The 72,089-nt window shown below is 40.9% G+C and overlaps 1 long non-coding RNA gene across 1 annotated transcript; it reads right to left on the bottom strand.

Moving 5' to 3' along the window:
• Window positions 1-25,054: 25,054 nt before the first annotated feature.
• On the bottom strand, window positions 25,055-64,268 carry LOC128930064 (uncharacterized). The gene is made up of 4 exons (XR_013529556.1): window positions 64,158-64,268; window positions 52,380-52,452; window positions 41,312-41,435; window positions 25,055-37,697 (listed from the first exon to the last, which is right to left on the bottom strand). It is a non-coding gene; the product is annotated as an uncharacterized LOC128930064 (long non-coding RNA).
• Between the last annotated feature and the right edge of the window lie 7,821 nt (window positions 64,269-72,089).

Here is a 72,089-nt window from a genome sequence, read left to right as displayed (position 1 = left end):
GAGTACCTACTATGCACATTTTTCTACCAAACTTTAGCTGTACTTCTCCCCTGTCACTTGTTTATTCATCCCACACATAATCAAGAGCACAATAAATGCACCAATCACTGTTTAAATTCTTTTCTTTTTTTATTACACTTTAATTTCTGGGGTACATATGAAGAAAGTGGTTTGTTACATAGGTATACACGTGTCATGGTGGTTTGCAGCACCCATCAACCTATCATCTACATTAGATATTTCTCCTAATGCTATCCCTCCCCTAGCCCCCAACCCCCAACAGGCCCCAGTGTGTGATGTTCCCTTCCGTGTCAATGTGTTCTCATTGTTTGATTCCCACTTCTAAGTGAGAACCAGCAGTGTTTGGTTTTCTGTTCCTGTGTTACTTTGCTGAGAATGATGATTCCCAGCTTTATCCATGTCCCTACAAAGGACATAAACTCATCCTTTTCATGGCTGCATAGCATTTCATGGTGTATATATGCCACATTTTCTTTATCCTGTCTATCATTGATGGGTATTTGGGTTGGTTCCAAGTCTTTGCTATTGCAAATAGTGCTGCAACAAACATACGTGTGCATGTGTCTTTATAGTAGAATGATTAATAATTCTTTGGGTAAATATCCAGTAATGGGATTGCTGGGTCAAATGGTATTTCTGGTTCTATATCCTTGAGGAATAGCCACACTGTCTTTCACAATGGTTGAACTAATTTACACTCCCACCAACAGTGTAAAAGTGTTCCTATTTCACCACATCCTCTCTAGCATCTGTCTCCTGATTTTTTAATGATCGCCATTCTAACTGGCGTGAGATGGTATCTCAATGTGGTTTTGACTTGCATTTCTCTAATGACCAGTGATGATGAGCTTTTTTCATGTTTGTTGGTTGCATAAATGTCTTCCTTTAAGAAGTGTCTGTTCATATCCTTCACCCACTTTTTAATGGGTTTTTTTCTTGTAAATTTGTGTAAGTTGCTTATAGATTCTGAATATTAGCTTTTGTCAGATGGATAGATTGCAAAAATTTTCTCCCATTCTCTAGGTTGCCTGTTCACTCTGATGACGGTTTCTTTTGCTGTGCAGAAGCTCTTTAGTTTAGTTAGATCCCATTTGATACTTTTGGTTTATGTTGCCATCACTTTTGGTGTTTTAGTCATGAAGTCTTTGTCCATACCTATTTCCTGAATGGTATTACCTAGGTTTTCTTCTAGGATTTTATGGTTTTAGATCTTACATTTAAGTCTTCAATCCATCTGGATTTAAATTTTGTATATGGTATAAGAAAGGGGTCCAATTTCAGTTTTCTGCATATGGCTAGCCAGTTTTTCCAACACTATTTATTAAATAGGGAATCTTTTCCCCATTGTTGGTTTTTGTAAAGTTTGACAAAGAACAGATGGTGGTAGATGTGTGGCATTATTTTGGAGGCCTCTGTTCTGTTCCGTTGGTGTATACATCTATTTTGGTACCAGAACTATGCTGTTTTGGTTACTGTAGCCTTGCAGTATAGTTCGAGTCAGGTAGCATGATTACCTCCAGCTTTGTTCTTTTTGCTTAAGATTCTCTTGGCTATACAAGCTCTTTTGTGTTTCCATATGAAATTTAAAGTAGTTTTTTCTAATTGTGTGAAGAAAATCAATGGTAGCTTGATGGGGATAGCATTGAATTTATAAATTACTTTGGGCAGTATAGCCATTTTCATGATATTCATTCTTTCTATCCATGAGCATGGAATGGTTTTCCATCTGTTTGTGTCCTCTCTTATTTCCCTGAGCAGTAGTTTGTAGTTCTCCTTGAAGAGGCCCTTCACATCCCTCATAAGTTGTATTCCTAGGTATTTGATTCTCTTTGTAGCAATTGTGAATGGGCGTTCACTCATGATTTGGCTCTGTGTTTGTCTGTTACTGGTGTATAGAAATGCTTGTGATTTTGGGACACTGGTTTTGTATCCTGATACTGTTGAAGTTGCTTATCAGCTTAAGGAGATTTTGGGCTGAGGTGATGAGGTTTTCTAAATATACAATCATGTCATCTGCAAACAGAGACAATTTGACTTCCTCTCTTCCTATTTGAATTTATTTCTTTCTCTTGCCTGATCGACCTGGCCAGAACTTCCAATACTATGTTGAATAAAGTGATGACAGAGAGCATCCTTGTCTTGTGCCAGTTTTCTAAGGGAATGCTTCCAGCTTTTGCCTATTCGATGTGATATTGGCTATGGGTGTTTCATAAATAGCTCTTATTATTTTGAGATACATTTCATCAATACCTAGTTTATTGAGAGTTTTTAGCATGAAGGGGTGTTGAATTTTATCAAAGGCCTTTTTCTGCATCTGTTGAGATAATCATGTGCTTTTTGTCATTGGTTCTGTTTATGTGATGGATTACGTTTATTGATTTGTGTATGTTGAACCAGCCTTACATTCCAGGGATGAAGCCTACTTGATCATGGTGGATAAGCTTTTTGATGTGCTACTGGATTCAGTTTGCCAGTATTTTATTCAGGATTTTTACATCAATGTTCATCACGGAAATTGGTCTGAAATTTTCTTTTTTTATTGTGTCTCTGCCAGGTTTGGGGTATCAGGATGATTTTGGCCTCATAAAATGAGTTAGGGAAGAGTCCCTCTTTCTCTTTCTCTATTATTTGGAATAATTTCAGAAGGAATGGTACCAGCTCCTTTTTGTACGTCTGATAGAATTTGGCTGTGAATCCTTCTGGTCCTGAGCTTTTTTAAATTGGTAGTCTATTAATTACTGCCTCAATTTCAGAACTTGTTATTGGTCTATTCAGAGATTTGACTTCTTTCTTGCTTAGTCTTGGGAGGGTGTATATGTCCAGGAATTTATCCATTTCTTCTAGATTTTCTAGTTCTTTCTTTGCATAGAGGTGTTTATAGTATTCTCTGATAATAGTTTACATTTCTGTGAGATCAGTGGTGATATCCCCTTTATCATTTTCTATTGTATCTATTTGATTCTTCCCTCTTTCTTCTATTAGTCTACCTAGCGGTCTATCTATTTCATTACTCTTTTTTATTTATTTTATTTTGTTTTTATTTGATTTTTTATTATACTTTAGGTTCTGGGGTACATGTGCAGATCATGCAGGATTGTTATATAGGTACACACATGGCAATGTGGTTTTCTGCCTCCATCCCCCTGTCACCTACATCTGGCATTTCTCCCCATGTTATCCCTCCCCGACCTCCCCACTCCCCCACTGTTCCTCCCTTGGCCCCCACCAGCAGACTCAAGCGTGTGATGCTCCCTTCCCTGTGTCCCTGTGTTCTCATTGTTCATCACCCACCTGTGAGTGAGAACATGTGGTGTTTGATTTTCTGTTTTGTGTCAGTTTGCTGAGAATTATGGTTTCCAGATTCATCTGTATGCCTACAAATAACACAAACTCATCATTTTTTATAAATGCATAGTATTCCGTGGTGTATATGTGCCACATTTTCCTTGTCCAGTTTATCATTGATGGGCATTTGGGTTGGTTCCAGGTCTTTGCTATTGTAAAGAGTGCCGCTAGATGCTGGAGAGGATGTAGAGAAATAGGAACACTTTTACACTGTTGGTGGGAATGTAAACTAGTTTAACTATTGTGGAAGACAGTGTGGCACTTCCTCAAGGACCTAGAAATAGAAATTCCATTTGACTCAGCAATCCCATTACCGGTATATACCCAAAGGATTACAAATCTTTCTATTATAAAGACACATGCACATGTATGTTCGTTACTGTTTTAAAAGACCAGTTCTTAGATTCATTGATTTTTTGAAGGGTTTCTCATGTCTCTATCTCCTTCAGTTCTGCTCTAACCTTAGTTATTTCTTGTCTTCTGCTAACTTTTGAATTTGTTTGCTTTTGCTTCTCTAATTCTTTTAATTGTGATGTTAGGTTGTGAATTTTAGATCTTACCTGATTTCTTCTGTGGACATTTAATGCTACAAATTTCCCTCTAAACACTGCTTTAGTTGTGTCCCAGAAATTCTGGTACATTGTTTCTTTGTTCTCATTGGTTTCAAAGAACTTCTTTGTTTCTGCCTTAATTTCATTATTTACCCAGTAGTCATTCAGGAGCAGGTTGTTCAGTTTCCATATAGTTGTGTGGTTTTGAGTGAGTTTCTTAATCCTGAGTTCTAATTTGATTACACTGTGGTCTGAGAGACTGTTTGTTATAATTTCCATTCTTTTGCATTTGCTGAGGAGTGTTTTACTTGCAATTATGTGGTCGATTTTAGAATAAGTGCAATGTGATATTGAGAAGAATATATATTCTGCTGATTTGGGGTGGAGAGTCCTGTAGATGTCTAGTAGGTTCACTTGGTCCAGAGCTGAGTTCAAGTCTTCAATATCCTTGTTAATTTTCTGTCTTGTTGATCTGCCTAATATTGACAGTGGGATGTTAACCTCTCCTACTATTACTGTATGGGAGTCTAAGTCTCTTTGTAGGTCTCTAAGAACTTGCTTCATGAATCTGGTTGCTCCTGTTTGGGGTGTATATATATTGAGGATAGTTAACTCTCTGGCTGCATTGATCCCTTTACCATTATGTACTGCCCTTCTTTGTCTTTTTTTTTTTTTTTAATCTCTGTTGGTTTAAAGTCTGACTTACCAGAGACTAGGATTACAACACCTACTTTTTTATTTATTTATTTATTTTATTTTTTTGCTTGGTAAATCTTCCTCCATCCCTTTATTTTGAGCCTATGTCTGTCTTTGCACATGAGATGGTTCTCCTGAATACAGCATGCTGACAGGTCTTGACTCTTTATCTAATTTGCCAGTCTGTGTCTTTTAATTGGGGCATTTAACTTATTTACATTTAAGGTTAATATTGTTATGTATGAATTTGATCCTGTCATTATGATGCTAACTGGTTATTTTACTGTTAATTGATGCAGTTGCTTCATAGTGTCAATAGTCTTTACAATTTGGTATGTCTTTGCAGTGGCTGGTACTGATTTTTCCTTTTTATATTTAGTGTTTCCTCCAGGAGTTCTTGTAAGGCAGGCCTGGTGGTGACAAAAATTTCTCTACATTTGCTTGTATGTCAAGGATATTATTTCTCCTTTGCTTATGAAGCTTAGTTTGGCTGGATATGAAATTCGGGGTTGAAAATTCTTTTCTTTAAGAATGTTGAATATTGGCCCCCACTCTCTTCTGGCTTATAGAGTTTCTGCAGAGAGATTGGCTGTTATGCTGATGGGCTTCCCTTTGTGAGTAACCTGACCTTTCTCTCTAGTGGCCCTTAACATTTTTTCCTTCATTCCAACCTTGGTGAATCTGACGATTATGTGTCTTGGTGTTACTCTTCTCAAGGAGTATCTCTGTGGTGTTTTTTGTATTCCCTGAATTTGAATGTTGACCTGCCTTACTAGGTTGAGGAAGTTCTGGATAATATCCTGAAGAGTGTTTTCCAAGTTGGTTCCATTCTTCCCATCACTTTCAGGGACACAAATCAAACATAGGTTCGGTCTTTTTATATAGTCTCATGTTTCTTTGAGGCTTTATTCATTCCTTTTCATTCCTTTTTTTTCTAATCTTGTCTTCATGCTTTATTTAATCCAGTTGATCTTCAATCTCTGAATCCTTTCTTCCACTTGATCAATTCAGCTATTGACATTTCTGTATGCTTCATGAAGTTCTCATGCTGTGTTTCTCAGCTCCATCAGGTCATTTATATTCTTCTCTAAACTAGTTATTCTAGTTAGCAATTCCTCTAGCCTTTTTTTCAAGGTTCTTAGCTTCCTTGCATTGAGTTAGAACATGCTCCTTTAGCTTGGTGGAGCTATTACCTATCTTCTGACGCCTATTTCTGTCAATTCATCAAACTTATTCTCCATTCAGTTTTGTTCCTTTGCTGGTGAGGAGTTGTGATCCTTTGGAAGAGAACAGGAATTCTGGCTTTTGGAATTTTTGGCCTTTTGTACTGGTTTTTTTCTCATCTTCATGGATTTATCTACCTTTGGTCTTTGATGCTGGTGACCTTCGGATGGGGTTTTTGTGTGGATATCCTTTTTGTTGGTGTTGATGCTATTACTTTTTGTTTGTTAGTTTTCCTTATCACAGTCAGGCCCCTCTGCTGCAGTTCTGTAGGAATTTGCTGGAGGCCTACTCCAGACCCTATTTGCCTGGGTATCACCACTGGAAGCTGTAGAACAGCAAAGACTGCTGCCTATTCCTTCTCTGGAAGCTTCATCCCAGAGGGGCACCTGACAGATGCCAGCCGGAGCTGTCCTGCATGAGGTGTCTGTTGACCCCTGCTGGGAAGTGTCTCCCAGTCAGGAGGCACAGGGGTCAGGGACCCACTTGAGATGGGAGTTTGTCCCTTAGCAGAGCTCAAGAGCTATGTTGGGAGATCTGCTGCTCTCATCAGAGCTGGTAGGCAGGAACCTTTAAATCTGCCAAAGCTGCACCCATAGCCATCCCTTCCCTCAGGTTCTCTGTCCCAGGGAGATGGGAGTTTTATCTATAAGCCCCTGACTGGGGCTGCTGCCTTTCTTTCAGAGATGCCCTTATCAGAGAGGAGGAATCTAGAGAGGCAGTCTGGCTACAGTGACTTTGCTGGGCTGCATGGGCCCCGCCCAGTTCAAACTTCCCAGGGCATTGTTTACACTGTGAAGGGAATATCACCTACTCAAGCCTCAGTAACAGCAGACGCTCCTCCCCGCACCAAGCTCGGGCATCCCAGGTCGACTTCATACTGCTGTGCTGGCAGCAAGAATTTCAAGCCAGTGGATCTTAGCTTGCTAGGCTTTGAGAGGGTGGGATCTACTGAGCAAGACCACTGGCTCCCTGGCTTCAGTCCCCTTTCCAGAGGAGTGAACAATTCTGTCTTGCTGAAAACAAAAAACTCCAGCTAGCTCAGTGTCTGCCCAAATGGCCATCTAGTTTTGGCTTAAAACCCAGGTTCCTAGTGGTATAGACACCTGAGAAAATACCCTGGTCTGTGGGTTGTGAAGACCATGGGAAAAGTGTAGTATCTGGGCCAGAATGCACCATTCCTCATGGCATGGTCCCTCACAGCTTGGCTAGGGGAGGGAGTTTCCCAACCCCCTGCACTTCCCAGGTAATGAGACGCCCCACCCTGCTTCAGCTCACCCTCTGTAGGCTGCATCTGGTATCTAACTAGTCCCAATGAGATAAACTGAGTACTTGAGTTGGAAACGCAGAAATTAGCCACCTTTTGCAATGATCTCACTGGGAGCTACAGACCAGAGCTGTTCCTATTTGGCCACCTTGCCAGCCACCCCTAAGTCTTCAAGAATTAATGATATAACCCTGAGCAAAACACACAGAACTCTCACTTTACATGGGGATTTTTCTTCTATGTTCCCTCCCCCACCGTCCCTGGCCCCCAGCCTTGAGTGCAATACTGTGCACACACAGAGAGTAAGAATCCTTATTTAAAACAGAATTCTCTAAGTGGATTTTTTTCCTGATTTGCCCACTCTGGATAAAATCTTGACTATAATTCTCAGTTGGAGCCCAACAGACCCAAAAAACTATTTATAATTATATCTGAAGAGTAGTTTCACTGAGGACATTATGGAAATAGCAACTGCAGGTGGTTGAACTTTTTAGTATCATATTGCAATTTATTGAAAATTAAAAACTTTAGACTCTGTTTCTATAATTGCTATAATTTCTAATTTTGAGTGTCTTCATCAATTGATTTCTAAAGATACGTCTCTTCCCGCAACTTAAGGCCAGCCTCCATTTAATTGCCAGGCAGAAATGGCTTTGGCTGGCTTTTGTTGGAATGTGACCAACCGCTTCCTGTCTCTCTCTCTCTGAACTCTTGACAGTTCTCTTAACCTGTGTCTCAATTTCTCATCTGTAAAAAAAGTATCATAATAGTGACCACATCATAGGATTATCATGATGGTTAAATAAACTTCCAAAGTACCTTAAAGATAAATAAATTTAATATCAGAATTGACTAATGTTCACCATTGCTATTGCCCTCTTATCTCTTTCCTATCCTATGGTTTTACTTTGTCAAATCAAAGTGCCTTAACCATAGTAGAGAACTATTAAATAATGTAAAGAATGAATAAACAAACTTGTACATGAAACAGGAGCACTGCCCTTAAGAAGTTCACAACCTGTAGGAGAGGTAACACATGCTCAGCCTATAAGGAGTCAATCTGTAGACCATGCCACAGTGGTAGAAAATGCTTGGGCTGGGATTCAGTCTTCTGGGAAAGATTACGGAAGCTACCACAGAGCAGTGACAGCCATTCTAAAATCTGTACTGTCTGACTCCCCATTGGAGTCTCCCTCCTGGTAGACCATATTTGTTTACTATCTATTCAGAAAAGATGATGACTCCTATGAGGAGAAAGGCAGAGATGGATTTATGGAGCCCAAGCCTCAAACCAGAAGATCCCATACAATAGTTTTCTTCTCTAAACTCTGCCACTAACCAAATTCGTCCCATCTCAAGAAGACCATCTGTTGTTACTGAAGCATGATTCTCAAGAGAAACCCCTTCTCCAAGCCACATTCCAAAGTAACCCTTCAAACTATGCTTTTCACTCTCTGATTAAATGCTGGTAAATACAACTCTCCTAGTCTTCTTCCACACCCAGCTGTGTTTAAGGCTTCCTATCAGCTGGTGCCTCCCAGAGACCACCCCCCTCCCTCACCCATGCATACCACTTAATCTCACTCTTGTAGAGAGGAATGCACATGTCTAGGGACCATGTTAGGGGGATAATTGATGACTGTGGGTACTTCCTAGGTAAATACACAGTATATGACTGAGAGATGGAGCTTACAAATAAGATGAAGTTTCAGGAAGTAAGAGAAAACACCTCTATCTCATGAAGAACAAAGTTATTTGTGATTTAGATTTAGTTCACAATCAACCAGCTCTCAGAAGTAGATGGGGTAACAGTTGAGAGTGAGGAAGAACAGTGGCTTCCAAACACTGGTCCATGCAATAGTCACTAACGGGCTGTAGAAGACTCACCTGGGGCCGGGGTGCGGTGGCTCAAGCCTGTAATCCCAGCACTTTGGGAGGCCGAGGCAGGTGGATCACGAGGTCAAGAGATCGAGACCATCCTGGTCAACATGGTGAAACCCCGTCTCTACTAAAAATACAAAAAATTAGCTGGGCGTGGTGGCGCGTGCCTGTAATCCCAGCTACTCAGGAGGCTGAGGCAGGAGAATTGCCTGAACCCAGGAGGTGGAGGTTGCGGTGAGCCGAGACCGTGCCATTGCACTCCAGCCTGGGTAACAAGAGCGAAACTCCGTCTCAAAAAAAAAGAAGACTCACCTGGAAGCTTGTTATAAATAAAGATTTCTGGACCCTCCACTCCCAAAAATTCAGATTCAGAACATGTAGAAATCAGCATGATTAAAAAAGAGATCTTTCTGTGTATGCAGATTTGGTAGCCACGAAGATGAGACATCTATGCATAGACATCAAGGCAGCCCTGAACAAGGCAAATTCATCAGTTTTCTCAGGGCCTGGCCCTGGGATGGACAGTCTATAATTTTCTCTGGGCCTTCACAGCAAGCGGTACAGCAGCGACCAGGAGCAGGACCCTGTCTGCATTCACCTGAGGACAAAGTACACCATTTGATTGTTTTCAGCAGCATTGCTCCCAAGAGCTAGGAGGCCATGCCCAACCTTTGTTGATTTGACACTTTAGATTTTTCACTGCTGCCTTTCACAGAGCTGAGCAAAAGACGCAGAGGCATAAAGTAAATATGTTTTATTACAGGAGCAAATTTAGAAATGGTTTCTAGATAGAGTGTGAGGGGTATCCAGAGTTCAAAGAGCATTTGAAGGTCACAGCTTGAAAAAGACTATGATTCAAATCCTTCCTCTAAACGTTCTTCTGTGTTAAAACTTTTCATCATCCTCCTTTCTTGTTCAGTCTCAGGTGCTAAGATAAGAAAGCTGGCTGGCTAAAGATGAAGGATAGTGTGGGGAAATGCTATATTTGTGGCTCCAGCTAGGGGGAAAATGTAGAGTCTCTCCACCTTTCTTTCTGAGTTTGCCCCCCCCGCCTTTCCCTTTGTATGGCATGTTCTCACTAGGGGCCCTAAGTAATGAATGCATGGAAGGGTGCGCGGGCGGGCAAGCAGAGCAGTGTAATGGGAGAAAAAGGATGTGAAGGCGAGAGGGACAGGTTGCAATTTTAAATAGAGTAGTCTTACTCATAATGTGACATTTTAGCAAAGACCCCAAACAAATCTTACAGATCTCCAGAGGAAAAGTGTTCCAGGAAGAAGAAAGCACAAGTACAGAGGCTGTGAGAAGGCAACCAAGAGGAACAAGGATTCCAGGGTGGCTAGACTTGAGTAAGCCGGGGCGAAGGTTATGAAGAGCCTTGGGCACACGCTAAGGCCTCCAACTTCATCTGGACAGTTTTTGAAACAAAGTTTAATATAATCATTCTATGCTTTAGTAGATTACTCTGGTTGCTGTAGTGAGAGAAGAGACTGAAGGGAGGCCTGAGCAGAAGCACAGAAAGAACAGTTGAGGGCCACTGAGACCATCCTAGTGCGACATGATGGTAATTAGACCATGTAATGACAGTGACCATGGTGAGAAATCGCAAATTCTGGATATATTTTGAAGGTACAGTCAACAAGCATTACTGACAAATTGGCAATGAGGTATCAGAAAAAAAAAGAGGGGTCAAGGATAAATTGTGATCTTGGAAATAACTGGAAGGATTTCCCATTATCTGAGATGGAAAAGACAGAAATAGGCAGATTTGAGGAGAAATATCGGAACTCAGCTTTATATGTGTTAATCTTGAAATACCTATTGGTCATCCCAGTGGAGATGTTTAATCTGCCAACTGAAAGGTAATGCCCTCATACTACTGCCTGAAACGCAATATTTGCTATTACTATGAAGATTTGAAAATTCAAATTTTTTCATTTTTCTACTCTGTTTGCATACTCTGTGGATACTACCCAAGAAACATCACTTGAAAATATTTCCAATCCCCACTTATTTCCCTTGGTGACTACATTAGTTCAAGTTCATGTCCTCTTAAATACCTGTCTCCTAATAGGTTTCCCTATCTGTCCCTCTTCCATCAACCTCTTACTTCTTTCAAGAATCCCAAAGCACTTCTCTCATTATTTATTCCTTTTGTTCATAAGCCTACAAAAGTACCCCATTTTTCTTAATAAATACAGGGGGAAATGCCTTCAAATAAGTATTCAAAATCCTCTATGACTGAGTGGTAACCTTCCATGACATCCTACATACATGTAGAATCCAGTCCAAACTAACCTTCTCTGAGTTCCTTTTTACATGCTTGTATTGTCTGCTGGGTGAGGAGGGTGCAATTAACTCTCTAGAGACTAGCCAAGCCTGTGGGCCTGTACAGATGGGAAGTTCATTCTCAAAACACAGCTGCCATTCTATAGATTTTGCATTGTACCATCTCCCAGCACCTACCCTGGACTTCAGGGCCTTCTTCAGTTCACTCCTACTGATGAGACTTCCCTCATTATCCTTCTTGCCCTCCTACAGCTCCTGCTTTCACTCCAGTTTCCCTCTCCACCATGCTATAGACCTGGAAAAATACCATGTCCCACATGCCAAGTTAACCACCAAAGAGTAGTTATGGCAGCTTTTGTCCTGTGCTGCCCATGCTGAGAACAGAGATGTGTATTTCAGTGGAGTTGGGAGTGAATGAGTGTGACATAAGGCAAGAAAAATGATGAGATATTAATCCTGTTGTCAAAAAACTTACAGTTTAGTTCAGAAAATCAGATTCACATTGTAATAAGTTTATGCAGTAAAAATTGTATAAATTGAGTCTGATTTTCTGGTACATGTTTTACATGTTTTTATTGACTTATTCTTCAATAAATATTTACTGAACATCTCCTATGTTTCAGAAACAAAAAGCCCTCCTTTCATGGGGATTTCATTCCACTCAATGGAGACAAAAATAGACACACAAAATACATAGCATGGCAGACTGTGCTAAGTGCTTAGAGAAAAATTAAGCAGGGAAACGGATAGGGAATATGGAGGTGGCTCAATTGTAAATAGAATGGTCAGGACATGAGATTAATAAGGTCTTTATTAGGAAGAGAAAACTGGAGAAAATGAGCTGTGAAAGATGGAAAAGAAGAAGTGACTGGGAAAGACATTGCAAACCAGGCTAAGCTAGACTGTCTGTTGCTTGGAAATGGCAGCACAGAAAACCGGGATATCATTACAGAAGAAGGAAAATTGGGAGAAGCAACTCATTTAAGGGGAAAATGACAAATGTAACTGGAATTGACTGAGATTTCAGGTGTTGATGAATTATCCAGAAGTCAAATTGCCAAGTTGGGAAAAGGAGACATGAGCTTGGGGCTCAGAGGAATTGCTCAGAGCTACAGACACAGATTTAAGAGCCATCACACAAAGGTGATCAATGAAGCACTGAGATTCCTGAAACAAAGAATAAAAATGACAATATTTTGTAACATCATCACAGACATTTGTTGGTAGTAGGAGAAAAAGCAACAAGCAAAGGAAAACAGAAAAGTTTCCCTTAGTGTTGCAGAAAAAGAAATAGGGCAGGGGATTGTGCTACCTACCTGAGGAACTATGCTTTTCCCACAGGTTTTTGCAACTGCAGATGAGAAAATTCCTTCATGAGCACACACCACAGGGCCTTGGGTCCCAAGCACAAAGCTGTGCAGAACCACAGCAGCCACTCCTGTCAGCAGCCACTTGGGCAGGCACTGAGCTGCAGGAGTTTTTGCATACTCTGGCAGCTCCCAGAACTCCAGTGAGGCAGGAGATCCATCCATTCCCATGGAAAGGAGGCTGAAGCCAGGGAGCCAAGCAGCCTCATTCAGCAGATCCCACTGCCACAGATCCCCACAAGCTAAGATGCACTGGCTTGAAATCCCCGTGGGCCAGCACAGCAGCCAGGAGTCTGCCTAAGATGACAGAGTTCCCAGGGAGAGGGGTGACTACCACTACTTCAGCTCTAGTTGGCAGTCTTCCCCTGCCAGTGCTAGGGAAACTAGGTGGTCTGGACTGGGCAGAATTCCCCACAGCATAGCACAGCAGCTGTGGTAGATCATGGCTAGACTGCTTCTTTAGGTAGGAGACAGCTCTATCCCACCTCACCAGGCATGGCCTCCCTGTAGGTATTTCAGCAACAACAACCAAGGGTTTACAGAGAGAACTCTCATTTCCCTAGGACAGAGCACCTGGGATGAGGGGCAGCTGTAGTCTCAGGTTCAGCAGACTTAATCTTTCCTGCCTGCTGACTCTGAAGAGTCTGGGCAATCTGAACAAGGGGGATTCCCCGCCACCCCAGCACAGTGCACTTGCTCTGCTAAAAGCCAGCCAGACTGCTTCCTTAAGCAGGTCCCGAATCCTGTGCCTCGTGACTGGGAGAGACTTCCCAACAAGGATCACCAGACACCTCATACAAGAGAGTGCTGGTTAGCATCAGGTCAGTGCCCCTCTGGGACAAAGCTTCCAGAGGAAGGAGAAAGCAGCAATTTCTGCTCTTCTGCAGCCTCCACTAGTGATACCCAGGCAAAGAGGGTCTGGAGTGGATCCCCAGCAAACTGCAGCAGCCCTGCAGAAGAGGAGCCTGACTGTCAGAAGAAAAACAAACCAACAGAAAGCAACAACAATTTCAACAAAAAGAGGAAGTCAAATTGTCTCTATTTGCAGATGACATGATTGTATGTTTAGAAGACCCCACTGTCTCAGTCCAAAATCTCCTTAAGCTGATAAGCAACTTCAGCAAAGTCTCAGGATACAAAATCAATGTGCAAAAATCACAAGCATTCCTATACACCAATAACAAACAGAGAGCCAAATCATGATTAAACTCCCATTTACAATTGCTACAAAGAGAATAAAACACCTAGGAATACAACTAACAAAGGATGTAAAGGACCTCTTCAAGGAGAACTACAAACCACTGCTCAAGGAAATAAGAGAGGACACAAACAGATGGAAAAACATTCCATGCTCATGGTTAGGAAGAATCAATATTGTCAAAATGGCCACACTGCCCAAAGCAATTTATACATTCAATGCTATCTCCATCAAGCTACCTATGACCCTCTTCACAGAACTGGAAAAAAACACCTTAAACTTCATAGGGAACCAAAAGAGAGCCCGCATAGCCAAGACAATTCTAAGTAAAAAGAACAAAGTGGGAGGCATCACCTTACCTGACTTCCAACTATACTACAAGGCTACAGTAATCAAAACAGCATGGCACTGGTACCAAAACAGAGATATAGACCAATGGAACAGAACATAGGCCTCAGAGGCAATGCCACACATCTACAACCATCCGATCTTTGACAAACCAGATAAAAACAATCAATGGGGAAAGGATTCCCTGTTTAATAAATGTTGGGAAAACTGGCTAGCCATGTGCAGAAAGCAGAAACTGGACCGCTTTCTAACACCTTACACTAAAATTAACTCTAGATGGATTAAAAACTTAAACATAAGGCCTAACACCATAAAAACCCTAGAAGAAAACCTAGGCAAAACCATTCAGGACATAGGCATAGGCAAGGACTTCATAACTAAAACATCAAAAGCGTTGGTGACAAAAGCCAAAATAGACAAATGGGATCTAATTAAACTCCTAAGCTTCTGTACAACAAAAGGAACAATCATTGGAATGAACTGGCAACCAACAGAATGGGAAAAAATTTTTGCAATCTACTCATCTGACAAAGGGCTAATATCCAGAATCTGCAAAGAACTAAAACAGATTTACAAAAAAAAAAAACCCAAACAAACCCATTCAAAAGTGGGCAAAGGATATGAACAGACACTTTTCAAAAGAAGACATTTATGAGGTCAACAAACATGCAAAAACACTCATCATCACTGGTCATTAGAGAAATGCAAATCAAAATCACATTGAGATACCATCTCATGACAGTTAGAATGGCAATCATTAAAAATTCTGAAGACAACAGATGCTGGAGAGGATGTGGAGAAATAGGATCACTTTTACACTGTTGGTGGGAGTGTAAATTAGTTCAACCATTTTGGAAGACAGTGTGGCAATTCCTCAAGGATCTAGAAATAGAAATTCCATTTGACTCAGCAATTCCATTACTGGGTATATACCCAAAGGACTATAAATCATTCTATTATAAAGACACATGCACATGCATGTTCATTGCAACATTGTTTACAATAGCAAAGACATGGAACCAACCCAAATGCCCATCGATGATAGAGTGGACCAGGAAAATGTGGCACATATACACTATGGAATACTATGCAGCCATAAAAAACAATGAGTTTGTGTCCTTTGTTGGGACATGGATGAATCTCAAAACCATCATTCTCAGCAAACTGGCACAGGAACAGAAAATTAAACACCACATGTTCTCACTCATAGGTAGATGTTGAACAATGAGAACACATGGACACAGGTAGGGAAGCATCACACACTGAGGTCTGTTGGGGGGTAATAGGAGAGGGACAGACAGGGGTAGGGAGGTTGGAGAGGAATAACAGGATAAGAAATGCCAGATATAGTTGACAGGAGGATGGAGGCAGCAAACCACACTGCCATGTGTGTTGCACATGTATCCCAGAACCTAAAGTGCAACAACAACAAATATATATAGTGAGCTCCAAGTTTCTTTTCAAAGAAAAAAAATCTGGAGACAACAGATGCTGGAGAGGATGTAGAGAAATAGAAACACTTCTACCCTGTTCATGGGAGTGTAAATTAGTTCAACCATTGTGGAAGACAGTGTGGCGATTCCTCAAGGACCTAGAAATAGAGATTCCATTTGACCCAGCAATCCCATTACTGAGTATATACCCAAAAGACTATAAGTCATTCTACTATAAAGACACATGCACACGTATGCTCATTATGGTACTGTTTACAATAGCAAAGACCTGGAACTCACCAAAATGCCCATCAACTGTAGACTGGACAAAGAAAATGTGGTATATATACATCCTGGAGTACTATACAGCCATAAAAAACGATGAGTTCACGTCCTTTGTAGGGACATGGATGAATCTGGAAACCATCATTTTCAGCAAACTGACACAAGAATAGAAAACCAAACACTGCCTGTTGTCACTCATAGGTGGGTGTTGAACAATGTGAACACATAGGCACAGGGAGGGGAATGTCACACACTGGGGTCTATTCGGGGGTGGAGGCCTAGGGGAGGGACAGCATGGGGTGAGGAGGTTGGGGAGGGATAACACTGGGAGAAATGCCTGATATAGGTGACTGGGGGATGGTGGCAGCAAACCACCATGGCGTGTGTGTAGCTATGCAACAATCCTGCAAGATCTGCACATGTACCCCAGAACTTAAAAAAAAAGAGGCCCCACAAAAATCCCATCCAAAGATCGACAGCCTCGAAGATCAAAGGTAGATAAATCCAGGAAGATGAGGAAAAACCAGTGCATAAATACTAAAAATTCCAAAAGCCAGAATACTTCTCCATATGATTGCAACACCTCTCCAGCAAGGACACAAAACTGGGCTGAAGTTGAGATGGATGAACTGACAGAAGTAGGCTTCAAAAAGTGGGTAATAACAAACTTTGCTGAGCTAAAGGATTATGTTCTAACCCAACACAAGGAAGTGAAGAACCATTATAAAAGATTATAGTAGGTGTTAACTAGAATAACCAGTTTAGATAAATATAAATGACTTGATGGAGCTGAAAAACAGAGCACAAGAACTTCATGATGCAAACGCCAGTATCAATAGCTGAATTGACCAAGCAGAAGAAAGAATAACAGAGCTTGAAGACTATCTTGCTAAGTCAGGCAAACAAGATTAGAGAAAAAAGAATTAAAAAGGAATGAACAAAACCTCCAAGAACTATGGGACCATGTCAAACGTTCAAACCTTTGACTGATTGGAGTGACTGAAAGAGATGGGGAGAATGGAAAGAAGCTGGAAAACACACTTCAGGATATCATCCTGGAGAACTTCCCCAACCTAGCAAGACAGGAGATCCAGAGAACCCTAATATGATACTCCACAAACAGATCAACTCAAGACATATAATCAGATTCTCCAAGGTTGAAAGGATGGGAAAAATGTTAAGGACAGCTAGAGAGAAAGGCCAGGTCACCTACAAAAGGAAGTCTTAACAGAAGACCTGTCAGCAGAAACCCTAAAGCCAGAAGAGTTGGGGCCAATATTCAACCTTCTTAAAGAAAATAATTTCCCACCGAGAATTTCCTATCTGGCCAAACTAAGCTTCATAAGTGAAGGAAAAATAAAAATTTTTTCAGACAAGCAAATGCTGAAGGATTTCATTACCACCATGCCTGCTTTGCAAGAGCTCCTAAAAGCAGCACTAAATATGGAAAGAAAAAAACATTACCAGCCACTGCAAAAACACACTGAAGTATACAGACCAACAATACTATGAAGCGACTACAATACAGTCTGCAAAATTAACCAGCCACCATCATGATAACAGGATCAAATTTACACATAACAATATTAACCCTAAATGTAAATAGGCCGAATGTCCCAATAAGCTCAAAATAAAGGAATGGAGGAAAATTTATCAAGCAAATGGAAAGCAGAGAAAAGCAGGGGTTGCAATCCTACTTTCCAACAAAATAGACTTTCAACCAACAAAGGTCAAAAAAAGACAAACAAGGGCATTACATAATGGTACAAGTGTTCAATTAAACAAGAAGAATTAACTATCCTAAATATATATGCACCGAATACAGGAACATCCAGATTCATAATACAAGTTCTTAAAGACCTACAAAGAGACTTAGACCCCCCTAGTGAGAAACTTTAATATCTCACTGTCAATATTAGATCATTGGTACAGAAAATTAACAGAGATATTCAGGACTTGAACTCAGCTCTGGATCAAGTGGACCTGATGGATATCTATAGAACTCTCCACCCCAAAACAACAGAGTATGCATTTTTCTCAGTGCCACATGGCATTGGCTCTAAAAGTAATCACATATTTGGAAGTAAAACACTCCCTAGCAAATGTAAAAGAACTGAAATAATAACAAACAGTCTCCCAGATCACAGTTCATATAAATTGGAACTCAAAATTAAGAAACTCACTCCAGGCAGACCACAGGAGATCAGGAGTTCAAGAACAGCCTGGCTAACGTGGTGAAACCCTGTCTCTACTAAAAATACAAAAATTAGCTGGGCATTGTTGTAGGTGCCTGTGGGTGCCAATAATCCCAGTTATTAGAGAGGCTGAGACAGAAGAATTGCTTGAACCTGGGAGGCGGTTGCAGTGAGCCAAGATCTTGATATTGCACTCCAGCCTGGGTGACAAGAGTGAAACTCCATCTGAAAACAAAATAAAATTTAAAAAAGGTGGGTGTGGTGGCTCATGCTTGTAATCCCAGAACTTCGGGAGGCTGAGGCAGGCAGATCACAAAGTCAAGAGTTTGAGACAAGCCCGACCAACACAGTGAAACCCCGCCTCTACTAAAAATACTAAAGTAAGCTGGGCGTGGTGGTGTGCACGGCATGGGGGTGCATGCCTGTAATCCCAGCTACTCAGGAAGCTGAGGCAGGAGAATTGCTTGAACCCAGGAGGCAGAGGTTGCAGTGAGGCAAGATTGTGCCACTGCACTCCAGCCTCGGCAACCAGAGCTAGACTCTGTCTCAATAAAAAAAAATAAAAGGAACAAACTCACTGAAAACCACACAACTACATGTAAATTCAACAATCTGTTCCTGAATGATTTCTGGGTAAATAATGAAATTAAGGCAGAAATCAAGAAGTTATTTGAAACTAATGAGAACAAACAGACAATGTACCAGAGCCTTTGGAATGCAGCAAAAACAGTGTTAAAAGAGAAATTTATGGCACTAAATGCCCACATCAAAAAGCTAGAAAGATCTCAAGTCAAAATCCTAACATCACAATTAAAAGAACTAGAGAACCGAGACCAAACAAACCCCAGAGCTAGCAGACAAGAAATAGTCAAGCTCAGAGAAGAACTGAAGGAGAAAGAGACATGAAAAACCCTTCAAAAACTCAATGAATCCATGAGCTAGTTTATTGAAAAAAAATCAGTAAAATAAATAGACTGCTAGCTAGACTAATGAAGAAAAGAGAGAAGGTTCAAATAAACACAATCAGAAATGATAAAGGTAATACCACCACTGACCCCACAGAAATAGAAACAACCATCAGAAAATACAATAAACACTTCTATGCAAATAAACTAGAAAATCTAGAAGAAATGGATAAATTCCTGGACACATACACCCTCCCAAGACTGAAAAAGGAAGAAGTTGAATCCAGGAATAGACCAATAACAAGTTCTGAAATTGAGGCAGTAATAAATAGCCCACCAACCAAAAAAAAAAAAAGAAAACCCAGGACCAGATGGAGTTAAAGCTGAATTCTATCAGAGGTACAAAGAGGGACTGGTGTCACTTCTGAAAATATTCCAAACAAATAAAAGGAGGGACTTCTTCCAAACTCATTTTATGAGGCCAGCATCATCCCGATACCAAAACCTGGCAGAAATTCAACAAAAAAAATAAAACTTTAGGCCAACATCCTTGATGAACATTGATGCAAAAATCCTCAATGAAGTACTGGCAAACCAAATCCGGTAGCACATCAAAAAGCTTATCAACCATGATCAAGTAGGCTTCAACCCCAGAATACAAGGCTGGTTCAACATACACAAATCAATAAATGTAATTTATCACATAAACAGAACTAAAGACAAAAACCACATGATTATCTCAATAGACACAGAAAAGGCCTTGATAAAATTCAATATCCCTTCATGTTAAAAACTCTCAACAAACTAGATATTGATGGGATGTATCTCAAAATAATATGAGCTATTTATGACAGATCCACAGCCAAAATTATACTGAATGGGCAAAAGCTAGAAGCAGTCCCCTTGAAAACCGGCACAAGACAAGGAGGCCCTCCCTCACCACTGTTATTCAATACAGTATTAGAAGTTCTGGCCAGGGCAATCAGGCAAGAGAAAGAAATAAAGGGTATTCAAATAGGAAGAGAGGAAGTCAAATTGTGTTTGTTTGCAGATAACATGATCCTGTATCTGGAAAACCCCATTGACTCAGCCCAAAAGCTTCTTAAGCTGATGAGCAACTTCAGCAAAGTCTCAGGATACAAAATCAATGTGCAGAAATCACAAGCATTCCTATAAACCAACAGACAAGCAGAGAGCCAAATCATGAATGAACTCCCATTCACAATTGCTGTAAAGAGAATATAATACCTAGGAATACAGCTAACAATGGAAGTGAATGGCCTTTTCAAGGAGAACTACAAACCACTGCTCAAAGAAGTCAGAGAGGACACAAATAGATGAAAAAACATTCCATGCTCATGGATAGGAAAGATCGGTATCTTAAAAATGACCATATCGCCCAAAGCAATTTATAGATTCAATGTTATTCTCATTAAACTACCATTGACATTCTTCACATAATTATAAAAAATATTATTTTAAAATGTATATAAAACCAAAAAAAGAGCTTGTATAGCAAGGACAATCCTAAGCAAAAATAACAAAGCTGGAGGCATCTCACTGCTTGACTTCAAACTATACTACAAGGCTACAATAACCAAAACATCATGGTACTGGTACAAAAAGAGACATATATACCAATGGAACAGAATACACATCTCAGAAATAAAACTGCACCTCTACAACCATCTGATCGTCAACAAACCTGACAAAAACAAGCAATGGGGAAAGGATTCCCTATCTAATAAATAGTGTTGGGAGAACTGGTTAGCCATATGCAGAAAATTGAAACTGGACATCTTCCTTACATCTTATAAAAAAATTAACTCAAGATGGATAAAAGACTTAAATGTAAAAGCCAAAACTATAAAAATCCTAAAAGAAAATCTAGGCAGTTCCATTCAGGACATAGGCACGGGCAAAGATTTTATGATGAAATTGCCAAAAGTAAAAATTGACAAGTGGGATATAATTAAACTAAGGAGCTTCTGCACAGCAAAAGAAACTATCATCAGAGTCTATACATCTGACAAAGGTCTAATAGCTGAATCTAAAAGGGACTTAAGCAAATTTACAAGAATAAAACAAATAACCCCATTAAAAAGTGGGCAAAGGACATGAACAGATACTTCTCAAAAGAAGAAACACATGTGGCCGACAAACATGAAAAAAAAAGCTCAACATCCTTGATCATTAGAGAAATGCAAATCAAAACCACATTGAGATACCATCTTACTCCAGTTGGAATGGCAATTATTAAACTCAAGAAATGGCAGAAGCTGGTGAGGCTGTGGAGAAATAGGAATATGTTTACACTGTTGGTGGGAATATAAATTAGTTCAACCATTGTGGAAGAATAGCATGGTGATTCCTCAAAGATTTAGAAGCAGAAATACCATTTGATCCAGCAATCCCATTACTAGGTATATATCCAAAGGAATATAAATTATTCTATTGCAAAGATATATGCACATGTATGTTCATTGCAGCACTGTTCACAATAGCAAAGACATGGAATCAACCCAAATGCCCATCACTGATAGATTGGATTTTTTTAAATGTGGTACATATACACCATGGAATACTATGCATTCATAAAAAGGAAAGAGAGCATATTCTTTACAGGGGCGTGGATGAAGCTAGAAGCCATTATCCTCAACAAATTAACGCAGGAAGAGAAAACCAAACACCACATGTTCTCACGTATAAGTGGGAGCTGAACAATAAAAACACATGAACACAGAGGGCCTGTCAGGGAGCATGAAAGGGGAGGGCATCAGGAAAACAACACACACTAGGGCCTGTCAGGGAGTGTGAAGGGGGAGAGCATCAGGAAAAATAGCTAATGCATGCTGGGCTTAATATCTAGGGGATGGGTTGATAGGTGCTGCAAACCACCACGGCACACGTTTACCTAAGTAACAAAGCAGCACATCCTACATATGTACCCTGGAACTTAAAATAAAAAATAATTATAAAAATAAATAGTGCAAAAATCAAAGTTAGGAAAGAAGGGATGAGGTTGAAAATGAGGAGGACTAAATAACTGAACAGTATATGAAAATATTTTATAGACTGTTAAAAGGCTGCAAATGGGAGTTGGTACCTGGTGATGATGATCATCATTAATTATAACACCAGGAATAAAGCATTGGCTTTGTTGTTAAAGAATTTTTAGTGATCTCTAAAAGAGTTATTTCTGTACGTGACAGAAAGAGAAGTCTTATATAAGAGTTAGAGGATAAGTGTGTGTGAATAGGTAGAGAAAATTGATGCAGACTATTTGTTCTAAACATGTGGCAATGATGAGGACATTAGAGGACAATAAAAATGGGCAAATACTTTATAATGAATAGTAATGACCCATTTGTGCATGACAGAGGACATAAAACAGAAGGAGGAAGAGGGTGAAGAAGGCCCCAAGCTAAGTAAGCCTTTAGATCAAAGTTCCAGGTTATAGAAAATGCAGGAGAGTGAGCCTCTATTAAATCACACCAAGAGGAAACAATCAGAAAAATTCAAATTACTGGACATTTTACAAAACAACTGACCTGCAAAAAGCAGAAATCAACAAGTCAATAGCATGATAGGAAAAAAAACAACTGTAGAATTGCTTGTGTTTAGATAAAAAAGAATGAATATAGTGACATAACAACCAAATGTCTTATGTAAAGCATATTTGAATCCTAATTGAATCATAAAAAGATATTTTTGAGACAATGATGAATTTTGCTTTAAAATACAGGTTGAGCATTCTAATCCAAAAATCCAAAAATCCCAAATCATAAATGTTCCAAAATTCAAAATGTTGCATGAGATATTAACACTTTGGCGTTTTGATGGTTCAATGTCACAAACTTTGTTTCATGCACAAAATTATTTAAAATGTTGTATAAAATTGACTTCAGGTTATATATGTAAGGTAAATATGAAACAAGTGAATTTTGTGTTTAGACAAGAGGCATCATTACAGGTATACAAATATTCCAAAATTGAGAAAAATGCAAAATCAGAAACTCTTTTATTTAACGTACACTTTTGCTTTTTGATGGTTCAATGTCACAAACTTTGTTTCATGCACAAAATCATTTAAAATGTTGTATAAAAATGCCTTCAGGCTGTGTGTGCAAGATAAATATGAAACAAATGAATTTCATGTTTAGACAAGATGCCTCATTCTGTATATGCAAATATTTCAAAATTGAGAAAAATCCAAAATCAAAAACACTTTTGGTCTCAAGCATTTTGGACAAGGGATACTCAACCTGTCCTAATGCAAATAAATCAGTAAGAAGAAGAAATTTAAAAATGTAATAAAGTAAGAGTAGAAAAATGATAATTTGGGAGGATTATTATGCTATTCTCTCTACTTTTGCATATGTTTGAAAGCTCTTATAATAAAAATTTAAACAAAATTATGGAGCAAGATTAAGTTACCAAGAAAGCACAATACCAGAGAAGAAGAACAGAGAGTAGCTTTGGGACACGCATGAAAGAACATATGAAAAGACTGTGTTCAGGGATGGAGGAAGAAATCTAGAAGAAATAAGACCTTGTTTGGTGACTATAAAAGTTGTAGCAAAGGAGGGGGTGAAGTTGTCTCCCCACAGTGGAAGAAATAGTAAGTTGGGGCTGGGGATTGAAGAGAAAAAGAAGATTTGGCACAATCATGGCAGGTAACACCAGAGAGAATACACAGTGGAGGGAAATCACCACTCAGAAGCAGCAAGATTGTACAGTTTTACAGAAGTCTTGGTCAGAAATTCTGAGCTCTCGCTAAATTCCTAAGCCTGTATTGTTTCTGGCCATAAAGGCCAAACCTCCTTTGGGCAATGGGTGGCTTTTTCTGTTCCAATCTATCAGGGTCCTTTAGATTTTTTTCTTCCCAGCCAGACTCTATCTGAAACCCCATTGCATTCCTCTGCCACAAGCACCCAGAAGTTGACAGTGCCTCAAACACCAGATGGAAATTTCTCAAGACCCTTGAGTGATTACAGTAATCCAAGAAGTGCTCACCCTACAGTGATCTTCATTTTTCAGAGAAATTAGCAAGTCAGTCCTCCTTATCCTTGAGAAGCGTTTTGAGGTGAAAGAAGTGGGGAGGGGCACACAGGTTGAAGGGTTTCCCCTGGAGGGGAAGAGCAGATGCAGGCAAGAAGTGAAGAAGTCCTGGCACCCTGTGCCTGAAAGCCTGGCTCACAGCCATCCAGGGAAACCGGCATTCCCGTTTCTGTTCATCGCTCCATGGCCTCTGGCATCATGGAAATTTCCTATACTTGTAGAAAACCTCTAGGAATGCAAAACTGCCAAAGTCCTATCTATGCTGGGCCAATGGAGACTTTCTGAAGAATTTACTAATTAAATGACTAATGTCAACTAGATTCATAATTTAATATATATAAAAGGGGAAAAGCCACTCTTAATACACCATAGCATCTATAAAAGACTTCGCATTGTGACTAACACATAGCAAGTGCTCAAAAATATTAGTCCTTTTGTACTCTAATTTAGTGACTGAAGGTGGGCATGGGTGGAGCTTCTGGGGGTCCAGGAATATCCCGACTCTTGACTTAGGTTCTAGTTATATAGCTGTGTTCAGTTTGTAAAAAATTATCAAGCCATATACATATACTCTCCACATTTTTCCTTATTTACATTATATTTAAGTCAAAAGTTGCCTAAAACTTTTTTTAATGTTGCTTGACACAAGTGAGTGATCTAGTCATTAAATTAGGGCCACCTGTACTTTAGTTAATTAAACCATTTACTTGAAAGACTTAAATTATAATGTCTTTTTCAAATATTGAGCAATTTGAAATCCCTCTCACTGCTGAAATGTTCACACAATTAGAATTAATGAAGATTATCCAAGCTTAAAACAATGTATATTTGTTGAAATGTTGAATGAATAACTTTTCTTTTTTACACATTTCTCTTTCCAGCCAATAGTTTTCAGGAACTCCTTTAGTAAGTAAGTGTAGAAAGAAAGGCAAGAAAGAAAAGGCACTACTATATATTATAATGAAATCTTAAATGTTTCCTCTGGTAACACATCATAAACTTAATCATGTAATTGTCAAATTTGTGTAAGTATTTGCTTGACATCATCTCTCTTGTTAGATTGTATGTGTCATGAAAGGCAGGGACAAGCTCTTATATTCATCATTATATTCCTAGCACCTAGCAAGGTGCCTAGCACTTAATAAATGCTCAACAAACATGTGTTGCATGAGCAGATAAATGAATGAATAGCTGATTAGATGAACAAATGAGACATCTAATATTACTTTTAGTTGGGTGAAAACTTACAGGATACATTGAATAAACCCTGGATAAGACATAAACCTGTACCCCTATTGTCATAAAGAATCAGTGAGAATACAGAGGGAAAAAAGTCTTTCAAGGAGGCTTTATTATATAAATTGTTCAAATAAATGTCAGGTCGCTTTGTCCTTATTTTTATTGTATAGGACTTTCTTTTTGAGACGGAGTTTCCCTCTTGTTACTCAGGCTGGAGCGCAATGGCGCAATCTCGGCTCACCGCAACCTCCGCCTGCTGGGTTCAGGCAATTCTCCTGCCTCAGCCTCCCGAGTAGCTGGGATTACAGGCACGCGCCACCATGCCCAGCTAATTTTTTGTATTTTTAGTAGAGATGGGGTTTCACCATGTTGACCAGGATATGTTGACCAGGATGGTCTCGATCTCTGGACCTCGTGATCCACCAGCCTCGGCCTCCCAAAGTGCTGGGATTACAGACTTGAGCCACCGCGCCCGGCCCTGTATAGGACTTTTTATATGAGTACTTGATACACTGGTTTTCTGCATTTGAAATGTATTAGAAAATAATTTTCACATTTATACACAAGAAACCTATGACAAAGTCATACGGGACCCAAGGGAAGAATTAATGAAATATGAAGTCAAAAGTTGACTTATTAATAATAATAAAAAACAAGAAATAGCCTATGCCAAGGGGAGAGAAAGTACACTGGTAAGCACAAAACAAAAAGAGGAGAAACACATTATGTCAAGTGATGCAGACACCAGGAAAGAAAACGTTTAAGAGATTAAAGAGCTGGGAGGAAAACTATGCCTTTTGCCACTTGGATGTAAGTGTGGGGGTAGAGGGACTAAGGGGTCTATCTAGAAAGACATGCTCATGTGCAGATCTGGGCAAAGGCAGATCTTGAAGCAGAGGGAGTTTGCCTTAGAATCTCCCCAGTGTTCTCAGACAAGGCTTCTTTGTCCATTTCAGGACATGCTTAAAGCATCCTCACCCACACCAAATGCCTACTGTCCTCTTGCTGCCAGCTCTCTGCCCTGACCTCCCCACAGGGCTGAACAGAGTTGTATTTTAATTAGCCCTCCTCCCTAGTTAATATGTCTTACTTCTGGGCTTTTTTTCCTTTCAGTCCTCTGTCAAAACAGTACAAACCTATGTCCAAGCTCTGTTCTTCCCTTAAAATTTATTTCATAGTCTTCATTTTATTAAATAACAACTTCATTGAGATACAATTCATATACAATGCCATTCCCCCATTTTAAGTATACAATTCAATAGATTTTAGCATATTCACAGAATTATGCAATCATCACAGAATAATACAATCAATTTAGAACATTTTCATCATCCCCCAAAGAAACTCTATACCCAGCAGTCATCCCCAACCCTCAGGCCTAGGCAACCACTACTCTGCCTTCTGCCTCTGTTGATTTTGCCTATCATGGACATTTCATAGGACTGGAATCATATGACATGTAGTCTTTTATGGTTGGCTTCTTTTACTTAGTGTAATGTTTTCAAGGTTGATTCATGCTGTAGCACGTATCAGTATTTCATTATTATTTCTGAATAATATTCCATTGTGTGAATACTACATTTTATTTGGCAGTTCATTTGATGATGGACATTTGACTTATTTCCACTTTTTGGGCATTAGGAATAATGCTGGTATGATCAGTCACATAGTTCTAGCATCTTACAGGATGCTAGAACTGGAATGAAGCTTAGTGGTCATCGGCTGCAATCCCCATGCAATTCACAACTGTCTTCTACTACATCCCTAAATGTTTATGTTTAGCCTCCCGGTTCAATGAACACTGAAATAAATTTTTAGGGGAGAACAGAGCTTGGACATAGGTTTGTACTATTGCAAAGTACAGTAGAAAATATACTATTGCCCAAAAAATTCTATTCCAGGATTAGGCTTTTATGGTAATCGAAATATTTTTTTCCTTAGGTTCTGTCCACCTCCACCATTCTAGCTTAGGTTCTAGCTTAGTCTTCTAGGGGCCAGAGCAGTTTACTTCCTTTCCCACACATCACGGAAATATTTTAATCTATTACTTTCCCCTTGCTTTTTACCAGGCTCTCCACTAAGAACACTAGACTACGTGATTTGAGATCGGTTTCAACTTTAAAATTCTGTGAATGTGACCATCACGTATGATTTGAAATTTATCCATATGACGTATTGGACATGTGTTGGTTTTTACCATAGCATGCCCATATTTTCCTTTGAGAAATACCTATAGAGTTTGGTTTACATGAAACCCACTCTCAGATCCAGGAATGAACCCCAAATGGCTTAAGTCAATCAGTCAATCTTATTTCCCATGGCTCTAACGATGGTTTGGAGAAAGAAGGAAAAGCATATGACCTAAACCAATCCAATATGTGTGAACATTGCTACTTGTGCAGTAAACAATGGTACACAGACTTTCTCTTCTGTGCTTGATGATGTGAGGATATGAAATTTGGGAAAACTGTCAGAGAACCATGTGTGAAACTTGAACCTGAGGATAAGACTCACACAAGTGGAAACAGGGTGGAGAAATGTATCCTGGTGATATTTGGGTTTCTCAATCAGGACATAACTGCAGCAAGAGTTACCCCAGGAATTCTTCAATTTCTTGAGCCAATAATACCTTTTTATAAACTCTGTGTAGCCTGCCTAGATCAGGTTTTTGTCACTTATGACTAAAAAATTCTTGATGCTTATATCTTGGCGAGGATTTATCCTACTAATTCTACTACATGTTGAAGTTTGATAACCAAAGCTGATTGCAGTCCTCTAGGAACTTAATACTGCCCCAAAGAACAAGTTCTCTTTTTCTTTACTTTCTGATATTGCACTTTGATCAGTGCCTTATACATAGTAGATGTTAAATAAATGGTAATGGCTATAGTTCTCTACCCTCTTCCCTGAACCGAAAAACAGAGTTCCAATATGCCTGTTCAGAGACAAGAGCTGAAATATTAGGCTCTGTCTGAGGTATTATACTGACAGTCAGGAGTACAGTCAAAAGAGATAGTTCAAGGTGATTAAAGGGTCACATGACACAGCAAGGGGATGATGTACAAAGAAGGTGTTAGCACAAGACTGGACCCTATTTTCTGCACCAATATTATAACCAGTAACTATCACTGATCACTGAGTAACCTCAATTTTGTGCCATCACTACTTTAATTATGGATGTCTGCTATTTAAGTCCCAGGTTGAATCTCACTGAACTGATGATGGTTTTCCTCCGGTGTTAATATATCTAGAAGCAGGACACCTCCACTTTCTTCCAACTCCAATGCACTCACTCAAATCCAGCATCTAATGAACATGGCTTTCTACCACTTATTATAAGTGCTACTCATAATGCTTTTTTAAAAAATCCATCTGCCACTCTCCTGCATCTTTGTTTCTTGGTATTTTTCTACAATTATTTATTCCATCACACTACTAAGGGGAGAACTTTTTTTCTCCATCTCCTTGAGAAATCCGAGCCTTTATTTTTGTCACTTGCACTTTGCATACTGTTAATCTGTACCAACTCAAGGTTTCCCAGTTTTGCTCTAAGCTATTGGCTGGGGTTAGCCTGGAATTTATTTCCTACCCTTCTAGGTAAAGACGGATTCTCAAACCTAAACTTTCTTTGAGGTCTCTTACTCCTATAGATGGTTTCAGGCTCCCTGATTCTCCAAGTCAGTGGTCTTCAAACTGGAGAATATATTTACATACCTAAGGAGTTTCCAGGAAGTACATACTAGTGTGTAGTTTACAAAATCAGTTTCTAGATGTTCAACATGTGTCCAAACTCTTCCCTGAATTGCTCTGGGTGAGAGCATGGCTGCTCATGCTAGCTTTTTTCTTTACTAATAATCATCCTTGTCCAATTTAATGAAGGAAAAACTTACCTCCTACTCATTCTAAAACTCACTTCAATGTATCAACCCAGGGTGTTAAAACAAAACAAAATAAAAAATCTCCAGGGCACTAGACAAAGGGGCAATTTAAAATATTGTTTCCATGACAAGAAAGTCAGTAGCTCTAATGACCTAGAGTAAAAAAATCACAAATCAGGTGATTTCAAATTCTTTGCTCCCCAAAAAACTGAAGGTGTTAGTTGAGAAATCTTTAAAAATCATTTTTGACGAGTAATAACTATTAACTACCACTGATATAACTCCCTTTTAGTTCCGTCTACTTATTTATATGAATGAAGTTTCTCAGTATTTATACCTATCAAAAATAAAAATATTAGCTTACATTATAATATTCATCCAAAGATACACAAATTTAAACAATAAAATAATCCCAACTGTCTTATTAAGACCTGCATCTGCAAGATAAAATTTTACTCTTGATATTCATCAAGATATTTAATACATTTATCTTTTTAGCCAGTTGCATAGTCATACTGTAGAGAATGATTGTTCAATTTAAAATAGATTTTTAACTGAAATTTAAAATAAATTTTTAGTTCAGTCAGAGATTTGGGTAGATAGTGTTTGGAAACCACCTCTCTGAATCTTTCCCTTTCGGAATTTTTTCACCATTTTTAGTTTTTATGGTTTCCTGATTTCACTTTTTTACTTCTCAGGCCTGAAAGACTGCAAGTTTGTCATATATGCTGCTGCTACATGGGCACTGCACTTAGTCCCAGTCAAAAGCCTGGACACAGGAACGTATTTGTGTCTGTCTTATAGAACATATTTGTTCTATAGTCTTCCTTTTCCAACACATCTGAATGCCAGAGTCTGTATGCCCCTTAGGGCCAGGTTTTGCAGTGGTTTTCTTCATGGATGGAAAAAGTGTGGGCTGGTCATTCAGTAGGGTTTTAGTTCATTATACCTGGAAGCAGAATCCAATTTTGTTTTAGAATGTCAACACTTATGATAGGCTAGGAATTCTATCTTTGCCATCATTTAGACTAATGAAGAAAACACTTAGACATCAATTTTATAATGTATATAAAGTTACTGTTGCCCAGAATTACCTTAGGTATATCATATCAGAAAACTCTTAAGGGCCATTTCAGATCCTCTCAGCCTCTCCCAACTCTTGGTCCAGTTACCATTACCAGCTCTGCCTGGATTCTGACCAATTTCATACAGGTGAAATCTGAGAGTACGTCATTCTGTGACTGTACCAAGTGCTTCTTACATCCCATCTTGTTGACACCGAGGCATGGAAATGTTGTAGAAGCCAAGATGGAGCCCACATATGAATGATCCAGATTTGGGGGAAGTTAATTCTCTGTACGATGAATCTTTCACAGATTTGAAATGGAAGCCAGTAAGTAAATTTACTGTCACCCCTGAGAACAACTGTCCTATAATGCTGTCATCTGACTTTGTAGAGCCATTCCAACAGAAGCAAGCAAGCAATCATCCTTAGTAGAAGCCAACTCAATAATGCATCGACTTGTTGGTTTCCCCTCTTCCCTGGCTCACACTCTTTTTCCAACACTCTTTTTTCCTCAGGATGACAATTGATATATTAGTAGCATGGAAGTCCTTTGCCTCAGGCTCTGTTTTCTGGGGCACCCAGGTTAAAAGAGAAGTACAAGAACCCCAACACTGTGCTATGGACACAGGTTCAATAACCCACTTATCACATCTGATTCCTGGGCACTTTGACCTATGGTAATTTAGCCAGCCTAGGCTTGCTCCTCTGTAGAAACTCACCCACGTTTCAGTGATCCTATTTGTTCATCAGGAGGGATTTGATATCCAACCTGTGACTTTGCAGGAAACAGAATATCTTCCAGGCCCAGAACTGCTAGAACTACTCCCTAAAGAAACATTAGACCCTGGAACTCTGACTCTTCAGTCGTTCATTGTTCTCCTTTTCAAAAATGTTCCACTTCTATCTCACTTGTGGGGCAAAGAGTAAAGCAGCTCTGGTAAAAATACCAAAAAAGGCAGCTGGCATTCAAACTACACCTTCCATCAGACAAGCTCTTCTTAATACCTCAGCAATTTTCTGTTCTTGATTGTGTGAGTCTAAACAGCTATGTTCAGCTATCATGTTGATGGGACAAAGGAAAGGACTAGAACCAATGAGTGAACACTAAGTGGAAGCAAACTGTACCCCAATATAAAGAAAAACTTCCTAACAATTGCTGGAGTTAAGCTAGTAGAGCAGAGAGAATGACTACCCTACAGGAGAGTAAAAGCCGTGTCTCTGGAGGTCTCAGTGCAGAGGCTATATAAACACTGTTTGAAATGTTGATATTCAAGCTCAAGACCCCAACAATTCTAATTCAATAGTTTGAAATTGCCTGAGAATTTGCATTTCAGCAGGTTTTCAGGTGATACTACCAATACTGGTCCAAGGACCATACTTTGAGAACTACTGTTGGATGTTCTGTAAGGTAACCCCCAAATTGAGAGGCAGGAGAGTGTAGCCATTAAGTGAAAAAGCTTTAGAGTCAAATTAGACATGGGTTTGAATCTGTTTGGCCATACACTAGCTGTGGAAATTTAGGCATGCTTTTAACCTTCCCTAAGCCTGCTTTCTCATCTGTATAATTTGAATACAGATACAACTTACTTCATAGGGGAATGAAGTGGACAACAAATATATCCAAATCAAGGTAGCCACTAACATTATCCTTTATCACCTGCAAGGAGCCATAATGTGTCCTTATACATGACAACCATTATCTAATTATCATCACTCTAGGAATAAAGGCCCTTTCCTTTTCCAGGTAAGAATACCCATATCCAAAGAAGAAGCAAGACCACCAATCCACAGCAAGAATCTATACCACATAAGCCAGGAAATAATATTTTGCAGCATTTATTTTCCCAGGAATAGTATATTCCACATAAACATCATCACAATTAAACTAACTTTCTGGAGAACCAGGGCTTCCCCTGTGCTAACAAATACCATAATCAAATAATCACCTCTCTACTCAAGAAAGTTAATATTAGCCACTAAAAAGGAATCATTGTAACCAAATGGGGTTTTCAAAAAAAATTATTTTAGGTGCTATATCAGGAATTTTCTAAACCCCAAACGGGGCTTTCTTAAAAAAATTTTTAGGTGCTATATCAGGATTTCATTGGATTACTTTTCTGCAAAATTTTCCCTTGCAGGAGAATAATCCAGTGAAATCTACATTTGACATCACTAGGCATTCCAGGCAGCGAGCCTAAACACATCTCTTTTCACTGCAGAGGAAAACTTCAGCAAATGGATTTTTCAATCTTATCCTTTAAGTGTCTTTGTCTACTGAATTTCGGTGCCAGTTTTTCAAAGCAGAAGTGAATTGGAGATTCATTCTCCACACAAGTGCCTCAACAGCATGCAGGCAATCCCCAGTAGACCCGAAGAGGTAATTTGGTTCTGGGCTTCAATAAACCAGAGCATTTGGATAGGTAAGGCCTCGAGGGACAAAGAAAACAAAAATGGAAAGCAAAAGCCAGCTCCATAAAAAATAAGACCGAGCAATACACATCAACTCTTACCTTACAGTTTCTTGCTGAAGCACACAAACTAGAATTCCTCTCTTCCATGAAGCCCTCCCCATTCCTGTGGGCCCTAACAGCTAAGGGAAGCCTTCTCCAAAACAATGTCTCCATGGAGTTAAAGAAGGCTCTAGGAACTATGAATGCCTGAGAGACTGACTCCTACTACTTTCAAAGGCAGGTCAGCCAAGAACAGGGAAACTCGGCATCCACTGATCAAACACTGCTTGTGCACTAACCATTTGTCAGACATGATGGCAGTAGCCTGTGAGCTGAAGAGGAAACGGTACCTGGCCCTGCCTTTAGGAGGCCCAATCATGCACAGAAGTTTCTAAAGCACATTTGATTCCCAGACACATCACTTAGGGAGCTGGAGGGTTCTGTGTGTCTTCTTAGGAGAAGATTCTTAGAAGCCTGAGAGATGGCCTCCCAGGCTCCACACAGCTTTCACCCACTTCTAGCACAACAGAGGTAAAAACAGCAGCAGTAGCCACTCCAGTTTTTCCCTTATGGCCGTGAAGAACAATTACTGGAGCCTTCTCTTCAGGTGGCACCTAAGGTGGAGCCTTCCAGCCCTGCACATCTTAGGGAACTAGTCACCTAGGAGACAGCATGAAAGTGGCCAGCAAATCGGGTCTTTTATACCATGTGGGTATTTCCACTTCACAAAACTGAGAGGCCAGGGGAGCAGGGGAACATAGTATCTCACATATATCTAACACTGTGTACTTTACCAAAGCCCTCCATGCCCAGCTGAATAAATATTTATGAAGCATTTCACAGAAATTAAGCAACATGTTAGGCACTTTCAGATCTATTACTTTGTTATAAATTTGATACCCACCCTGCTGGCTAGTTATTATTATCAGAAGTAAATCAGAGAAATTATGAGTTTGGTACAAGTTCAAATTTCTCAAAAGTGGCAGCAGAATTGAATATTCTGGCTCTATTAAATCTCCTTTGTTCATTATGTTGCCTCCAAGCCCTTAGCCCACAGGCAGCCTCAGAGGGGAACATTGTTTTTTTTTTTTTTTTTTTTTTTGAGATGGAGTTTCGCTCTTGTTACCCAGCCTGGAGTGCAATGGCGCAATCTGGGCTCACCGCAACCTCCGCCCCCTGGGTTCAGGCAATTCTCCTGCCTCAGCCTCCTGAGTAGCTGGGATTACAGGCACGTGCCACCGTGCCCAGCTAATTTTTTGTAATTTTTAGTAGAGACAGGGTTTCACCATGTTGACCAGAATGGTCTTTGATCTGTTGACCTCGTGATCCACCCGCCTCGGCCTCCCAAAGTGCTGGGATTACAGGCTTGAGCCACCACGCCCGGCTGGGAACATTGTTTTACAGTAGATGTCATTAACAGTTTGAATCTCAAACTACAGCCCGAAGAAATGGTAGGAGCTAACATTGACTAAGCACCTCCTGGGTGCTGAGTCCTTTCATATACTACCTGCCATGGGCTGAACTGTGATCCCTCCACCTGTGTATGTGGATGCCCAGATGCCCAGTAACTGGGGATGTGACCATATTCGGAGATGGGGCCTTTAAGGAAGTAATTAAGTAAAATGCATTCATATGGGTGAGCCCTAATCCAATATGACTGGTGTCCTGATAAGATTAGGACACATATAACACACAGTCCTCGGAGAGACCATGTGAGGACACAGTGAGAGGTGGATGTCTGCAAGCAAAGGAGACAGGCCTCAGAAGACATCACACCTGCCAACATCTTGTTTCTTGGACTTCCAGCCCCTAGAGCTATGAGAACACAAATTTTTGTTGCTGAAGCATCTAGTCTGTGGTATTTTGTTATGGTAGCCCTGGCAAGCTAATCTATTACCTCAATTTATTTCTATAGTATCTCTATAAAAGCAAATATAATGTCCATGTTCAAGACCATTAACCAGAAGCTTAGAAAAGTAAAGTAACTTTACAAAGGTCACACAGCCAGCAAACAGGAAAGCCGAAATCTAATTCTAAATTCTCTTCTCTTTTTACAACGTACTTGGCCTCTCAGACCACACTCCACTCTAGCCCAGAAACTTCCTTTGTTCCTTATTCCAAAACCCCAGGTATCGACCTTCCCCTGAGAATGTCATCATTCGCAGAGAGCATCACACAAGCCTGGGCCGGGAATTTCAAAGGCTCTGGACTGAGCGGGCTCTTAGGGTAAAATGAAGTACCATGCTAATTGCAATATTTTTAGAAAAGCAAGGAGGATTCTGACTTCCCAGCTCTTCTTTGAACCACAGGCTTTTAAGCTAAGGAATTTCTCATATGTCTTTCTTCCGAGGAGAGTTTACCACATTTTCTAGATTCATAAGACACAGCTGATAATTAAGATACTAGCTGGAAAATCTCCCGGATAACTCTTTGTGTATCTGCTTGCTACCTAACAATTAGTGTAGCTGCTGAAAATACTCGATTTGCAAACTACATGATCCAAATGTGCGAAATAATAACAATAATAATAATAACTTTCTTTACTCTTCTGTAACTCAACTTCTGTTTTATGTACCAATTCTGCCTATTGGCAGAAACTTGATCGAGTCCCTTAAGGTAAAAACACTGGTCACTTCAAATTTAAACATGGGCATTTCCATATTCTGCTCCCCCATCTTCCTCACCCTTAGGTGGCATCTACATTCTAAAGGTCTGCATGGCATGAAGGCCTGGGACACATGGTCCCTTAGCTTGTTGGCAGCCGTCCATGCTACCCTAATTCCTTCATGTACCCCTGTCTGCACCAGCACTTGCTGGAAAATCAGGCTCTTAATTTTAAGGCCTTGGTGCACCTGGGTTTCTCTGTTTCTGCCTCATCCAGATTTCAAGGTATACAGGCCATCACTTGACTAACGGTGATGCCCTCTTAACCACCCAGGAGATTATTTGGGCCCTTCCTCCTGATGGGCCATCCAGACAGGAGGAGGGAGACTCAGAAGGGCTGTACCAGCCCAGTTACCAAGACCCATGCAGCCCTTTCTTTCCGTCCACCTCCAGAGGCATGGTGGCCACCTTGTATAGTAAAAGGTGGCCTTGGCTCTCAGAATCCTGGCCCCTCACATCATTTCATCCCAGAGTGGGAGGCCAGACTCAGAGCCCCCTTCCACTGCCACCGAACATGGCTCTGGAGTCTCCTGTTCCCATCTAATTAACTGCCCTCTCTCCCCACCCAACTGCCCTGAGCTAGTCTCTGAGGGAGCAGGGCTTCTGGTGGCTCAGCTCTTCTCTAACAATCTGCTGGTTTCAAACAGATTATCAAAAGAGATTTGACTCTTGCAAATCAAAACCTCAGCTCGTAAGATAACTGTTTCTGCTTCAAGTTTAAGAATATCTAAGCCCTGATTCCTCACCTCAGAAATGGACATAATTATACCTACTCTACAGGAAAATTATAAGAATAAAGCAATCTAGTTTGGAACATAAAAGCCAAAAATGTGACTCATAACTGTCAGTAGTTGGACGCCTCACCTGATACGTTCTCACTCAAATGTTGAAATCTCACCTGATACTATCACGTTACTAAATGAATAGAGGGGAAATTCAGAAGTGGCAAGGAACTGCGAAAAGAGAAAAGTGCTCAATTATTTTCTCTAACTCTTAGCCCCACCCTATTAGATTTCCCTGTCACTCATGGAATGGGAGATTATTTTCAGCAATGTTCCGCCTGCTAAACCAGATACCTGCTTAGAGTGCGACACCTTCATTTAACAGTTGCACACTTTGCCCAGAGACCCACAGGGTCTCCCTTGATTCATTCATGTTTCTGTTCAAATGTCCCTTCTTCAGTGAGTCCATCCCTGATCCCTGATCCCAAAAAGCAGTGGACTTTGACTGCTTTGCTTAATCTCACCTATTCCATGATTGGAACAGTGCCCTGCATGCAACAGCAATTAATGCTTCTATAAGCATTAATTAGAAGAAGAAAGTAGGAAGAAAAGGAGGAAGAGGACAAGCCATGCTGGCTATCACCCTGACTCCCTGGCATCCCAAACCTCTGAAGGCACTAGCTAAGGGGACCCGCAGAGAATTGAAAAGGCGCTTCCCGAAGTTCCTATGTCCTTCTCCCTTTCTCCTACTCCTGCTGCTAACAGCACAGTTCTCAAAACAGCAGCCATAGCCCTTCTCTAAAAGGCTTTCTCAGAGCATTTCCCCCTACGGAGAGAGCCCGGTGCCCTCTGCACTTCTCAACCCAGAGGTCACTGGGCAGGATCACCCAAAACCCTGTCTCTCCTCTGTCTCTCCAGAATAATGCAAACAGAAAGGGACATGTGGAGCCAGGAACTTGGGTCATCCAGGGATGCAACATTTTACTTTCTTGTGTCAGGCTGCTCTCCACCTTGAGGTCTGCATGCTGGCCTGGAGCCAGAGGAAATAAAGCCCTAGCACTCAACCATGCAGGGACAGCCAAATGCCCTGCCAAGAGGCCAGTTCCTCCCAGGGCTCCCTTGCACACCAGGCTCCAGCTATTGCCACACACCCTTTCGTCTTCCATTCTCTCCCCTCTGGGCTTTTGTACACATGGCCTCAACTCCCTAGAATGTCCTTGCCAACCTCATTAGCCTGGCCAGCTTTTCCTCTCTTTTCAGGACTCAATCCAAATATCAAACTTCCCTGACATCTACCTCCTCATTAGTCTGAACTGGTCCTCCTTCCTGTTGTAACCCGTGTGTCCTGCTATGCCATTAGTTATCACTGTGCACTGTAACTGTAACCTGCCTCCCCCACTGGCAAGTGAGGCTATTGAAAGATAAGAGCTATGTCTTATTCCTTTTGTATCTCCTGTCCCTAACCCCGAGTCTGACATGCAGATACATAGTACAGTGAATGTCTCGTCATTCATTTATTCATGCCACAAATATTGGACCAGGGACTGTACTTGGTGCTAAAGGTACAAGAGCAAAAAGAGCTGACAGTATGAAGCTCTGGCCTCATGGAGTCGGTCTCCTAATAGGGGTGAGAGAGACAGTATCGAGATAAATAATTGCAGATAATTATAATTATAGGTTATTATCATTGTAGATTATTAAGTCATTATAGATCATAATCTATTAGTAGTAGAGAAATAATTATAGATTACTATTGCGGAGTGCTCACTCTGTGCCAGAATATCAGTGTCCACACCCACACACCTACACAAAGTACAAGTGCTTATACACCCATTTATTAGATTATTTTCGACAAACAAGACAAGCTTTGACCGATTCTCAACCTTGCCCAAGGCACAGTGTGTTAGACTCTCAGTTGAAGAAAATAAACAGTGTTATTTCATCAACATCAACAGAGGGATCTTACTTTAGGAAGGGTGATCGGGGAGGCCTGGAATAGTGAATGAGTGAATGAATGAGATTACAAACACAATGCAGCTGGGTCCAGAATGATGCTGGTCACTAGAAGCCCCTTTATCTCAGGAGAGTTTCTGACACCTCAGGATCCAATTGGCAGTAGAGATTTAAGTTTGGCTCTCTATGCAGATGACAAGGCAGAGGAATTTGCCCAAAGCTCCCCTTTCCAGTGTTTATCTTCAGGGTCAGTGAGAGAGGAGGACTAGGATTCTGGAAACAAAGTCAGAATAAAATGCAGCCATTCCTTTCCTGAGAGCTCACTGTGTTGAAACCCTGAGGTTGGCCTTGGGGACACCATTAAAAGACCTGTGGAGCTCTCTCATTCAATCCTCCCCTGTCCTACCTGGGGGAGGCACAGGTATAAACACCTAATGAGGCAATAGGAGAAGTGCAGTCACAGGGGTGTGTGCACAGGGCAGCAGAAACACAGAGGGTAGGCAGGTTCTTTCCACTGGGATGGAGAGGGCACCAAGCAGAGGGAGGCAAGGAAAGCTTCTGAAATTTATTCTGAGCTGGGCCTTGACTGGAAGATGAACAGAAAAGAAAGTGAACAAGAATATTTCAAGTAGACAAGAGAGCATGAAGAAAAGCAAGCAGGGACAGAAGCGCAAGGGGTGATGAGTGATGCTGAGTAGTGGTGGAGGATAGTAGAAGGAGAGGATGGGTCTCAGGATTTGCTAAGGCCACATACCCTCTGATTCTAAAAGGCAGCTTGCAAAGGATCAGGAAACTCAGACTCAAATTCAGAGACAGCAACTGCAAGAAATGCCTAGTAAAATTCCCTGCCCTGGAAGGTGGAGCAGAGACAACACAGCAGCCCCTACTCCCAGGGCAGTCCCAGCCTTAAAGAATACAGCCATCTGGGATGGGGGGAATACTGGGAATTCAAGGAAAGGAAATAAGGAAATGAAGTTGGTTTCTGCCTTATTTAGACCAAGAAGAAAGGAAAGTCACCCCAAGTTCAGGCCTCAGGCACTACCATGCCCATTCATTGATGTACCTCCTCACAGACAGCACTGTTCAAGGGTGGGAGTACCAGGCAAAGGAGAGCTCCCAAGTGAGGACCCTTTAGCAGCTCCTCCAGGTGTCATCCTGCCCCCTGAAGCTTATGAAATGTGTCACACCTCCTGCAACAGGTGCAGGGAACAGCCAAACAGAGCATTTAGGAGCAATGGCACTTCCTGGGCCTCCTAAGAACCCAGCCCGCACCCAACAGGATGGCATCTACGTTCTCCAGGGGAGGGAGAAATTGCCTGCAATAATCCTTCCAGGTGTTCTTCCACAAAGACCTCCTTATGAGACATCCCAAAAGGCCAAACGTATAGCCTACCCTTAAAGGGAAATCGTGATGAATACAGGCAATACAGTAAATACAAGACAATTTCTTAATAATAAGAAATAATACCCAACATGCACTAAGTGTTTACTCTGTGCCAGAGTATAAGTGCACACACACAACAAGTAAAAATGCTGATATACCAGCTTGTTAGGTTCTACTGGACAAAGCTTTGACCGTTTCTCAATCTTGCCCAAGACACAAGTACAGAATTCAGGATTCCCAAAGTACTTGGCTCAACTTTGGCCAAGACAAGAGGATCGCTTGAAGTCAGTAGTTCGAGACCAGCTTGGGCAACATAGTGAGACACTGTCTGTACAATCCCAGTTGGAATCCTGACTTCTGAACCTCTGCATGAGGAACATCTGGAAAGCCTCCATTCCTTCAAAACAGATTCCTTATCTATAAGATATATTGACTGTTTTCTTAAAAAGTCTGAAGTCTGCCAAATGGAGGCACACACCGTTTCTTAGAGTAAGTGCTCAGGAGAAGGTACGGGGAAGTGTCTATGCAGCAGTGCACACCTGCCTCCCAGTAGCTCATTAGCTCACCCACACCCAGGTAACAGGGAAGGCAGGGGACAGGTGCTTATGGGGCTCCCTGCCCTGATCTGCTGGTGACTTGGGCTCCTTGATCTACTTCCTCAGGGAATTTCCCATGCCATAAATCTGCACCCTCCCCTCTCCTCACCACCACACCCATGCCCTGAGCTGAACTCTCCATGTTCTTCCAGTCCAACTTCGGTGTCTCTGAGCTCCCCAGGTGTGTTCTGAACTGCATTCTCTAATCATAACTCAGCTCTCTGAGTGCCCGGGCTCAACTCACTGCCTTTGGCTCCTCCTCCATATCCCAGCACCACTTTGGAATGGTCTGGGTGGGGCAGGGAGCAAGGGAAAGAGTAAATAACAAACAGAGGAAGAAGAAAAGAGAGACAAAAAATGAAAGCACAAAAGAGCAACAAAGAGAAGGGGAGAGAAAAGGAAGAGGAAAAATGCTCAGGCACTGAAAAGATGAAGAGCCAGAGATAGAAAGCAGGGCCACAGGAGAGTGAGCTGGGAGACCCAGCAGGGTGTTAGGGCATGGATTGATTATCAGAAGCAACTGCAAAAAATCTGTACTTGTCCTAGGGTAGCAGTTGTCAAACCTGAGTGTAAATAAAGATCACAGAAGATGCTTATGAAGATACAAATTTCTAGTCCCTGTTCCAGGATTCTGATTCTTTAGATATAGGTGGGATCCTGTAAATCTGTACTTTTTAAAAATAACCAGCCCAGGAGCTTCAAAGGGAGGTGCTGGGAAATATGTATGTCCATTCTTAGGAGGGCACTTTGTGGCACCAAACTCTGAGGAAATTCCCCTCAGAATTTGATATTTTAAATGCTCAACTTTGGAACTCAACCATCTTGGACCATGCAAGCTGGGCTACAGGAACAGCCCAATTCTGCTCCCTGAGTAAGTGCCTGAATCTGGGAGGATGCCAGGTGCTCTCTGATGGACAGGTCTCTTCTCTGGGATGTGGAAAGTTAGAATAGAGGGTCTCCAAGGACCTTTTCATCTAGAAGAAACCCACCAGTCTCCTGAAATGTGATGCCCATCTTGATTAACTAAATAGACACTTATATTCAGAGGCCAAATGTTGATCCTTGACCAAATGTTCATCCTCTAGCCATAGGTGTTAGACAATACAAGTGCCTTTTTAAAAAAGAAATATCAAGGCTAGGCATGCTAGCTCATGTAATCCCAGCAAGTTGGGAGGTCAAGACAAGAGGAACACTTAAAGTCAGGAGTTCCAGACCAGCTTGGACAACATAGTGAAAATTCATCTCTACCAAAATAAAAATAAAAAATAATTCAAATTAGCCAGGCATTCTGGTACATACCTGAAGTCCCAGCTACTCAACAGGCTGAAGGAGAAAGATCTCTTGTCCCCAAGCATTCAAGGCTTCAGTGAGCTATGATGGCATCTCTGAACTCCAGTCTGGTTGATAGACTGAAACCTTGCCTCTAAAAAAGTTAATAAATACATGAAAAAATTTTAAGAATCAATTTTGTTTTTATGACCTCCTTTAAATTTAAGTTAATGACAACATGCTTAATTATATGTATAGCATTTTACAACTTTCCTCGAGTATTTCTAATTCCTGACAAGAAAGACTATTTTGTGTTTTAAAGTATTTTTTAAGAGAAGATGACCAAGTTTGTTTTATAGCTTGGTTACCTTAATGGGTTGTTGAGGGCAGTGTGTTGATATAAATAAGTTAATTCTTAGAATGCCAAAGACTTTTTTTTTTTACTTTCATTTAAAATAAAAAGAATACAAGTGCTGTTGTGTTACACAGGGAAACTTGTGTCATAGGAGTTTGTTGTGAAGCTTATTTCGTCACTCAGGCATTAAGCGCAGTACCCATGAGGTATTTTTCTTGATCCTCTCCCTCCTCCTGCTCTTCACCCTTCAAAGGGCCCCAGTGTCTTTTGTTCCCCTCTATGTATCCATGTGCTGTCATCATTTGGCTCCCACTTATAAGTGAGAACATGCAGTGTTTGGTTTTCTGTTCCTGTGTTAGTTTGCTGAGTATAATGGCCTTCAGCTCTATCCATGTTCCTGCAAAGGACATGATCTCCTTCTTTTTCAGATGACAAAGCTTTGATGCCATCATCTTCTGGTAGATACCTTCTAAATTATGATGTTCATATTTCTGCCTTGGAAAGGGGGATTTATAGATTAACTCCTCTGCCTTATTTGTAAAGCCCCACATTAAATCTATAATAGCTCATTTCTCTTTTGCAGCATCACTTCCAGCTGCCCCATGAATAAATCTTCTACTTCATTTATTCTTCCCTCTGTACCTTTGTCATTAGATGTTCACTCTTCTGGAATGCCCTCCTTAACATTCAGCCAACCTAAAACCCCCTGTCCATCAAAAGCCCCAAGAGCAAATAATATCTTTCTCATCTCTATGTCCATATGCAGCCCTCAGTAAGTATTCAGCAAATATTTCTTGAATGAATGAACAATTCTGTTTTCCCACACACAGGTTGGATTTTTCTTCTTATAATTAGAAACCCCTCTGATAGTAATATTAATATTTTATCTCATATAGTTCTCTCAATGAATTATTATACCCATTATTGGTATCATATTATACCAATGAATTATTATGCTTGTAACTTTAAAAAAAGAAAAGAAAAAAATGGCCGGGCATGGTGGCTCACACCTATAATCCCAGCACTTTGGGAGGCCCAGGCAGGTAGATCACTTAAGGTCAGGAGTTTGAGACCAGCCTGGCCAACATGGCAAAACCTCATCTCTACTAAACACACACACACACAAAGAATAGCTGTGCAAGGTGGTGTGTGCCTGTAATTCAAGCTACTCAGGAGACTGAGGCAGGAGAATTGCTTGAACCTGGGAGGCAGATGTTGCAGTGAGCCAAGACAGTGCCACTGCACTCGAGCCTGGGCAACAAAGCAAGACTCCATCTCAAAGAAAAAAAATTGCTATTGTTGCTGGTGAATCCTGGGATATTTGAAAGGATAACTTTTGCCAGCAGATCACGCCTAAAAACCATGAGAAGTCCTGGGCCTGATTTCCAAGGTCACCTACAATCTCCATCTACTCTACATGCCCACTGTTGTCTCCCACTAGTTCCCAACACATTTAGTCTACCACTTCTCTAACGGCCTTTCTATCATTCATGTGTCACACTCCGTGCTACCTCTTTGCTTTGCGCACACTAATTACCCATACCCGAAGTGCCCTTTCACCTCCCTCACACTGCTTTAAATCCCACTCTACAAAAAAGGTTGATGACGCAGCCCATCATTTCCATAAGATTCACCTTCACTGCTATAACTCACATTGAGCTCTCCCTCCTCCAAATTCATACAACATAAACACTGTGCCACATAATTTTCTGTATCCTATACTGTGGCACTTCATTCATACCTAATTTTCATATACTGGTTTTTATATCTCTTAGCCTTTTTCCTACAAATGGATTATATAGTTTGACGGAAATATCTGGGTATAGAACAAGCTGTGCGTCTGCTTCACCCAGAGCCCTCTTTTAAAGGGAATTAGACCAAACGAGCAGCCACACTGCATTCCTGTATTTGTTCACTGGGGCTGTCATAACAAAATGCCATAGACTAGATGGCTTAAATTTATTTCTCACATGCACTGGAGGCTGAAAGTCCAAGATCAAGGTGTGGGCAGGCCTGGTTTCTCCCGAGACCTCTCTGCTTGGCTTACAGACAGCCATTGCCTCGCTGTGTTCTCACACTATCTTTCCTCTCTGTGCTCTGCTATCTCTTTTTGTATCCAAATTTTCTCTTCTTACAAGGACACCGGGCTGAATGGATTAGGGTCCATGCTCACAACCTCACTTTAACCTTATCACATTTCTAAAGGCCATATCTCCAGATATAGTCGCATTCTGAAGTGCTGAGATGTGGGGTTCCAGCATGTAAATTTTGAGGGGATACAATTCAACTCAAAAACGCTTCAATCACCACTATCATAGATTAGAATGGGGCAGATGCCTGACCCATAGGCAGGAGTTAGCTATTAGGCCAATACATAGGTTAGCTAGTAGGCCATCAAGTGGCTTAATATGAAAACTCTGTCCAGGCGGGACCGACCATAGTCAATATGTAGGAAACACATATTCTTTCCTGAGAACTTGAAGTGGAAAATATGCCTGCTGGCCACAAGAGGAAAAGACGAAATAGCGATGCTGTATATTCTTAGTCTCTTCCCTCCCATTTGTACCATACCCAGGTGCTTAGCAGTGTTTGATGTATACTCTGAGTCTGGCCTTGGAGTAGATTCAGTCTACCAACAGCGTTACATTTTTGAAAATACTTTTTCTTCAAGCAATATCTGGCATTAAGCCTTATCCCCTCACACCTAATACCTCACTTCCAGTTTACTAAAAATGATGGATTTTGGCCGGGCATGGTGGCTCAGGCCTGTACTGTAATTCCAATACTTTGCGAGGCTGAGGCAGACAGATTGCTTGAGCTCAGGAGTTCCAGACCAGCCTAGCAACATGACAGAGCCCCATTTCTACCAAAAAGATACAAAAATTAGGTATGTTGACATGCACCTGTGGCCCCCAAGTACTTGGGAGGCTGAGGTGTAAGGATTACCTGAGCCTTGGAGTTTGAGTACCACTGCACTCCAGCCTGAATGACAGAGTGAGACTCTGTCAGAAAGGGAGGGAGGGAGGGAGGGAAGGAAGGAAGGAAGGAAGGAAGGAAGGAAGGGAGGGAGGGAGGGAGGGAGGGAGGGAAAGAGAAAGAGAGACAGAAAGAAAGAGAAAGAAAGAAAAAGAAAGGAAGAAAGAGGGAGGGAGGGAGGCAAGAAAAGAAAAAAGAAGGAAGAAAGGAAGAGGGGGAGGGAGGAAGAAAGAAGAAAGAAAAGAAAGGAATGGAGGAAGGGAGAGAAAGAAAGAAGGAAAGAGAGAAAGAAAGGGAGGAAGGGAGGGAGGGAGAAGGAGGGAGTGAGGGAGGGAAGAGAGAAGAAAAGAATGAAAGAGAAAGAAAGAGAGAGAAGGGAGGGAGGGAAAAAGAGAGAGAGAGAAAAAAGAGAGACAGAAAGAAAGAAAGAGGGAGGGAGGGAAAGAAAGAAAGAAGGAAGGAAGGAAGCGGGGAGGGAGGAAGAAAGAAGAAAGAATGAAAGAGAGAGAGGGAGGGAGAGAAAAAAGAAAGAAAGAGAGGAAGGGAGGGAGGGAGGAAGAGAGAGAGAATGAAAGAACAAAAGAAAAAGAAAAGAAAGATGGAGGGAGGGAGGTAAGAAGGAAGATCTCCGACATCTACCTTCAAAAAAGCCTTCTACTGCGAGGCAATGGGAATAACACGAATAACTGCAGAAAAACATTTGTATGTTCCCAGTGAAACTGCAAACTATAGTAGTCAATGTTCAGTCCCTACTGCTGTCATACAGCCTACCCAAAACTTATGAGAAAAATAAAACAATTTTTTTTTACTATACCCACATATTCTGTGGGTTAGGAATTCAGAAAAGGACAGCTTATCTCTGTGGTACCATCTGCGCTGTCAGCTGGGAAGACTTGAAGCCTGGGGGTGACTTGACAACAGGAGATTGGAATCTTCCAAAGACTTACGCACTCACATGTCTGGTGGTCAATACTGGCTATTGGCTGGGCCTTCAGCTGGGGCAATCAACTGGAACACCTACATGTGGCTTTTCCATGTGGCTGCTTGGGCTTCAGAGCAAAGGGCTTGCATTTTAAGAGCAAGAATCTCAAGGGAGCAAGACAGGAAACTATCACTATTTATGACCAGACAGCATGCTGATTCCCGATTTATAATGCAGCCCCGCTCTGCTGTAGTCACATGTCTGTCCAATTTCAAGGAAAGGGATCGTAGACCTTACCCCTTAATGGGAAAGTGTCAAGATCACATAAAAAGAGAGAAATTACTGTGGCCATCTTTGGAAATTACAATCAACACAGTCTATCCTCTGGCAATGATTCTTCCCATCTGTCTCACATGCAAAATGCACCCTTCCTCTCCTCCAAGGCCATCAAGTCCCATCTCATTATGACATCAGTTCAGGTTATGTAAATCAGGTTCAAGTGTTCATGAGTTCCTCAGGTACAGCAATTGAGGACCATTCCTCCAGTCTAAACACCAGCAAACTAAAGTTCTTGACCCCATGCACCCAGTTATACAATGGTTAGACATACCATCATGGATACTCTCATCCAAAGAGGAAGAAAATAAGAGGCACATAGCAATCATAGATCCATCTGTGGCTCTGATATCCAGCTGGGTGCATGTTGCCTGTTTCTGATTAAGGCTCAGGTCTGCTGCTTGTTTTCTAGCTCTCGGCTCTGCCCTCAGGAGTTCTCACTTGTGCCTGCTGGATCATAATTCCTTTGCTATAAGAATGGCCTGAGTTTGCAGCTGAGCAGTTTTATCAACCGGGGGTTCAAAGGTCTCAGACTTTCATTTGTACTGTTTCTGTTCCTTTCTGTGCAAGCTAATATGATTCTTTCAAAAACTTTGTGAACTATTGGCATATTCACTTATAATTTATTCCATTAGGCAAAGAGCCACAGCTGCAAATCTCTCTGAGCTAGGTCTTTCTCCACCTTGGGCTCCCTGTAAGGCTACCATGGAACGGTGACTTTAAGATTCCTATAAGCCCTGTTGTTAAATAGAGAGGGAGGCAAGCTCCCAATTGCCTCTCTGTAGTGAAAACAGAGTGAATCTTGGAGGAACACTGAGGCAAGAAAGCTGAGCCTGGCATTTTCATTCAAAGTCAAAAGCTAAAAGGAGGGTTGTAAGTGGTGCCTCTACTGGCAAAAGTTAAAGTCGAGCCCTCTCTGTGGGAAGGTTCACCCATGGGACTCACATCTCTGTAAGCTCAAGTAATGGACCAGTGAAGATGACAACCACTACTAGTGACTACAGATTTAGACACCCAAGAATTGCATATTGTGGAACTGTCAGATTTTTTAAAAAATAATTGTTATGAATGAGATCTTTAATGAAATAAAATACTTGCTGCAATAGGCAAAAATGAGCATACAAGAAACCATGAGCAGTGAATGATCTTAACATAGTGCTCCAACTCCTCACTTCCAAGTGATCCGCCTACCTCGGCCTCCCAAAGTGCTGGGATTACAGGCGTGAGCCACCGCACCCGGCCAGCCTGGCCAACATGGTGAAACCCCATCTCTACTGAAAATACAAAAATTAGCCAGGCAAGGTGATGCGCACCTGTAATCCCAGCTACTCGGGAGGCTAACACAGAAAATCGCTTGAACCCAGGAGGCAGAGGTTGCAATGAGCTGACATTGTGCCATCATTGCACTCCAGCCTGGGCAACAGAGCAAAACTCCATCTCAAAAAAAAAAAAAAGAAAAAAATACTACTCTGCAAGTTACATATTAACTTAAAAAAGGAGGGAACAGGCCGGGCACGGTGGCTCAAGCCTGTAATCCCAGCACTTTGGGAGGCTGAGGCCAGTGGATCACAAGGTCAAGAGATCGAGACCATCCTGGTCAACATGGTGAAACCCCATCTTTACTACAAATACAAAAAATTAGCTGGGCATGGTGGCACGTGCCTGTAATCCCAGCTACTGAGGAGGCTGAGGCAGGAGAATTGCCTGAACCCAGGAGGCAGAGGTTGCAGTGAGCCGAGATCGCGCCATTGCACTCCAGCCTGGGTAACAAGAGCGAAACTCCGTCTCAAAATAAATTAAAAAAAAAAAAAGGAGGGAACAAAAGGTATCCTCTAAATGGAGAGATCTGGTGGACATCAACCTCCCTATGTGATCCTGGTGAACATCAGAGTTGGAACTCTGCGCCATCTTGTGCCTCCTGTGGTGATGCACAGAGAGGGACACAGTGTCACATATGCAGGATTCCTGCCCCAAATGTTCAATCAGAATCCAAGAATGAGGAAGCAATTAGAATAATACAAACTGACAGACATTTTAGAAATAATGTGGCTTGAACTTTTCAAAAATGTCAAGATGAGGCCTGGCGGTAGCTCATGCCTGTAATCCCAGCACTTCGGGAGGCTAAGGCAAGTGGATCACCTGAAGTCAGAAGTTTGAGATCAGCCTGGTCAAGATGGCAAAACCCCATCTCTACTAAAACTACAAAAATTAGCTGAGTGTGGTAGTGCTCGTCTATAGTCCCAGCTACTCTGGAGACTGAGGCAGGAGAATTGCTTGAACCTGAGAGGCAGAGGCTGCATTGAGCTGAGATTATGCCACTGTACTCCAGCCTGGGCAACAGAGTGAGACTCCATCTCAAAAAGAAATGTTAAGATGATAAGAATTTTTTTTTAGAAGACAGGCTCAGGAACTGTTCTAGATTTTTTTTTTTTTTTTTGAGACGGAGTCTAGTACAATGGCATGATCTCGGCTCACTGCAACCTCCATCTCCTGGGTTCAAGTGATTCTCCTGCCTCAGCCTCCTGAGTAGCTGGGGCTACAGGCACACACCACCATGCCCGGCTAATTTTTGTATTTTTAGTAGAGACAGGGTTTCACCATGTTGGCCAGGATGTCTTGATCTCTTGACCTCATGGTCCACCCACCTTGGCCTCCAAAAGTGCTAAGATTACAGGGGTAAGCCACCATGCCTGGCCTTGTTCTAGATTTTTTAAAACTAAACAAATAGAACAGCTGATGGAATGAGTGATTCTTAATTCTATCCTGGATTGAAAAGGTAAGAAAAAAACATTTTTAAAAATATTACTGTTGGAACAATTGGAGATCTCTGAATTTGGTCTATATATCAGATAATATTGTGTTTTCAGTGTTAGATTTCCTGCATGTGACGCTTGTATTGTTGTTATGCTGGAGAACGTCCTTGTTCTTAGAAGACATGTGTTAAGATATTTAGGGTAACAGTAATTGAATTCTCTGTGAAAGGAATTCTTAAATGGCGTACCAAAAAAATATTTGTGTGCACATGCAAGTGTGTGGAGAAAAAGAGAAAAAGCAAATGTGGTAAAATGTTAACAATTAGTAAATCTAGATAAAGGGTAAATGAACATCATTATGCTATTCTTGTAACTTTTCTGTAGGTCTGAATTTTTAAAGAAACAAAAGGTTGGGGAAATATTAACCACTACAAAGAGAAAGTAGAGTGCCTCCTGTTAACTATTAGTATCAACACTCCCACAGATATGTTGGGGTCATTTCTTTCTCCAGGTCAAGGCAGACATCAGCCACTCTAGACAAGGCACAGTGAGATGAGGTCACTTTGCCAAGGTCACAAACACCATCACCATATTACCAGATCTTCCCGACCTGCATGAAAATATCTCCTTCACCTTGTCTGAATAGGAAAATTTAAATAAAAGATTCTGCTCCCTTTTATATCATTAACTATCTGTTACACAGATTAAAAGATTAGAACATCCAAAAAATAAAATGAAATAAATTTAGGCATGCTAGAGTGGAGAGATTCAAGTTGATGCACTCTGGCATTTTTCTTTCATTCCTTTGATGTTGTTTTAAAACAGGTTGGCCAGAGAGAGGGAGAGAGGGCAAGAAAAGAAATTAGTGCTGCTATGAATAACTGCCATCAACCATCAATTTAGGGAGTCACCAGAGCAGAACACTTCTCAGATGTCAGTGTTTCTCAGCTACACATTGCCCTTTCCTTCGATTATCACTGGCATGTCACCATATTCTGCAAATCTCAGCAACGCCACACCTCAGCCCACTAATCACTCATGCTTAAAAGCATGGGTCTGGGGGAATAGACTCGGGGAAAGCCCTCAGCCAGACCATGATGGAGCCAAAAGAGTGCTTAGGGCTCTGTAGTTTTGTTGGCTTTACAAAAAGAATTATCTGGCTGGGCACGGTGGCTCAAGCCTGTAATCCCAGCTACTCAGGAGGCTGAGGCAGGAGAATTGCCTGAACCCAGGAGGCGGAGGTTGTGATGAGCCGAGATCGCACCATTGTGCTCCAGCCTGGGTAACGAGAGCGAAACTCCGTCTCAAAAAAGAATTATCTGTACTTGCATGAGCTCGAGGAGAGACAGGACTGTTGGAAACAGACAAGCGATTATTTTCTTTTTCCCTCTCTCCCGTGAACCAAACACAATTCCCATTCTGGCTTCCCAGACTCAGGGCTCATGTTTGAGCTTTTCTCCTCTAGCTTCTCTTGGTCAGAGGTAATCACTTTTGTGGCTCATGACATATGTGTGATTTTATGTATAATATCTTAAATGGTGCTTTTAGAAAATCTGTTTTCTGGCTGGGGGTGGTGGCTTACACCTATAATCCCAGCACTGATCACTTCAGGTCAGGAGTTCAAGAGCAGCCTGGCCAACATGGTGAAACCCCATCTCTACTAAAAATCCAAAAATTAGCCGGATGTGGTGATACACATCTGTAATCCCAGCTGCTTGGGAGGCTGAGGCAGAGGAATTGCTTGATCCCAGGAGGCGGAGGTTGCAGTAAGCTGAGATTGCGCCACTGTATTCTAGCCTGAGTGACAGAGTAAGACTCCATCTCAAAAAAGAAAAAAAGAAAGAAAATTTGGTTTCTGGTTAGCCTAAAACGGCTTGTTCTGGAAGAGATACTGACTGTCCTAAGAAACAGTCTGCTACATGATGAAATTTTATAATTCCAAGGTCTTCTCAGAAGCAAACTATACTGCAAAGGGTCGCATGGACTATTGTCAGGACTCCCTACTAAGGAAAATCCTATTGCAGGCAGGATGATGACACAGTGAGTGTTAATGAAGGACCTAGAAAGCTGAACTGGTAGAGAAATTCCTGACTGATAAGAGATGACGGGGTTTTGTGTGTTAACACAGAGAAACTACGATACTTTTCTTTCTGCTTCTGTCTAAGGGAGAGAAGTTAGCCACAAGAATGACAAAAGCAAGCATGGCCCATTCTACTCATCTCTCCCCACCTCTTCCTTGCACAATCATCTCTCTGGTAGCACAGGAGCTAAAACCAAGTCACAGCTACCATCATAAAGAGACTTGAGCACTCAGTGAATGCATAGCTGAACTCTGGCTAAGGTTAGCCTATTTCCATTCACCAACTCAGATTAAGAGGAAAAATAAAAGTTATCCTTATAATCACATATTAATTCTAAAAATAATTGTATTTTCACCTCCTACAGTGTGCTAAGGAGGCTTGGAGATGCAAAAATAAATATCCCACAGCCCCTTCTATCAAGTTGCTCATAGTAGAATAGAAATGAGCTTTCCTGAAACCAGAGTAGTAGAACCACTAGAAAAGAAGAGAAAGACAATCCAGGAAAGACAGGATAACTCATGAGACAGCATCCCAACAAACACGAGAGGAGAGATGGTCTGTACCCAGGAACTGGGAAAGGGACATCTCTTCCACAGAGACAGAAGGGAAAGAGGAGATGGTAGATCATTTTCATGGTGCAACAAGGTCACCACCACTATAATTCTTGGTTTGTAGTGGAATTTGAGCCATGATGGATTTATCACCAGAATGTCCCCAAAAGTTTCTAAAATCAATGGCTTACATTAAAGAAAAAAGAGAAACAATTTAGAATCATTAGATTAAGGATTTGTAGGGCAAGTACTTAATTACAACTAAGTGTAATTTCTTGAAGCAAGTCATCCACTCTTAATTATTACACTTGTTCTTAAGTCTGGTGATTAATACTGGTTTTAACATTTTTAATAAAAGTTTCAGTATTATTTATGTTAAATGAAATAAGCCAGGTATAGAAAGACAAATGCTACATGATCTCACCTATATATGGAACCTAAAACATTGAACTCAAAGAAGTAGAAGGTAAAATGATGGTTACCAGAGGCAGGGGGACTGTGGAATTGGGGAGATGTTGGCCAAAGGATACAGAATTTCAGTTAGAGAGAAGAAGTAAGTTCAAGAGATCTACTGTACACCATGGTGACTATAGTTAAAAATAATATAGTATATATGCAAAAATTGCCATAGAGTAGATTTTAATTGTTTCTGACACACAAAAAGTATGTGAGGTGATGGATATGTTAAATTGCTTGATTTAACCATTTCACAATGTGTATATGTATCAAAATATCATGTTGTATCCCAGATATCATTTTAATTTGTCAATTAAGAAATAAATTTAAATTTCAATATTTTCTAAAAACATAACTGTTTATATAACAACATAAGGCAACAAGTTAGTTAAGTTATTCCCAAAATATAAACATAAAGATAAAATCTGGAGAATAAGGAATTACAATCATCTAGGTCAAATGGCTTCTGTGATGAGATATACTAACTTTAACCACAATTCAGTGAACCTGATCTTCTCTCAGGCCTGAGTTGCACATTGATCCTGAGCCAATCCTAGAGTCAGAAGTTCTACAACCCTCATGAGACATTAAGGCTAGAGTAGGCTTTGCCTCGAGCATTACACAGCCTCTGACCAGTCAGCCAGTTATATTAGCTATTAGCCACTTACCCTTGTTAGAATTATGATGCCAGTTGATTTCCAGACTATCAGTATTAGAAAAAGCCCCTCCTTGTGGTTCCAGCTGTAGAGTAAATGCAAAGAATTGAGGCGGGCAGGCAGGACCTCCCCCTGGCTGTCTTACCAGTGAGAAACAGATTACTTGTGGTAACTACATTTATGTCTTATTTCTTATTCCTGACTTCTCCTTCCTTCCCAGATTGCTATTTCAGTAACTTCTTGTCCCTTTTGAAGTATCTTAAATAGTCTTTGATCTTTTTAGTCTATTAACTTTTAAAAATTTCTATTTAAACAGCCAATATTCGACGAAATGAAATTTTTTAAATGAAATTACAGATTCCTCACCAAGATCTCCTTTCTTCCCCATATTCTCTGAGTATCACGAGATCTTGACAAACAGAATGTTCCATGGGTGTTCCATGGGTGATTCTAGCCAAGTGACTTCTATGTCTGGCATTTCAACACTGGTGTCTACTCAGGAGCTTCTCTACTACTGAGTAGGTTAGGTTTCAAAAATCTGTAATAGATCAATTTTTTCAAAAGCCAATAGTGAAGCTAAACAAATAACCAGTGTGTGCAGACAGTACAGCACACTGATGTGCAACCTCTGGAGCCCAACTTCTTGGGTTCAATCCCACCTCTGCCACTTATCACCTGTGACCTGGCTGTGTAATCTCTGTTCCTGTTTTCCCATTTTTAAGATGGGGGAAGGGGATAATAATATCTCTCTGTTGTGAAAATAAAATTACTCCAAACGTTTAGAACAGTGCCTGACACATAGAAAGTGTTCAATAATTGTCAACACTATTGGCTAGTGACAAAAACTGAAATTTCCCCAGAGAACTATAAATATTGATGGCATTAGTTTCAACTTTTCCTTTTTATTTCAACTCTCTTAAAAATATGTTCTTATTTTGTCTTTCTTTACCACATAAAAAATTATAACAAGCTATGTCTTACACAAATATAGATATTTTCATAAATCTCTTTAAGTTAGGATCCTGATTATCTAAACAAAGAGAGGATCTTTTCAGTAAAATGAAATGCCTATAATTTCAAAATGTATTAAATTTGACAGTATTTTTAGATTATTCTTTTTGTCTTGCCTTGCTTTTCAAAAAAACAAAACCCAGCAAACCTACCTTAGACCATGACTGAGGGCAACTCTAAAATAACCTAAGGTGACTGCTAATACAACCTGTTGTGGGGGCAGATTTAATATGCTTTAGCTTTAGGGCATAGCTTTGCAATCTGGGAAATTATAAGTTGAAAGGTCATAAGTAAAGGATGTTCTATACTAAACTAAGAAGTTGAAAAATACATATTTCTCTTTAAAAATACATTTATTCTGAATAATCATCAGTGTCCAGAGGAATGCTTGGCAAATAAATAGATGCACAATGAATGGCTATTGTTGAATGAGCAAAGGCCAAGGACTTTGCAAACATTCTAAGTATATTTTCTCTGATACCTACAACAAACCAAAGAAAACGTAGTATGATATTCTACACTCTAGAGATAAGGAAACCAAAATTCATACTGGCTAAACATTGTCCAGGGGTTCATCTGATTCTAAAGCCCTTCTTTCTGTAACTCAAGGTCTGGAATTCATTTGAGGTGTTATGCTGAGTACCGGAGGCAGGTCAGATAGCAGAGGGCACTGGGCTGGAACTCCCCTGGAATGAAACTCCAGGGCTGCTGCGAGTGCACAGAATGAAGCTGAAGCACAATGCCACGTCTTCGTGGGGTGAGAGGAAGAACCTAAGTCTGCAGGCTAATCTGAGAAGAGATTGGGAAGCACTGCCAGGAGGGAAGGAATGCAGCCAAAATTTGTTCACATCTGGACCAGGAAAGCACAGCCTCCTTTCTTTGTTTTCCCTGGTTTTAGTTATTTCTCCTTCCTTCTCTCCCTTCCTTCCCTTCCTTTTCTTTCCTTCCTTCCTTCCCTTCTTTCTCTCTCTCTTTCTTTCTTTCTTTGAGACAAGGCCTGGCTGCCTCAACCTCCCAAAGTGCTGGGATTACATGAGCCACCATGTTTGACCTTTGGATTTCCTTGTTATTTTTTTAATTTTCTGATTATAAAAGGAGTAAATTCTCATTTAAAACAAAATTCAGGAAACTCAGCAAGGTACTTTTAAAATATACATTTCTTCTAATCACATCACGTAGAGTGATATACAACACTGTGCTGTATATCCTTCCAGATTTTTTTTTCTGTGTGTGATTATATCTGATCTTTCTTAAATGCACAGAGTAGGCCCCCTTTTGAAAGCCCAATGATGCACCTCCACAGACCTGCCTCCATTTGCCCTAACAGCACAACAAAAGTTCAAACCTGCTGCCTGAAGCTCACAGCCTCAATGTTTATTTGTAAATTGAGAATAAGATCAGCACCATCTATCACCCCTCCTTTATTAAATGTTAGGCATTTGTATTTAAAATAAAATTACCTATATCCTTTGGGCTTTGGGGGATACTCTCTATTTCAAATTTAAAGTGCACAATTCTTACTTCAGTCCCCCCTGTGCTGGCATCTGCATAGAACTTATAAAAAGTAAAACCACAAAATGAATATTTATACTTATTTTAAAATTCTGTGAATTACACCTGTAATTCCAGTACTTTGGGAGACCAAGGTGGGCAGATCACTTGGGCCCAGGAGTTCAAGACCAACCTGGGCAACATGGTGAAGCCCTGTCTCTACTAAAAATATAAAAATTAGCCAGGTGTAGTGGTGGGCACCTGTAGTCCCAGCTACTTCGGAAGCTGAGGCAGGAGAATCACTTGAACCCAGAAGGTGGAGGTTGCAGTGAGCCGAGATGGTACCACTGCACTCTAGCCAGGATAACAGAGCAAGACCCTGTCTCAAAAAGTAATAAAATTTAAAAAAAAAATACATTTTAAATACTCATCTGAAAACATACAAGCCCATGACTTATTCAAGGCACACTGATAAAGGCCTCATGTAAAATGTTGGCTGTTAGAGATCCATGTAGGGCTTTATGTGAGGGGCTTTCTACAGTACCCGCTAGATATGAAATCAATCTTCAGACAAATAAATAATTGTAGTTTTTTTAATCTTTGTTGAAGTAAACATGCTTCTTGTTTTCCTCTGGCTGTTCTCTTTAATTAGTGTTTTTGTTGAATCACAACAGGTGGTGCTTGTAAATGTAATATCACCCCCAGGGAGGAATGGTGAAGGCCGGCCTGAGGAAGCTGACCAGCCTTCTCAAGATGGCTCCTCTAGAGGAAGCATGTCAGCCCCAGACAGACACAAGGTGGGCAACCTGCTCTGCAGCTACTCATTTCTGAAAGAGGAGTATTTACCATCCCAAGTTCTAGATTCCTGGATCCACTGTTAACTAGCTTGTAACTTCATGTTTTTATAAAACAGGGATATTAATAGCACCCACCACTGTGTGGTGGTAAGCATTAAATAAGCTAATTCTTAAAAACTTAGAATGTTGGCCACATGTGGCCAATATTCAGCAGATGTTAGGTAGGACAATTGTAAACTAATTTTCCTCACTTTGTTTTTATTGAATGCCATATGTACCAAGCACTGCAGGGAACACGAAGAGAAGGTTCCTGCAATTTATTGGGCATCGTCAAACATAGCGCTAGGTTCTTTATTTACATTGTGTTATTTAATCCTTACGACAACTTGACAAGGAGGTATTCTTAACCCCATTTTTCAAATAAGGAAACTGAGACTCAGTAGATGACTCTTGGTCAAATGTCATACCAACTAGAAAGTCCTTTCTCTAGAGAAAAAAAGAAAGGGTGCAGTCTTGGTCAGTTTGGGCTGCCATAGCAGAATACCATAAACTAGGTGGCTCCTAAACAACATCAATTTATTTCTCACAGTTCTGGAGCCTGGGAAGACTCCAGCAGATTCTGTGTCTGGTGAGGGCTTGATTCTTCATTCATAGATGGCACCTTCTTGTTGTGTCTTCACATGGGAGAATGGGCAAAGGATCTTGTTGGGGTCTCTTATAAGAGCACTAAGCCCATAAGGGTAAAGGCTCTACACTCATGATCTGATCACCTCCCAATGGCCCTACCTCTGAATACCATCACACTGGGGATTAAATTTCCGCATATGAATTTTAGGGGGGACACAAGCATTCAGTCTATAGCAGGTACACATACATTTATTAAGTGCCTTGCTAACTATATACTTAATCTAACACATGTAAACCAAATAAATTCTATGTAAATATTTATGATACCCAGTGTTGGTAATATTCTACGTAAATATTTATGATACCCAGGGTGTGTAGAAAGTATAAAAATATTATACTCTCATATAATTAGTAACAGCTATCAAAAACATGTAATGTGTATGCCTTTTAACCCAACAGCTTTAGTAGTAGGAATTAACCCGTCTATTGAGACAAATGTGCCAAGAGAAAAGATTCGAGATATTCACCACCACATTGTTTTCCACATCAAAATGTAATACAAACATAAAAGTCTAGTATGTATCCAGACAAATTATGCTGAGATACTGTGTAGACCATAGGAATAAGGTAGGTAGATAGGAAAAGGGATTCAAGTGTCAGTTCTAACTTCAAAGAACAAAAAAAATCACTAAGCAAAGAGGCCCCAAAGGTGGCTTCTGAGAGAAAATGAAACTAGATTTGAGTCTGAAATGAAAAATCAAACTATTTTGGCCAGGCTGAGGAGAAGAGGAACGCCCTCTATGATGAAGCAGCCATCAGTGATTGACCAGGAAATGATTTTGTGCAGTGGAAAGACCACTGGTTGTGGATTCTGAATCCCTGGCTCTAGAGTGACCTGAGGCAGAGCCTCCCAGCCCTGTTATATGGAAGTACCCAGATTGGCAGTGAAGACAGCTACATTCCCCATGAAAACAAAAAGTGGCTTAATGGGAGAGAGGTTTATTTTAAAGTCTCGAATTTCCCTACCTCTGACTTTGGCTAATGGACACTATGTTGCCTCATTGAGACTGACAAATTAGGAATGTTGAAATGAATTAAAGAGACGTGGTACAGCATATCAAGTTCAATTTCTTTTTTTGTTTCTTAGAGGTCTGGTTTTTCAAGGACCTGGGCTCACATTATTACATGGGCATAAACAATGGAAAGTAGAAACCAAAAATCCAGAGCTATTTTAGCAGATAGTTGAACCTCTTTGTCAAAGCCAAAGATTTTTTCCTTATTTTTACTTCCTTACATATGTTTTTTGTGAGGTAACTAATTTTTCAAAAAGTAAACTGTGGCCACAGGCCTGTGGGTACTCCTCAGGAAGGACCACCGCTTCTCTGATTTATCTGATCTATGTTGGGATTCTGTGTAAAATATTATTTGAAAAAAAATTTACAGCTTAATAGAAAAAGACTTAAAATCACAGCTTGAAAAGCTAGCTAGGAAACTATAGGCAAGATTTCTATACCTTAAATGGTAGTGTCCAGATTCATTTGAACATTTAAAGTTCCAAAGGAGCTTTACCTCCCAAAATTAACTGCTGCTGACAAAAACACAAAATACTCATTTGCGACTAATGAATAAATTTTGTTACATTTATTAGTAAAGAAATTTCTAAGTAATTATTAGCACTGCCCTCTGCTTCCAAAATGGCAGCATAGAAGCAAACTGGCTTCATTCATCCCCACAGAAAAGCAAAAACAAATATACAACACTAAGAGTATCATCAGAAATATCCCAGAACTCAAATATGAAGATGAGACAGCTCCCAGGGCCACAGAGAAGTGAAAAAACTCCAAGCAGTCAGAAAGAGAATCAGATTTCCACATTCACAATGACACTCCTCCCATTCTACTCAGCACAAAGCACACAGAAAATTCTCTACCAAAACTCACTGTTTCTACACTGTAAAAAGTGAGATGAAGGTAATTAACCAGCCTCCTCACATTATGGTTTCCCTGGCAGGAGACCCATACCTGCCTTAACCCATGGGAAGCATTGCTAGTGTTAAACGAATAAATATGCCTGAGGACAATCAGAGGCAGACACAAGGGGGGAAGGTGGGTCTATCATCCCCAGCCCCAGAAACTCTACTCTGTAATTCAGCCAAAGGAAATTACAAATTGGAGTGACTGTTCAGCAGCACAGTGCTGTAGGAGATTCATCTTATAGGTCTCCTGGGCACTAACCCCTACCCAGTCTTCCCACAATGCTGGGATATCCCCATTTGGATTGTCTCAACTCAAGAAGGATAGTGCTCCAATCATTTACTTAAGCTGAGATACACTTGGAGTTAAGACATCACCTAGAGCTGAAATCTGACCTAATGGCAAAGATTTGCTAAGCAAAATATGCAACAAAAACCAATACAGGCCAGACAGAGAATACTGGAATAAGTAACTAAACCTTTCAGTGCAAACACAAAGATGTATACCAATGAGGAACAACAACAAACAGGGAACCATGACATCCTCTAAACGGAAAAACAAAAATTCAGTGGCTGACCCTAATGAGAAGGCAATTTGTGAGCTCTCTGACCAAGAATTCATAATAGCAGGTCTAAGGAAACTCAGTGATCTCCAAGAAAACACAGAAAAGCAATTCAAAAATTTATCAGAGAAATTTAACAAAGAGACTGAAATAATAAAAAGTCAAACAGAAATCTTAGAACTGAGAAATACATTTATTGAATTAAAGAACTAATCAGAGACTCTCAACAGAAGAATAGACCAAACAGAGGGAAAAAAATCAGTAAACTTCAAGACCAGCTATTTGAAAATATACAATCAATGGCAAAGAATGAAAAAAAATGAAGATTACCTATAAGATATAGAAAATTTCCTCAAAACACCAAATCTAAGAATTATTGGTATTCAAGAAGGAACTAAGCAAGAGCAGGGACTAGAACATTTATTGAAAGAAAGAATAACAAAAAACTTCCCCCAAACTTTACAAAGATATAAATATCCAGGCACAAGAAAGTCTGAGAATACAAACAGATTCAATCTAAATAAGACTACCCCGAGGCATGTAATAATTAAACTCTCAAAGGTCAAAGACAAAGAGGATTCTAAAAGCAGCAAGAGAAAAGAAGCACATTACATGTAAAGAGCTCCAGTTTTTCCGGCAACAGACTTCTCAATAGAAACCATACTGGCTAGAAAGGAGTAAAACAACATTTCAAAATGCTGAAATAAAACAACTACCTTACAATAATACTGTACCCAGCAAAGTTATCCTTCAAAGATGAAAGAGAAAGTCTTTCCCAGACAAATAAAATCTAAAAGAATTCACTACCAGAGATCCATAGTAAAAACCAAAATGCTAAAAGGAGTTATTCACTTTTTATTACTTTAATAAAAAATCAAGTAAACAATCCCATTTATAATAGCTTAAAGAATGTAAAATACCCAGGAATCAATTTAACTAAAGAAGTGAAAGTGCTATACAAGAAAAACTATAAATCACTGATGAAACAAATTGAAGAGGACACTAAAAATGGAGTTATCTTTCTATGCCTATGGCTTGGAAGAATTAATACTGTTAAAATGACAATACTACCCAAAGCAATTTACAGATTCAATGCAATCTCTATCAAAATATCAATAACATTCTTTACAGAAATAGAAAAAGAAATCTTAACATTTATACGAAACCACAGAAGACCCCAAATAGCCAAAGGAATTCTGAACAAAAAGAATAAAGCTGGAGGCATCACACTACTTGACTTCAAAATGTACTATAAAGCTATAGTGACAAAATCAGGCTGGTACTGGCACAAAAACAAACAGATTCATAGAGCAGAATAGAGAACCCAGACATAAATCTACACATTTACAGCCAACACCATTTCAACAAAGGTGTTAAGAACACACTATGAAGAAAAGACATTCTCTTCAATAAATGGTGCTGGGAAAACTGGTAACAGTATGCATAAAAATGCAACTAGACCCCCTATCTCTCACCTTAAACAAATATCAAATAAAAATAGATTAGATTTAAATCCATGACCTGAAACTATAAAACTACTAGAAGAAAACATTGGGAAAATATTCCAGGACATTGGTCTGGGCAAAGACTTTTTGTGGAAGACCTCAAAAGTACAAGCAACTAAAGCAAAAATAGACATATGGATTACATCAAGCTAAAATGCTTCTGCACAGCAAAGGAAACAATCAGCAAAGTGAAGAGACAACTCACAGAATGGGTGAAAACATTTACAAACTACCCATATGACAAGAGTTTAATAATCAGAATATATAAAGAGCTCAACCAACTCAATAGCAAAAAAAAAAAGTCAAATTTAAAAATGGGCAAAAAGTGTGAATAGACATTTCTCAAAAGAAGACATACAAATGTCCAATAGGTATATGAAAAAATGCTCAACATAATTAATATCAGAGAAATGCAAATAAAAACTACAATAAGATGTCATCTCACCCCAGAAAAAATGGCTTTTATCAAGACAGGCAATAACAGATGCTGGTGAGGATACAGAGAAAGGGGAACCTTCCTACACTGTTGGTGGAAATGTAAATTAGTACAGCCACTATGAAGAAGTAGGAGGTTCCTCAAGAAACTGAAACTAGAATTACCATGTGATCCAGCAATTTCACTACTCGGTATATATCCAGAAGAAAGGAAATCAATATATCAAAATGACCCCTGCACTCTCATGTTTATTGCAACACTATTCGCAATAGCCAAAATATGGAATCAGTGTAAGTGCCTATCAGTGGATGAATGGATAAAGCAAATATGGCATATGCAAACAATGGAGTGTTATTCAGTCATAAAAAAAAATCCTGTCATGTTGTTACAGCAACATGGAAGGATATGGAGGTCATTATGTTAAGTGAAATAAGCCAAGCACAGAAAGATGAAAAATCACATGTTCTCAGTCACATGTTTCAGCTAAAACCTGGCTCTCATGAAGATAGAGAGTAGACTGGTGATTGCCACAGGCAGGAAAGGTTGGAGTGGGAGAGGAATGATGAAAAGAAGTTAATTAATAAGTATAAATATATACAGTTTGAGAGAAGAAATCAGACCTAGTGTTATAGCAGAGTGACTATAGTTTACAATAATCTGTTGTATATTTGAAAATAGCAAGAAGAGAAGAATTTGAATGATTCTAGCATAAAGAAAAGGCAAACATTTAAGGTGATAGATATTCCAAGTACCACTGATTTGATCTTTACAAATTACATGAATGTATTAAATTATCACATGTACCCTGAAAGCATGTTCATCTATGAGGCATCAATAAAAAATTAAAATGGAAAAATTTTTAAATTAGCTCTAAAATGTATAAGAAGAAATCTAAGTCAAGGTATCTCCCATTGTTAAGCCCACATCTGGGAAGCAGCATGGAGAAATGAACACTGGAAAGAGAATGGGCTCTGGGATCAAGCAGGCCTTGATGTGAAGGACAATGGGACCTCAGACCATCACATAAGTGTCAGACACTGAGATTTCTCAACTGCAAGACACAGAAAAAAATATTCATTTCATGGGTCTATTGTAAGCATTATCCGTGATATATTTACAGCTCCTGGCACAGAGTAGGTGCCAAAATTTGGTGGTTACTAATAGACAATTCACTTAACTCTGAGCTTAGTTTTCTTATGTCTAACAGGAAGACAATGATTCCTATGAGAGAATAGATATAAAAAGGATTTATGAGCTGTAAAATTCTCTGTCGAGTCAAAATTATTATAAATAATTGGGAAGCCAATATATGTAGATATAGGGCATTTGCTAATACATAGGTTACATAAAAGTGTATGATTTCTATCTCTGAAAATATTGTAAACCAGGGCTGCAGGGAAGAGGGGAAGGGGCAGGTTGTAGTATTAAAAACAGTGGTCATACAGGCACATGTATGTTCATTGAAGCACTATTCACAATAGCAAAGACATGGAATCAACCTAGATGCCCATCAATGATGGACTGGATTTTTTAAAAAAAATGTGGTACATACACCAGGGAATACTATGCAGCCATAAAAAAGAATAAAATCATGTCCTTGGCAGCAACATGGATGCAGCTAGAGGCTGTTACCCAAAGCAAATTAATACAGGAAAAGAAAACCAAATACCACATGTTCTCATTTATAAATGGGAGCTAAACATTGAGTACATATGAACACAAAGAATGAAATTACAGATCCTGGGGTCTATTTGTGGGTGGAGGGTAAGGGTTGAAAAACTACCTATCATTGCCTGGTTGACAAAATTATCTGTACACAAAACCCCTGTAAGATGCAATTTACCCATGTAACAAACATGCACATGTACTCCCTGAACCTAAAATACAAGTTGGAAAGAAAAAAAAAATAGTAGTTAGGATGGGCCTCATTAAGAAGGCAAGACTTGACACAAACCTGTAGCAGGTTTGGGAGGCTGAGGCAGGTAGATCACGAGGTCAAGAGATTGAGACCATCCTGGTCAACATGGTGAGACCCCGTCTCTACTAAAAATACAAAAAATTAGCTGGGCACGGTGGTGCGTGCCTGTAATCCCAGCTGCTCAGGAGGCTGAGGTAGGAGAATTGCCTGAACCCAGGAGGCGGAGGTTGCGGTGAGCCGATATCACACCATTGCATTCCAGCCTGGGTAACAAGAGCGAAACTCCGTCTCAAAAAAAAAAAAAACAAAAAAAACCTGTAGCGGGTGAGTATCTGCAGGAGGGGTCTCCTGAAAAAGGGAAGAAAGATTAGCGCCAACGCCCTACAATGGGAGCAGGCAGGCTAGCATGGCTAGAGTAGCACAAGTATAAGGAAGAGTTGTGAGGCAAAAACTCAAAGAGGAAACAGCAGTCAGATGATGCTCGGCCCTAGTGCACATGTTAAGGACTGACTTTTACTCTCATTGAAAACTATGATAGGGTTTTGAGCAGAGAAATAACATGATCAGCCGTTTTAGAAGAATTACTCTGAGAATAAAATTTCCAGTGGCAAGTACAGAAGCAGGCTAACCTGAGCAAAAGCTACTACAGGGATCCAGGTGGCAGAGAATGGCTGAAAGTCAAATGAGAAAGAGTTGAAGAGAATAAATGGCACAGCTAAGAGATTAGCACAACTCTTGACTACGAGCTGTAAACACAAAATGCAGTGCAGAGCCCGGAGAGTGCTCGTGTGAGTGAGAGGCCCTGAAGCTCAAGTTCTGTCATCAGCCCTGCACACCCACCTCTTTACCAGCCAAGGTCCTTAGCCTTGTAGGTTGGGTGGATGGTGAGGTGCTTACCAAGTTGGGTACCCAGGAGGAGATGAGAGTTTGCAAGCAGGAAGAAGACAGATCATGCATTTCATTGTGAGATTTTTGATATTCAGGGGTCAGTGCAATGCCCAAGTGAAAATGGGCTGGTTTCCCTGCTCCTAACGATACTGCCCAGAGGTACCAGAATGACCTTTCCTTTTTTTTTTTTTTTTTTTTTTTTTGAGACAGAGTCTTGCTCTGTCACCAGGCTGAGTGCAGTGGTATGATCTCGGCTCACTGTGACCTCCACCTCCCAGGTTCAAGCGATTCCCCTGCCTCCGCCTCCCTAGTAGCTGGGCCTGCAGGTACGTGCCACCACAACCGGCTAATTTTCTGTATTTTAGTAGACAGTTTTTCACCATGTTGGTCAGGATGGTCTGGATCTCCTGATCTCATAATCTACTTGCCTCTGCCTCCTAAAGTGCTGGATTACAGGCAGGAGCCTCTACACCCAGCCAGGATCACCTTTCTAAAAGACACATCTGATCAAATCACTTTCTGGCTTAAAAATCTCAGTGCTTCCCTTTGCCCATATTTCTTTAAAAAGAAATCATTACTTACAGTCTAGCCCTGGCCTGTCTGTCCAGCTCTGTCTTCCTCCATTCCATCCCTGGCACACTGTTCCATCTGACTTGCAACTCCCTCTGTCTACAATGTCCTTCTCCAACTACTGAACTCCTCCACTCCCTACACTGCCCTGATCTAGCTTCTGTGAAACCATGTCCCCTCCCTGCACCTCCTCAAAGGCAGAACTAACCACTTCCTCCTCTGCAGACTCAAAGCCCTCTGTACACAGTTCCATGAAATCTGCACCCAGAAACAAGAACCCATAAGCCTGAGCGGCAGGGTTGGCAATGGAGTAATTACGGACTTTAGAATTAGATTAACCTGGGTTAAAACACACATACACACACACACACACACACACACACACACACACACACACTCTTGCTGTATATAACTTTAAGCATGTTATTTAATTTTTCTAAGCTCAGCTTCTTATAAAATTCATGCCTATTTTGTAGAATTGGTGTCAAGATTAAATGAGATAATTTAAGTAAATCACCCCAAATAGGACCTGGCATACAACAGGTCTCCAAAAATTATCATTTCCCTCCAGACCCTGTTCCTCTTGGGAGGAACATGTTTTATTTATATTCCATATATGTCCCATTGTCACTGGTCACCAGCACATAATAGGTGCTTTGTAGACATTAACCTGAATGAATGGACCCTGTCTTCTCAGAAACATTTACATCTACATTTTAGAAGTAAATGAGTTCAGAGATTAGGACAGAAATTCTAATGTGGACCTTAGTATGTAAATCCCCTTGGGTCTAATATCAAACCAACTGCTTCCCCTTGGCAGCCCCAGCAGAGCCCTTGTCTGTCTCTGGGGAGCATCCGGCCATCCCGCCTGTGAAGATCTCCCTCACTGCTCTTCAGAGCTTGCGTTACACCGTGCTTTTCTCACCTCCGTCTCAGCTGTGCTCCCACTCCTCAGCTTTGTTGGTTCTGTTTTCTTCTGCCATTTTCACCACACACCATATGGCTCCCTCCTTGCCTGCCTGAAGCCTGGAACTTCACAGCCTTCTCCAGGCTTTCCCAGGGCAACCTGGGCCCTTTGGGCCTGCTGACTACCCCCTTTAACTAGCAGCTCTGCCCTGACGCTGACTTTGAAACCCAACACTGTTTTAAGGAGACACAGGACACAGCCTTTCAGTAAATCCACTTCAGGGGCTGGGTCTGCCAGTTAACTATGAGCCTTGAGTGTTTTGAACAGGTGGTGATCTTCCAAACACAATACGATCGTGTGTTTAATCTTAGATTCGTGAGAGGATAGTAGGGCAAATACAGAAAAACACAATTTTACCAACTTTTGCCAACCTCCTCCAGCATCCAGTGAGGCAGCCTCCTGGTGCAGAGGATCCAGTACAAACTCTGGACCTTAGTTTCTTCATTTGGGAAACAGATAATAATACATGTCACACAGAGTTACTAGTTGATATCATGTCTGTATTTGTTATCTAGCAATGCATAAGAAATCAGCCCAAAACTTTTAGCCTTACCAAAGCAATGTTGTTTATTAGCTCTTGCAGGTTTTGCGGGCCAGGAATTTGAGAGCAGCTGAGCTGAACTAGTCTGACTCCGGGTCTCCCAGGAGATTGAGGCAAGTGTGGCGAGTGCCTACAGCTGGGGTCAATTTCAAGGGTTCTTCATTCACACGTCTTTTTCCTGGGCTGGGAAGACAAACAGTGAGCAGGGGCTGGAGTAGCTGTGGCTCCCCAGGCACCTCCCTCTATCTCTTTGGGCCCCTCCACAGGGTCCCTCCAAACGGACCCTTCAGGGTTTCTGGATTTCTTACGAGGTAGCTCAGGGCTCCAAAGGTACATGTCTCACTTGAGAGAGAAACAGGTGAAACGGTATCATCTTTTCTGGCCTGGTTGGAAAGTCACACAGTAGCATCACTTCCATTGCCTTTTATTTGTTAGAAGCAAGTCACTACCACCAAACTATATTCTAGGGGAGAGGAATTAGACCCCTCCTTCTTTTGAAAGAGTGCTGAAAAATTGTGGACATCCTTTAAAAACACCATTGTATACACGCCCAGTCCTTAATAAGTAGCAATTTTTTGTATGCATCAGATGAGTTGAAAAATCAGACAAAAAAAAATTCCTCTGTGCCCTGTCATTCCTATCTTCACTCTTCACAAACACACTCACCATGAAACAATGTGAAAGTACTTAGCAATTTAGACAAAAAGATAAAAGGAAGCATAAAAAAGGGAAGCAAAAATAATGATCGTGGACATTTCTTGATCACTTGCTCTGTGGCAAGCCCAGTGTTAAATGCCTTACATATATTATCTATTTTAATCCTCAGAACAATCCCAGGGGTTTTATCATTAACCCCCTTTTATGGAGGAGAACTCTAGAGTCTACCAATGTTATGTGCATTGTCCAAGATTAGACAGTTTAGTAAAGACATAACAAGGAGCGGAACACAGGCGAGCTGACCCCAGAGCCTGTGTGCCCAACCACTATGCACACTGCTAAGATCATCTCAGCTCAGATAAGCAGCTGGGAAACCTTTGGCTTAAATTTTCCCTCCCTTGGAAACTCCAATTTGAGAGGCAGGGTATCTGAGGGAGCAGGTGGAATAGAACCCAAGAATTCAAAAGGTTCTTGAGTCTGGAAAGAGAAATGCCAGGTTGTTGTTGATGAGGAGAGAGCACAAGAAGTATAGGAACCCTGCCAGACAGCCAGATAGGAGGGAGGCCTGGCCCCACTCAGCCACTTACTGGGCTCTCCCCACGTGCTTAACAGACAAGGCCTTGAACATTCTAACAAGGGTCTCTTCCACCACCACTGTGCCAGCTTAGCTCTCTCAAGCTTGTGCAGTTTAGCACCACCTCCTACTTCTCCTCCCACCAGGAATAATTCAGGGGATTCCCCACAGCCTCTCCTTCAGGATGTGGAAACCACCCCAGGTGTCCTGAAACTTTGCTGGGTGATTAAACAGGAAGAGATCATTGAACAGGGACTGAAAAAAATCTTGTCGTCAGATGCCATCCTCCCAGTAAGGCCTTGGGTGAGGCACTAAGGGATGGAGCACAGTTCTCTCCAGGGGCCACAAGAACGTCATGTGGCCCACATCCTAGACCCAGGCCCATGGAGGTGCTGGCACAGGTAGAGATGAGCTGTGGTCTCACTCGGGGCTCCTGAGACCTGCCAGTGCCTATTGCAGTTGGCCACACTTAGGTCCCCACCCCTGCCTCCTCCAGCAGCTCGTTCTTTGGATGCCTTCTGAGATCCACTCCTGGGTGTCCAGGGCCCTGTCTTCATTTGTTACTCTCTATCCCTGTTGTCTGAACTTATTTTAGACTATAGTTGCCCTCAGTAACTATAGAGACTTTCTTCTTTCCTAATATAGGAGAGCCTTCAAAGTATCCCTAACTCAATATATTCAAAGTCCATCATTAAAAAAATGTTTATGAAGCACATACTATGTGCCAGACATAGTTCTAGGTACTGGGGATTCCACAAGGAACAGGACAGGCAAAGTCCCTGGCCTCCCTGGGCTTACAGTCCAGGGAGCTTTAACAAAAGGAGAATTTGGGCCGGGTGCGGTGGCTCAAGCCTGCCATCCCAGCACTTTGGGAGGCCGAGGCGGGTGGATCACGAGGTCAACAGATCGAGACCATCCTGGTCAACATGGTGAAACCCCGTCTCTACTAAAATTACAAACAATTAGCTGGGCATGGTGGCGCGTACTTGTAATCCCAACTACTCGGGAGGCTGAGGCAGGAGAATTGCCTGAACCCAGGAGGCGGAGGTTGCGGTGAGCCGAGATCGTGCCATTGTACTCCAGCCTGGGTAATGAGCGAAACTCCGTCTCAAAAACCCCCCCCAAAAAAAACAAAAGGAGAATTTAGATTTCACCAAAATATAGCCCAGGTAAGTGGAGGCAACACAGGAGAAACATTCAAAATAATGTCAGTAATTTTCCTTTCACGTCTAAGTGCAGCCTGCCAGAGTTTCTGAAGCATGATGGAAGTGAGATGCAGTCTCCAGCAAGTCACCTGGCCTCTCAGCCATCCTTCAAGGGTCACCTGTGCAGCCTGGGAATTCACCTAGACAGACCTCACCTGTGGCGGGAATGTCGTCTGTGCTTGGCTTCTGTCATCACCCCCTGCCTGCACTTTTCATCCAGAGGATCTGTAGGAGAGGAAAGCTGCCACATCCACCCACGGTGCTTCCTTTTGCTTTGACCTCTCCCCTGTTTGCAACAGTGATTCACGGACCTTTGCAAGCTCTGTCCACAGATTGCTTCTAGGAGCAGGTGTTTGGCTATTCGATATCACGTGGGACACAAGCCTTGCCAGGGGTTGGGGTAGCCTCACATGGTGGGAAGAGCTAAATAATTGAACTGTTAAGTAGGTAAAAAGAGGAGTTTTACATTAAGAACAAGACATTTTAAAAACTAGAATGAAAATTTCACATGAATTTCAAAGTTAAGAACATAGGAAGTCAAATAAATTTCAGCTTTCTGGCTGGCAGCTTTAGGCTTTGCCTCTGCACCCCAACCAATTCTACAGGGGATTTACTTTCCCTCTCCTCTGCCCTACGTTGTAGATTGGTTTGGAAAGTTCTGATAAGAGACATGCACTCTGATGGTGCCCTTATCTTTAGGATCACCTCTCCCAGATACTCTCTAAGCAGGGATAGGCAGGTGGGAGCAAAAGAGGCAACTTCGCTCAGCCGTTAGCATACTCTTACAGCAGCAAACCCAACTAGAAGTGGCCCTGAGCAACAAGGACAAACTATTTATTATCTCTCACAATTACAGCTTCCATAGTAAAGAAGCTCCAAGGTTGCTTAAATGAGAAGCTCAAAAATATCATCAGGGACCCAGATTTTTTTCCATTTTCTCTCTCTGCCATTCTCAGCTTGTTGATGTTTGTACTTGCAATATCCAGACATTCGAGCATCATATACACGCACAATGATAAGGGGGCAGGAAGAGCGGCAGCTTTCCTACTCCGTGTCCTTTGTAGAAAACAAGAACTTCCCCAGTAGGTTCTGCCAACCTAGCAGATTTCCCCTGGTATGTATCTCATTGGACAGAATCATAGCACAAAATTACAGGCAGGAGGAATAGCATTTCTGTAATTGGCTTATCTAATCCAGATTCTTCCACCTCCTAGCCGTGTCTCTCCCTGAAGAGTGTGGCCACTGATACTGAAGCCAAATCAAAGTTCAGCTAGTAAGGCAGAGTGCAGGGAATGGTTGTCAGCAGTCTTGCAGCCACTGAAATGTGACCTCAACACCTTCATCTCCCCACCACTCACCATCACAAAGAGCCCTGTGGGAAAGCAGGGTGATTAATGGGGGAAAAATGAATGTCAAGTGGCTTTCAGTTCCTGAGATGAAAGGGCTTTGTTATGCTTTTGTGTTAAATCATCTGGTGTATGCAACACTTCATTAGGCAAATCCATTAGATTGATTTCCCAATTTGGAAAAGTTTTATCAACTTTGTCAACTTGGAAGAAAGCAGCAGACCAAGGTCTGCTAAGCCTGATCTCTTCCACTGAGTGGGCTATGGATATGCCTCCCCACTGAGTGGCTGTGGCACACACTTGTATGCCAGGGTCACTGGGAAGTGTCATCAGAAGCACAGAACAAGAAGGCTGGATCTTAGTGCTCATCCACTCTCCTGAATGCTATGCATCTAATTACACAGAGAAGCAGGTGGAAGAGCAGACAGGAAAGGGCTTGTTCAGGGTCAGGCAGCAGAGTGGCAGAGGCAAGAGGGGAGCCCCATGTGGTGTTCATCTGCTTTCACAAAGCATCTTAGCTCCAGCTCAGGCCCACCTGGCTAAACAGCCTTCTTACAATTCTATAAATACCTTCAAATAACCAGAGTCCCATATCGCAGACCACAAGAATAGGACACGAAGCTGAGAGGCAGATGGGGGGAAGGGAATTGGGGTGACCTTTCTGATGTATAAACATTCCCCAAAACATATAGACAGTGGGCATATCTAGTGTTGGAGCTGAATAGAAAGAGCTAGTTCATCTTCTTTAGTTGAAGTAGATAAGTTGCAAGACACCAAAGGAAGGAAAGCAGTGAAAAGAGAATTTTTTTAACCATCCAGTTAAAAATAAATATGATACTAGATCCCAACAGACGAATATGAGTTTAACTACAGAAAAAGAAAAGGCCTTTGTTCTTCCATCACATTCTCCATAGACCTAGACAAAGCTGCCCAAATATCTCATAGGCTCTAAAAACTTCCTTTCAGAAGTCCTACTTTTTATTATATCAAGCCTATTAAGATACATGCATATCACACATTAAAAATAATTGATATACCACACAGTAAGAGTTGTGTTGCAGTTGACTAATTGAAAAGAAATATTTCATAGACATTAATTTAAACATTCATTTCTTCTTTTATATTGCAGTTTTCTTTACATGTTTTGTGTTTACATTTTCACCATGTCTCACACATTACAAATATTTTAACAGGCCCTTGAAAAGATATAAATCCTAGACCCTATGCTTACAGCATTAAATGGATGAAATGAGAAACCATGGATCTTTAGACCCTGCCACTCCATAGAGAGGGAGTGGTGGGAGTTGAGTTGAGCCAGGCACTTTTAACATCTGTCACCTACCTTAGCAGTATGCCTAACAGGACTGATTTGCATCTGTGTAGTACTTTGCACCTACAGTGTAAATTTTCATTTACAGTGATTAACTTGTTCAGCATCATGCAACTAGTAAGTGAAGAAACCCAAGTTTAAAGGTCTTACTGCTCTAATAATCAAATGCATTGGATCACAACAAGCTGCCTTCAATTCTATGTTGGTAAACATCTCCTGAGTTTTCTCCTGTATGACTGAGAAGGAATGAGCCATCTCAGGGTCTGATCCCTTTGGATAAGGTGCACTGGAGGAGGAAGGCTGAAGGAGAGAGAGCAATGCCTGGGATAACCAGCAGGCCCACTAAAGGATTAAGGAGGATCCTATCTTGGTTCGTTCGAGCTGCTATAGCAAAATACTACAGGTTGGGCAATGTACAAACAACTGAAATTTATTTTTCTTCATTCTGGAAGCTGGGAAGTCCAGGATCAAGACACAGCAGGATTAGTGTCTGCTGAGGGCTGCTCTCTGCTTTCAAGATGGTGCCTTGTTGCTACACCCACCAGTGGGGAGGAACACTGTGTCCTCACATGGCAGAAGGGTAAGAACAGGCACCTTTCAACCTTCAGCCCTCTCTTAAGGGCTAAATTACTAAATCTTAGTAATTGCATTCATGAGGGGAGAACCCTTGTGACTTAATTACTTCCCAAAGGCCATATACCTCTTAATATTATTGTATTGGGGATTAAATTTCAAAGTGAATTTTGGAAGGGACACCACCAAATAACAGTAACTCCTAACATAAGCCAAAGAAAGGATCCTCTTCTGGATGGTATTTTTAACATGCCAGTAGGTGAGTGGTTAGAAATACAACTCAACACTCTGACCCCCTTCCTGGGGTTCGAGGCTTGAACCCCAGGAAGCATGAAGACATTTAAGAGAGCTGCTCTAAGAGAGTGCTTGAGGTAATCAACCTGTTTTCTGTAATGGCTATGTTGATTCCTAAAAGTGATAAGGCCTGTGTCTGTGACAGTGTCTTGGCACATAATAACCACCCAATCCATACCTGTGAAATAAAAATCATGGGTGAATCAAACAGCGGACTTCTCCCAGTTCATCAATTCCACTCCCAGATGCTGCCATTACCTATAATACCAACCATTCCAGTGCCCATTCTAGTGAAAACCAAACCAAAGAAAAATGTAAGGAAATCTATTGTGTGTGTTAGAGGCTGGGAAAGGAATTTAGGAACACACCACTGGACTCTTCTTTAGCTAAAGACATGACTGAACCCTATATAATCTCTAACAAGATAGTTGGGATCTTTGTGGCATGTCTTATGCTA

This window comes from Callithrix jacchus, chromosome 18, assembly GCF_049354715.1.
Source record: "Callithrix jacchus isolate 240 chromosome 18, calJac240_pri, whole genome shotgun sequence".
In the NCBI taxonomy this organism is placed as follows: Eukaryota; Metazoa; Chordata; class Mammalia; order Primates; family Cebidae; genus Callithrix; species Callithrix jacchus.
Note: the sequence above shows the minus strand (reverse complement) of the source record. Positions and strands in the feature narration are given on the sequence as shown.